Source organism: Eublepharis macularius, chromosome 2 (genome assembly GCF_028583425.1).
Source record: "Eublepharis macularius isolate TG4126 chromosome 2, MPM_Emac_v1.0, whole genome shotgun sequence".
NCBI classification, from domain to species: domain Eukaryota; kingdom Metazoa; phylum Chordata; class Lepidosauria; order Squamata; family Eublepharidae; genus Eublepharis; species Eublepharis macularius.
This window is the reverse complement of record NC_072791.1, coordinates 125130098-125202186: the sequence shown is the minus strand read 5'-3', so window position 1 is coordinate 125202186 and position 72089 is coordinate 125130098. Positions and strand designations below refer to the sequence as shown.

The following is a 72089-nucleotide window of genomic DNA, read 5'->3' as shown; positions in this document are numbered from 1 at the left end:
CCAACACAGAGTTATTCCTGATGTTGCTTTTAAGTAATGATCACCCACCAGAAGCTCTGGTTGATGGTTTTCCAACTCTGGGTTGGGAGGGTTATCAAACTCCTGGGGAGGTGGGGATCCTCCATTCCCAGCATCTGCACCCTGCCACCTCTCACCTTCCTGGGAGGGGGGAGGTGTGCAAACAGGGCTGGAAACACATGAGATACTTTCGTATTGCTCCAGGAATGATATAATTCCTGGTGCAACACAGAAACAATATGTTGCACTGAGGGCTAAATCAGTCCCTGGCATGACCCATTGGTTCCAGTTTGCAGTAGAAATTACATCATTCCCAGTGTGATGTGGAAGTGTTCTGAAGAGTGCACATGCTGTATGCACAAGCAAAGTAAGGTCCTACTGTGTACCCCTCGATGGCTGAATCCACACCTACCAGCATAGCGCTAAATTGTCAGAATGCCAGCATCTTCCCAGCACAATTTCTGATGTCATTGCACCACGATGCCGCTCTCGTGGTGCAATGACGTCAGAAATCGCGCCAGGAAGATGCTGGCATTCTGACAGTTTAGCGCTATGCAGGTACGTGTGGATTCGGCCAATGACCCACATTCCACACTTTCAGCCCTGGGAGACCTGGCAACCATAGGTGGGAAATTCCTGGGGATTCGGCATGGAGTCAGGGAAGGGCAAAGTCGGGGGGGGGTAGGGTATTCAGCAGGTACATGATGCCATAGAGTCCACTCTGAAGCTGCTGTTTTCTCCACAAGTATTGATCTTTGTAGTCTGGAGAGCAGTCATAATTCCAGGAGAACTCCAAGTGCCACCGGGAAGTTGGCAATCCCAGATGATGTCATCATTCCAGGTCTCAAAAAGTCTCAGAGCTCTGCTCCTGTACACCTCTACTCCTGGCCAGGACTCTCATGTACAAAATGTTATGCAGCCCATAAACCTGCAATGACATTTAATCAACACCTTTTGTCAACGGTACTTCTGCTGACACAAAAAATTCTACTGACAGAGGCATGGTGCTAACCTCTCCCCCACTGCAGGCCCCTCTCCCACAGACAACATGACTTTTTGTCCACATAAATTCCACAACCTCATCGCCAATGTTTTGGAGGCTTTGGGCTAACTGGGACACATCTGCTTTAGGATTCAAGCCATAATCATTAGATTAAAAATGTCTTATTATTTTTCTAAAGTTGGCTTTTCTAGGGCTGTTTTCAGATTAAGTAAAAAATACACACAATAAACATTTGATTTTCACTCTCATTGTGGTATGCACAGAAATAGTAAAGTTGTGAAAGACTGCCAATGCATTAAATATCACTACAACCGAATTTAAGAGTTGGCATTAACATAGAAATTAACATTACATTTAAAATTATCAAGCAGCCTGACAAAATTGGATTGTTTTAAACAATTGCTCCTGTTTTTTGCATATTTTTACTTGGTAGCTTTCTGTCATTTTGGAAAAAAACAGTAATTTAAAAAAAATAGTTGCTTATGGGCACTTTATTGGTTTCAACTGGCATTTCACAGAAGTTCCCAATTATGCTTTAAGACTTTAAAGTCTGTCCAGCAGAAAAAAAAATTGCTTCTTTTCTGTGCAATCCTAAGAATGCTTTCCTGGGAGTAATACCCACTGGATAGGCCTGAGTAGGATTCTGAGTATACCTGCTAGGATTGGCACTGTTAGTTTTCAGTTTTCTGAGATCTCATGTGATTATGACTCAGAGATCCAGATTGGAAAGTGTTTTTCATTTGGGAGGAAGTTCTCAGTTTAAACCTTAACAACATTAGGTAGTGATATGACATTTATAGGGATTCTGACTCATGGGATGAGTTAATTTTTTTAAAAAAAGTACTTTGAACTGTAAGAGAATACTTCCAGAGAAGAATTCTCTAAGTGAGTATGGGAAATGTTGCAGCATTAATAGTTGACAATGACCAAGAGCAAATTACAGATAAGAAGCCTATTCTAGAAGTGCTTGTAAATGTCAATGAGACTTTCCAGTTGTATGCATTTGGCCCTATGTATTGCAAAAGTATACAAAAATGTAATGTAGTGGTGCCTTTCTTGTTCAGCTGTTAAGAGGACTGTAGAATCTCACAGCTTCCTTCTGCTTACAAAGATATTTTTGTCAGTTACATTTTATCACTATATCCAATAATAAAGTAGCTAGTCCCCTGAGTGGATGACAAGCACAGCAAAATAAGGCAACCCACAGACAAGGTGGGAATCTGTACCTACTTGGAACTTTCCAGGTATGCAGAAAGTATAACTCCAAAATGCACACAGAGAACGTGATGGGAAAGAGACATGGTTTAGGAGACATGGAATGTTGGGAGTCAGTTGAAGAAGAAGAGGGAAGGAAATTAGACCACTCTAGCCTTTATACTCTTCTGAATCCTTTCTACAACCCTGTCCTATCCTACACTTCTACTCTTATTTTCTGAATAACCCTGCCCACGGCTTTTGTTCCTCTAGCTCTTCCACCCTCAAACACCTCAATCTTTAAGAAGTTTTGAGGAAACAGGACTCACAAATCTTTGTTTCCACCCACATGAGAGTGAATCACTTAGTTATCCCCAGTCTCCTGCACAGCCAGGATTCTCTTTCTGCTCCCCAAATCTACACACTCTTTCTTTCTTTCTTTCTTTCTTTCTTTCTTTCTTTCTTTCTTTCTTTCTTTCTTTCTTTCTTTCTTTCTTTCTTTCTTTCTTTCTTTCTTTCTTTCTTTCTTTCTAACTTCTACTGCCATAAGCTAGTCAATTTCTAGGTCCCGATCCACCTGGGAACTAGCACCTAGGCATTCTCTGTTGTGTTGCTGCTTACAGGCTCCACCTGATTTCCATGTCTCCCATTTCACTCACCCTAGCTACTTCAGGGACTAGCACACTTACTTGCATACTTTGGGGATGAAGGGCTCAATCTCTGCTCCTCTCCTTTCTATTCTTTAATAAGCATGACTGAATGTGGGGGGTGGGGGAGAATTGCAAAGTTATTTATTTATTTATTTCAAATTTGTATTCTGCCCTCCCCACGAGCGGGCTCAGGGCAGATAACAACATATTAAAAATACAATTAAAAACTGTGTTCATTAAAAACAACACATTTAAAACAGGATGGTGGACAGCCTTCACAGGGAGGGTTAAGATTTATACACCCCTTTTTCCAGGCCAGCGGAGGCCCAGCCTCAGCCATATGCCTGGTGGAACAACTCTGTCTTGCAGGCCCGGCAAAAAGATAGTAGGTCCTGCCAGTAGGTCCTTTAATACAAGCCCTGGTTTCAGCAGACAGCATTCCACCAGGTGGGAGCCAGGACCGAAAAGGCCCTGGCTCTAGTCGAGGCTAGGCAGGCCTCCTTGGGGCCAGGGACCACCAACAGCTGTTTGTCCCCTGATCGGAGTGTCCTCTGGGGAATATATGGGGAGAGAAGGTCCCGTAGATAAAGTTCCTCTGCCTCAGAGATCTTGCACTGCTCTGTCTTTGAAAACAGTGTGTGTGTGGCGGCAGGGGCGGGGGGAGAGACTATAGGCTTGAACCCATAAAATACACTAGAAAAATGCTTCTAATTTTGCTTGTATTTACAGCCTTCCTCTCCACAGTGATCCCAAGTGACTCTTTTAAAACTACAGTTCCCAGGAAACATTGCGTCACCAGACACTTGAAGAACATGTGCCAAATGTCTTGTGTAGAGAGACTTTGAGACTCAAGGCAGATTACACAGTGTGAATCAGTTCAGTCAATTTCAAAGACATGTCAATGAACCATGTAATATGGTATATCAATGCAATCTGAGAGATTTAAATTACCAAGAATACAACTGAGTTGGAGAAATGCTAGAACAAAGCACAAGCCATTCTAAGACTGACATATTTAACAACATAGAAACTATCCATATTTACAGCAACAGTCAGTATATAGTAGTAAAATCTATAGTCCATATCTCTTTACTCGTGCATCTCTTTGAGGCAGCTTCCTTACAGTACAGTCCTGCTATCTGAGTAACAAGCGCTCTTGAATAATTCAGTTTTTCATCGTTTTTGGAAAGCCAGGAGAATGAGTTTTCCTAACCTCTTCAGGTAGGCTATTCCATAAGGTGAAGGCCCCCAAAGAGAATGCACATGTACAGGCAGTTGTTGATTATGCCCATGTGCAAGGCAACACCTGCAGAAGGTCCTGTTCCGATGAGCAAAGCTGCCGTGATGGAACATAGGGAGAGAGGCAGTCCTGTAGATAAGATGGATGAGGGGCATGAAGAGTTTTATATGTGATAGCCAATACCTTATATTGAGCCCAGTAACTGATAGCTAGCCAATGGAGTGGCTGCAGAATGGGAGTGATAGTCATGTTCCTCCTAGCTGCCGATAATAACCGGGCTGCAGAGTTCTGTACCAACTGGAGTCTCTGAGTTAATTTAGTGGGGAGAGCTTGGGAGTGCTGCTGGACCCAGGCCTCCTATTGGATAAACACATGGCGACAGTGCCCAGGGTGCCTTTCACCAGCTCCATCCTAGTTAGGAAAGATTTTGCCACTGTGGAACATGCCTTGGTTACAACAGATGGTCCACATGATTTCATTTAATTTGGTGTAGAGCCAGTTTGGTGTAGTGGTTAAGAGCAATAAGACTCTAATTTGGAGAACAGGGTTTGATTCCCCACTCCTCCGCTTGAAGCCAGCTGGGTGACCTTGGGTCAGTCACAGCTCTTTCAGAGCTCTCTCAGCCCCATCCACCTCACAGGATGATTGTTGTGGGGATAATAATAACATACTTTGTAAACCATTCTGAGCGGGTGTTATCCTGAAGGGCAGTATATAAATCGAATGTTGTTATTGTTATTGTTATTGTTATTGGTTTTGAAACTTTATCAGAAGTCATACCTTGTGCTTTATCTTGTGCACATGGAAAAGGTAGTAAGAATGCAATACAAGCCAGAGAACACTAATTTTAGTTCTGCTTACCAAAGAAATATTCCAAGGGATCACTGCCACTCTTCCTTGCACATTAATTTTGCAGGAACAAGAACTCAAGTATACTCTTCACAAGAAGCGAAATGTTCAATTAAAACAATTATATTAACAGATGCCATCTAGTGCTATTTCTGTAATGATATGAGTCAAGAGACATTCTGCCAGTTGTGTGGGAGAGAGATAAAAATGGAAGGGAAGATTACATGTACTTTGATAAAACCGTTTCAGATTGACATACTATGGTATTCCATAAGGATGTGGAAAGCTACATATAATATGTTCAGACCACTACATTTGGTGGCTCTTAATCAGTGTCTATTTTTTTCAAAAATCTGTAACAATTGTGGGATTACTCAAACTCACGAGTAGTCCTTCTGCCTCAAATGTCAACACGTGACAAATCCCAGATCCCAGCAGCACCACAGATTCTTGAGCTTCTCCTCCCTGAACAACAGGATAATTCTAGAAGAATTTTTAAGGATAATTTCATGTAGAGGAGAAAGCTCTGTTTAGGGTTGCCCACTCCAGGATGGGAAATTCCTGGAGATTTGGGGGGTGGAACCTGGGGAGAGTGATGTTTGGGTGGTGCAGAATCTCAGTGGGGTATAATACCACAGAATTCACCTTCCAAAACAGCCATTTCCTCCAGGGGAAGTGATCCCTATCACCTAGAGATCAGTTGTAATTCCGGGAGATCTCCAGCCACTACCTGAAGGTTATAAGGAGAAAGTGGGAAACCTGCCCGGGATGGATCCTGAAATGACTTACATTCACTACTGCTGCAACAAATGTGCTTTGTAATTATACAAACATGCAAATATATATATATATATATATGTATTTTAAGGTTAAAGCTTTCTAATCAATGTAACAAATGTGCTCAGCATCAAACAGACATACAGTGATACAAAATTACAATATAACAATTGCAACAAATGCAGTACATTCTCTTGTTACTAAGCCCTGCATCATGATGTACCACCTGCGTCACATCATGGTAGAAACCTGAAAGAAAAGGAAAGAAACAACAATTTTTTTTTTAATACATGCATACTTACCGTCTTCCTCCATGTGCCTGGAGTCTTTGCCCTGTTCCTAGAAAGCTACTGGAATAGGACTCTGCTATCTCAGTCTGCTTCAGACTGATATATAAGCTATGAACCTCGTAGAGGGCTTAGTAACAAGAGAATGAACTGCATTTGTTGCAATTGTTATATTGTAATTTTGTATCACTGTATGTCTGTTTGATGCTGAGCACATTTGTTACATTGATTAGAGAGCGTTAGCCTAAAAATAAATATATATATTTGCATGTTCGTATAATTACGAAGTACATTTGTTGCAGCAGAAGTGAATGTAAGTCATTTCAGGATCCATCTCGGGTGGGTTTCCCACTTTCTCCTTGTTGCCTTATTCCGGGGTGAGCCTTGTTCCAGTTTTACCCACTACCTGAAGGCTGGCAACTCTGGCTCTGTTGTAAACATAAATATGTAGGCTGATCTGGTACCAAGGAAGCAGGCTCACAGGCAGCCAATCTAGAAACAGCAGTCCTAAATAAAAGCATCATTCTTAATTCTCAGATCTGTTTCTGCCAGAGTTATTTCTCTATCTGTGGCCAGAGGGGAGAAAACATTCTACGTAATTTACATAATCACTGCCCATCAGTAGGGACCTTGTTAATCATTAGGTATGATAACAGTACACCGCATGCCTATAGAAGAATTATTAAGCAATCTCTTGAAAGTAATTCTCTAAACACCTTGTTTGGCCCAGGCCTTTGCCTAGCACCTCCTCCTACTCCCTTACTCTATCAGGCATGGCCATTTTTCTGGGCAATCACACAGAACACCTCTCTAACTTTCTCTTCTGGACAGAAGTTCAAGAGTGGCATCAGCAGACTAAATGAAGCCCAGTGACCGGGTGCTAACAGTCAGACCCACCTTCACGTTATTAAGAAGGCTTATCAGAGCTTTTTTTCAGCTGGAACACTGTGGTACAGCGTTCTAGAGTATTTTAAAGAATTTTTTCAGCCATTTTGGGACCGTTTTGGCCCAATTCGGGCCCAAAATGGCCAGGATCAGGCCGCTGCTGGGCGGGGGAAGGTTTCCCCCGCCCAGCATGTATGTGTATGGAGTTACCAGACACCTGAGAACCAGCTAGCCGACCTTCAGGTCCCAGCTCTGCATCTCTCCCTGGCTTTTCCCGCTTAGGAGCTGCTCGCCAACTTTGAAATAGGGGGAAAGGAATGAGGGCTATTTTTATACTGGGTAGGCTTCGCTCTGGCATTCCAGGCAATTACTTTGTACACTGCACTACTGGGGGGGGGGGAATCTCATAATAAAGACCTTTAACTCATGCAGCTGTGTCTGATGGAGAGTCTGAGAGAGTCCTCTAGCCAGGCCTGACAGTGAGTTCCACCACCTCTTTTCCCAGAAAAAAAGCCCTGGCTTATAAATATGGAACATCTTCAGTCCCTCTCCTCGTGTGCTTTAAGCCAAAACAGGCTGCCTGGCTAGTGAGCATAAGGTCAGACTAGCTTCAGCCCCCATCTGGAGGTGTGCAGAACTGAATAACAAAAGGGTCTCCAGTAGCTCTTGAGTTAATCTCATAATCCTCTCTGCCAATCTTCCCTGATCCCATTTCCCCACCTGAGCCACTCAGGGACTGATAAGCCTCACCCTTCCAGCCAGCAGGAGTCATCAGTCCTCTTTTTACGCCTTTAGTTCTTCTCAGGAATGTACAATCAAGCCATCCCATTGCTATTGTCCACCTCAGGAAACAGCCATTAAGCTATTATCTTTGGGAGCAAGATGTCATTTTTGCCTCAGGTAAGTTTTGCTCTATAATTAGGCTGTCCTGCCATGTGCTCAGTGTGTCCTAGGACCTTCCACCCACGCATCCTCAGACTGCATGTCTGAGTCCCTTCTTTCCGTTTTCATGAGATGCTGGCCATCCATGCTGCTCCTCCATGGAATCTTCTTCACTCTCAAATGTCTCCTGAAACTGGCAAATACAACCCAACCCTTGAACTTCTATTCCCACTGTCCTCACTGTTTCTCTAGTTAGCTCTGTGTGTGTGCTGTGTGTGTGTTTGCTGTGGGTATTTTATGCCATTGATCTTTGTTATTTTATAAATTTAAAAACCCTTTTGGTTGAACATCAGCCTGTTTGTTTAAGGAATTCTCTTGAGGAAGGGATCCTCATATACATAGATATCAAGGTATCTATCAAGATATATTCAGGTATACCAAATATTTGATTCCCAAATATACTCAAATTATTCGAGTTTACCTGGGAATCACAGCACCAGCCATTTTATAGCTAGCTGGCTTCTCCCTTGTCTCCCCCCCCCCCCAGATTTTTCCCCCCAGGCAGCAGGGGGAGTGAGTGAGTGAGTGAGTGACCAACCGATGGGATATGGCATTGTTATGTACTGACTGAGCTTCTGTCTGAGCCTAGGCTCCTGAAGCCCTCATTGCTATTGACTGTTTTTTCTGCTAACTGCATCCAATCCGAACTGTACAATAAAGTCCAATCACAGCACTGTAAATAAGTTACTTTGTATATAGTTAATGCAAAATAAGGATTCTAGCTTCATGTGCCGATTGGTTATCGGTTATTATTGGGGCGGGGTTTATGTGCATATGTTTAGCTCGTGTTGAGCTTGTGTTGTCTGTCTGTTTCTAGTCTTCAATAAAGATGTTCTTATGAGCTTAAATCCTGACTAGCTGAAATCACTATGAGCAGAAATCACAATGCATAATACTCTAGTTGTCTGGCCAATCACAGGGATTCTTTGATGGGAGAATCTTTTTCAAATTCTTGCAAGAACATAAAAGCAGGTCTGCCTCAGAGAAGACACCATTTTAGAGTGAGATTTCTGGAGAGTGCTGTAAATGTTCTTAGCCTCTGGGTACTCTGGGAGTCTGTATTTTGGATTTACCACTGCATTTTGGATCTGTGCTTTGGATTACTGCCGCCTTAGGATTGCTCTCTAACTCTCACCATGAGGAGATTCTGGATGTCAAATTTTTGCACAGCGAAAAATAAAGAAGGAAGTCTGAGTCCAGACAGTAACTATTCAGACAAGTTTTGGGTTTTTTTCTCTATTCCCTTTTCCAATCCCTTTGTGGCTGATCATATACCAATTATACTTGTTTCAATAGGGATGGTTGTGCTTTTGTGACCAACATTTTCATTTTCCACCAATAATAGCATGATTTTGCTCGCTTGGGATGGTCTTTCTAATTCTATATCTATTTCATTATCTGAGGCTGCCCATATTATTGGCAGGCTTCGTTTGTGTCTAGTGGCAGAAAAGAAGGGCAGATGGTAGAGACAGAGGTCTGGAAGCTAGGGCTTGCCCCTATTAAACCAGTCTGCTATAATTCAGGGGACATGGAAAAATTATTTGTTTGTACTAGCTGGCTAGCAGGCAGGGCTTCAAGTAGGCTCCCTGCCAAGAAGATAGGCTGGAAGTAACATTCATTTGATAAATTGACAGCATCAGTTATGGGTTGAGAGTGGACCTCCTAAGCCTCCTCAGCCTTGGTTACATCTCCGCTGCTGGCGTAACATTTTGCCAGCAACCCAGGAATAGCTTTAAAAATCCTTACAAAACCCATGCAGAGGGTAAAACTTAGGATACTAAGTAAACAGTCAATCACAGTCACCCTAAGTACTATGTAAACCCTAGCCAGGACATCTGTAGCTCAGATGATAGGGCAGGCAACATGGGGCTATATCTATCTGGCCTTGTGTTGGGCACATTTAGAACATACATGAAGGGACTTTAGTGACTAAAACTTCACAAAAAGGGCAAATTGCACAACCAGGGGACATTGTGTGCAAACATGCAAGGGAAAGAACACACAGTGCATCTGAAGGTGGAACTCTCTGCTAGGATTGCCAACTTTGACCCTAACAATATAATACAAGGGCAAACAATATAACAACCAATATAACAAAATTTAATGTATCAATAATGAATTAAAGTCCAAGGAATGAACCGGACATAAAAGTAAGCCCCCCCACACAAGGGAGACACAGGCAGCAATAGTCAGTGCAACACAGCAGCATAGTAAAGTGCGAAGTAAGTGCAGTGAGGATCTTAAAACATCTTGTTTGAAGACAAAAGCCTTTAATTCTTAATGTTGATTGACTTGTGTGTTTTCTCTACAGGTGTCCACGACCAAAGAAGGGGTACAAAGACCCCAATGACTCTACAAGGAGCCAGCAAAGAACTTGTTTCAATTTCTCTTCCTCAGGAATTGAAAAAACAGAGGACCACCTTGATTAAAAATAAAAGCACAATGATAGTAATAAACAGTTACCATAGAGAATCCCCAAGGTGGTGAACCTCAAAATAGTTCAACATAAAAATAGCATTTAAAATAAAGTATATCTAAAACAATTTAATAAAAATACATAACACCAAAACCAGGGAGAAGGGCCAATAAACAGTTATTGGGGATATGACAAACAAAACAAAAATTTCTTCACCTACTGGTGGAAGATGGCAGGGAGCTTGAAGAAGGGCCTCTGAAGGATGACACGAGTGGATGGGTATGTTTATATACTGCAGCTGTCCACTCAAGGGGAGGGATAGTCATAGAATACAATGAATTTCCTGCTCCTGTTATTGCTAGGGTCACCAACTTTGGGTTGAGAAATTCTTGGAGATTTGGATGGTGGAGACTGAGGACGGCAAGCTCTTGGGAGATGAGGTACCTCAGTGGGGTGTAATGCCATAATGTCCATCTTCCAAAGCAGCCATTTTCTCCAGGGGGACTGATCTCTGTCAGGATTTTGAGGCTCTGGGTTGGTTTGGATTCTTTTTTTTTAATAGAAATTTTATTGAATGGGTTAACATATTATATAATATACAATACATACTCATTTACCCTTATAATTACAGTATATGACCCCCCTCCCTTCCCCTTCCCCCTTTTCCCTTTTTGACTTCCAACAGCACTAAAAACCCTTAATTTCTTATCGTTATCTCTAATTACTATGTAGTCCCTATTATCTAAGGTAAAGTTCATGTTCATTCTCATGGTTCATATTACTTAATAACTATCTAAAGTCTGCAGTTGTCCTCTCACATCCCATTTATTTTCCACATAGTCCTTAAGCTTCTTCCAGTCAGTTAAAAATTCATTCGGATTCTGCTCTCTAAATTTCCTTGTCAATTTGTCCATTTCCGCCATATGCAACAGCTTTTGGATCCATTCCTCAACTTCTGGTATGTCTCCTTGTTTCCGGTATTGTGCATACAAAATTCTTGCTGCAACAGTCATATAATATAACAGAGTTCTGTCCCTCATGTTAACTTCTTGCATATTCAATCCTAGCAACAGCATTTCCGGGCTCTTTAACAAATTACATTTAATAATTAACAGCATTTCTCCATAAATCTTAGACCAAAACATTTTGGCCACCACATATGGCAAAAGGAGCCCTCATGTTTGGGGTTGGTTTGGATTCTGAACTGATATTCTGGCATTTCTGATGTGCTAGCTGCATGCTCTTTTTTAACATTTGAAAGGACCTGATATAATTTGACCTCTGGTCTCAGTTTGTACATGAATGACACCGGCCTCCTTAAAAGAAAGACAAACACAAGTATAATCAATAATGAATATGTATTATTTCATATATTCTAGGTCTGGATAGTTGCATTTCTGTAAACTCTGGGACTATGTGGTGAGAGCCCTGAAAGGCAGGGCCCTGGCAGAAAGCGAATTCCCTGTCCTCAATTCATGAATTTTGGTTTAAAATAAAGCCACAATCCAATACAGAATTAAAAGGTACCGTGCCTCGCTGATCATATACGTGTGTGTATACACACACACACATATCTCCATGAAAATTCATATAAGTCCAAGTCCAAGATCAAGTCCAAGTCATATAAGGTTTTCCATGGACTTCAGTCTTTCAAAACTTTGTCTTAAAGTATTAGTTGTGCGTAATAACCATACGTACAAGGTTAAAATAAAGACATAATTTCCACTAACTTACATAAAAGGGAGCGTGAGGCCAAATATTGACTGACTTGTTGGGAGGATGAGAAATGTGCGCGCGTGTGTCGGAGACATACTACTTCCTCCTTCCCCTCCCTGTGTAAACAAGATTGCACGTACCAGTTTCCCCTCCAGAGGCTGGAGGCCGTAACTCCCAGCCCACGTAATGAATATTCATATTTATTTACATACCTGCCCCTCCTCTCGACAGCCATTTGTAGCCGAGCAGAGACTGCTGGCGCTTTCGCTCCGGTGAGAACAGCCGCTCGGAGGGGGAGGAGGAGTCTGTGGCAGGCAGCTGCCTTCCAGCGGCGGGTTCTGCTCCCCGCGCCTCCCTTCGCCTGAGTTCACTCGCGCGCAGCGGTAGCAGCGTCCGGGCCTTGGCGGTGGCACTCCCGTGGCAGCGCGGCAGCAAGCGACCAAGCCGCCGGTCAGGGAGGCTCCCTCAGAGCCCGCAGCTCTGCTCCCTCTTCTCCCGGCCTGGGCTCCTCCTCGATGGCCGCGGGCTGCAGGGACGGCCCGGGGCAGGAAAAGTACAGGCTGGTGGTGGTGGGCGGCGGCGGAGTGGGCAAGTCGGCGCTCACCATCCAGTTTATCCAGGTGAGGGGCCCGGAAGGGGGCGGCAGCAGCGGCTCTTCCCTTTCTCCACGAAGCTGCCCAAGGGCGGGGCCGGAGCTCCATCAGGCTGCCAGGCCCCCTCCTCTTCCTCCGCCGGGCTCGGAGCCCGCGGGTGGGGTGTCCCTTGAGGAGCGGGGGTGGCGCTGGGTGGTGGCGCTGCCCCTTCCCCTCCTCGCGCTCGGTGATCGGGGGCTGGCCGAGGTCTCTTTGCAGTGGGGAAGCTGCAGCTTTGGACTCTGCCTTATCGCCAAGCTCTCCCCCCGGGATGTGATGGGAGGGGCTGCTCTCTGTCTTGAGATGCCCGAGCTTCTGGGGCCTGGAGGCACAAATCCTCTGTGAAGCTCCTGGAGTCGGGGATGTTGGAGTAACAACAACTTCGGAGTGTATCATTTGTTGCTTGCTCGAGTCATAAGAAGGGCATTGTTTAAGCGCTGTCGTGCGACCTTGGGCAAGTGGTTTAACTCCATGGTGCCTCAGTTGTGTCTCCGCGCTTATTTGGATGTAGGTCCTCCTTAAATCGGCGGGGTTTGCTTTCGAATAAGTGAAGGCAGGATCCGGGCGAAAACAGCCTGCTGATGTTTTCGATAGCTTAAGCTAGAAGTATATGCTGGAATGAAATCTGTGCTTTCAGATGTTTTTCCAGAAATCTTGTTTGCAACAGGTCTGTTCCCTTTATTATTGTCTAAATATGAGCACTGTGTGTGGCCAGTCCAGTTTTGTGTGTTCTGTAGATGTTTAACTTTATTTGAATCATACACGAGGAAACAACATCCTTCGTGTAAATATAATGCTGTAAAGTGCCTCTTCCTCTTAATTTTACTTTTGGCACTATAGATGTGCAGCAGCTCCAGGTTAACTTCTCTTACAGGAAGGATTTACTTTATTTTAACTCTTGATACTTTAATTCTTAATGCTTGTCCTTTGTGTTGCGTATGAAAGAATTCTCATCTGCATGGGTGAAAACTGGAGAAATGGCAGTGCACAAAGCATGACTGAACTCTACCTTGGTGAGGAAAAATGAAATGGCAGAAAGTTAAGTGCGTACCAGCTGCTCTTAGAACTGTGATTTTTTTTTTTTAGCAGAGGCCATATGCCCCCATCCCATGTAATCTATACATTTTGTGAGGTATTCAGAACTCTTGGGAGCATAAGGATTTTAGGAAGCTACTTCTCTCCAGTTTCAGTGGCATCTTCTTACCCTACCCTGAGGATAAAGTCCCGGATTCCAGATCTGTCCCGTGGAAAAAAGTAAATAACAATCAGATGAGGCACAACCCAGCTAAAACGTAATACTCTTCAATCTATAAGGCAAAATACTTGTGATGAGCTTCCTTAGGGAAAACAGAGAGGCCCCTGTAATAGCAAACAAGATGAGGGGAAAAATAACTTCTCCAAAAAGCGCAGCTCAGAGCAGAACCACAAGTGACAAAAGGCACAGATTGGACACTTGTCAGCTTCCCTCAAGTTTTGATGGGAAATGTAGGCAGCTTGGCGGAATGTTGGACAAGTGACAGTTGAAAAGTCCATTGGACAGCAGTCAGAGAGCGAAGCTGCGAGACCAGGATGCCTACATTTCCCATCAAAACTTGAGGGAAGCTGACAAGTGTCCAATCTGTGCCTTTTGTCACTTGTGGTTCTGCTCTCAGGCTCAAATTAAAACTCACTTGTTTGAGAATCCATTTATCTCTTGGAAACATATCATAAATGCTATAGAAATAAAACTGCCATCCCTGAGGTGCTGTTTTTTATGTGTAGTTTGGGCATTTCATGATCAAGAATATATAATTGTGGAGAATAGGCATGAGGGAACTGAACTTCATTTTGTACTCACATAATGTAGACATTGGCATATATCCTACCACCCTACTGAGTAAAGTTTGAAGACTTCCCTCACCCTGAGGTAGAATATATGTTACTTGAAGTGGTGGCATGAGAAGAGTGTGAAAGGAATGGTGGTAAAATATTTGGTTATGAGAAGCTAGGTGACTTTTTTAAAAAGCATTTTATAGGTCCAAAGTAGTGTGAAATAAGGAATATTTGTGGCGGGTGAAGGGATTCAATGCTCCTATTATTTATTTATTTATTTACATAATTTATAATCCACCTTCTTCAATGGAACTCAAGGTGGCTTACACAATGTAATCAATACATTGAGTAGGATGATTCACAATGTAATAGGACTAAGAATTAGTCCTTGAAATTAGAACTTGAAATAAAGCTATCATCTGAACAAAGCATAAATATCAAACATGATATGTTAAACAATGCAGAACATGGTATTACATCAGTAGAAATAAGGTGCATTTTCCTGGGTCAGTCTGTTCTGACGTAGCCCTTTTTCCTCTATAAAAAATGTCCTCCTGAACAATTCTGTTTTACGTAGTTTGAGAAATGCCAATGTGGGAGCTTTCCTTACCTCATTAGGCAGGCCATCTCACAAGGTGAGGGCCACTTCAGAGAAGGCACATGTACAAGCAGTTTTTGATTTTGTCCATTTGCAGGATGGAACCTGCAAAAGACGTGGCTCAGATGAGTGAAGTTGTCACAGCAGGACATTGCTGATGACATGGTTCTGCAGATTTGAGGGACCAAAGCGATGAGAGGTTTTGTATGTGATAGCCAGTACCTTGAACTGAGCTTTGTAACTGATGGCCAGCCAATGGAGTGACTGCAGAATGGGAATAATATGTCTGCTCTGCCTAGCTCCCAATATTAACCAATCTGCAGCATTCTGAACCAGCCTCTGAGTTGATTCCAAGGGGATACATATACAAGGCATTATTGTAATCTAGTCTTGATGTTACTGTGGCATGGGTCCAGACTGGCCAAGTAAAGGTAGGATGCCATCTTGCAAGCTAAACTATGTTGGAAGAAAGAATTTTTTTTGCGTGTGGCTGAATTAACTTGCTTCTCCTGCATAACCTCTAGGTCAGTGAGCATCATCAGGACCCTATCAAAAGTAGGAAGCGCAATTCCTTCAAGATGTCAGGCTTCCTAACCAGCATTACTTCCATCTTGTCAGGGTTCAGTTTCAATTGGTTTACACTCAGATGTTTAACCACAGCAGTTAGGCAGTGTCTCAAGTACTCTTAACACATCACCAGGAGATTTGGACAGAGAAATATAAATATGGGTGTCAGCAACATACTGATGTCATCCAATTCCAAAACTTTGAATAATTTATTTTAAGGGATTTACACAGAGATTGAATAGCAGGGGAGTAAGATTGCATCCTGAGGATTCTTGCTTGACCCATCCCATAATGAAGATCATTGGTTGCTAATAGCAACTCTTTGAGTTTGATCCATGAGGAACATCAGTCCATTCAGCTGTGTGTGTTCTGAGTTTAAGTCCCCTCCTCATTTAGAATGGCCATGTAGGGTGAAAGAGAACTATGGACTGTCTTGTTCAAACAAATTAAGTTAGTGTGTGATTCTCTTATGATGCTTCCCCCTCGTCTTGTGGATTTCCCCCCCCCTTTGGTTTTACATGAAGAGACGAAACTGCAGTTGGGCAAATAGCAGTGAGGCAGCGTAAGGCAATTAAGGTCATGTTGCACTGAGGGGAGAAGAATAGGGGTGGCCTGGCTGTGCCCAGGAAAGCTGAATGTTTCAAAAGATGATCAACACCAACTCAACTAACAGCATTAACATTTAAGCTTTTATTTGGCTTTATTTTGGTGTCAGTTTATCTGTTTGAATGGCATATCTGGTAAAAAAATTCCCAATATCAGTATTATGTTCAGCTTATGTTAGACCAGATGGATGTGGAAAACGTTTGTTCTGTATGGGAATGTGGGCATATTCTGTGCTGGTCTCCACTATTTATTCACCTCGAACAGAGTCATAGTATTATTCACCTCACTCTCTGCAGTTCTGTCCTGATGAACATTCTTTGGTGTGAACTGGAGCTGCTGCTCTTTTTCTCTTAAAAAAAAAAAGACAAAAATGAGAAAGATTAGGAGGATGAAAACGTGCCTTCTCTTTTTGGAGTCTGGTCCCTGAAGCAATTGCTTCATGTCACTTCTTGGCAAAGCTGTCTGTAAATGGTTCTGATGAAGCCTGTGGCTTTTAATGAGAAGACGGTGATCGCCTCCCCCCCCCGCCCCCCCAATTGGTCTCACAGTGTGCTTAATCTATTTTAAAAAAGCACTTTTCAAGTGGAATGGAACAGAGTATGAACTCAGGTAAATCATTGTGCTTTTCTTCTATAGCTTGTTCTTCCTTAGTCCCGTTTTTCCTCATGTCTGTTTTAGTTCATTTTGTGTTTCCCATGCATTTCTTTTTTTAAAAAAGCTTTCATGAAATATAACTCAAATTCTCTTAAGATATTTAGAGATTCAATGGATACTGTGATACAATTTGGTAGTCAGAATAGAAGAGTGTATCTGAATAAGTAGGTTATAGGAAAAAAGAGGTCCCAGTTCATGACAGCTGTTATCAAGAGAGTGGCTACTCTTAACATATACCTCTTGTTTCTTTCTCATACTTCAGTTGTAATACTTCCTCAGCCCTGTAAAAAGAGAAATTAAAGTGATATGTTTGTTCTCTGTGCTGTTATATTATTAAGATGAATCTTACTATGGAATATTTAATAGGTTATATACTCCAAACCCTAACCCTAACCCTAATCTCTTGCTATTTATAATCTAAAGGACTTTAAATAAATATGTTTTAAAAGGCTGGTTTTTTTTGTTCTGGCTTTCTTCTGATGTCATTTCAGGTTCCAGACTAATAAAGCTGTAAATGAGAGCCAAAGTTCAGTAACAAGTGTCCATTTACAGCTTAGCTCTGGTTTGAGTTAAAGGTCTGTTTATAGCTGACTAGATGTTGGATTTATTTATCTGCTTGAGTCTCTGCTGTTGCATGGAAGTGAAGATCTGAATGGCTTGCCTTGTTTGAAATGCTGGGGTTAAAATAATTGTTATCCTATTTTGTTAGGCTTATTGGTGGATCTTAGCCAGTGGATGGAGATAATTAGTTTATCCTTGCATGGCTGAAGCTACAGTTCACAGATTACTGTCCAGGCTTGTATAATTTCCACAGATGATACCGTCTGGATGCTGACTCTGGCTGTTTGCATCCTGTGTAACTCTGAATTCTTGGAGGGGCGGGGGGGGGGGTGGAAATAGCTGTGTTATTTTATTGTTTTTAGTGTAACAGTTCTGTGGTGCTATAAAGATGTACTGTAGTATCTCTTGTGAGCTAGCGTCGCTTAGATGTATAAATTGGTCTTGGGTTTATTTTACTTTTTTTCATTGTGGGGTCAAAAGAATGACGGGTGTTTTGCATGTCATTTGAGCTCTGCATAGTCTATGGAGATAAATATTAGTGGCAAGCAATTTAGCTGTGGTTGTAATAGCAAAACGTAAATTTACAACAGAGATGATACACTGGTATTGGCAGAAAGCCCACAGAAGATTCACGGAATTGTTGATTAGCATCAATTTAAATTCTCTTATGGGGAGAGAAAAGGAATTGGATGTATATTTGTGGATAAGTAGAAAACAATTCTCCTTCCATTTTTAGAATTGTCATGGTGTGCATGGTTTCCATTTATTTTAAATCTTCTTTATAATCATAGATGTATGGATGATACATTTATCATTTGGAGCCATGGGGAGGAAGAATTGATGGGGTTTTTGAATCATCTCAACAACATCCACCTGAACATACAATTCACAATGGAGAAAGAAATCGAGGGGAAACTCCCATTTCTGGATACCTTGGTCATCCGCAAAGCAAACTTTCAGTTAGGTCACAAGGTCTACAGGAAACCAACTCACACTGATCAGTACTTACACAAAAACTCCAATCACCACCCCCGACAGAAAAGAGGCATAATGAAAACATTAGTGGATCGTGCAAGACGGATATGTGAGCCGGATATGTGAGCCGCACTTTCTCAGTGAGGAAATTAATCATCTAAACCACGCACTTCAGGCAAATGTCTACTCCAGAAATGAAATCCAAAGAGCAATCAAACCCAGGATGAATCAAACAACCAAGGAAAAACAGTCTCCTACAGGAAAAGTGTTTTTGCCATATATCAAAGGAATTACTGATCAGATGGGAAAGCTTATGAGAAAGCATAACCTTCAAGCAGTATTCAGACCCACCCGAAAAATACAACAGATGCTACGATCAGCAAAAGACAGTAGAGACCCCCTCACTTCTGCAGGAGTATACCGTATACCCTGCAGCTGTGGACAAGTTTACATCGGGACCACAAAGCGTAGCATCCAGACAAGAATAAAAGAACATGAAAGACACTGCAGACTTGGACGATCTGAAAAATCAGCAGTGGCTGAACATAGCCTAACTCAAACAGGGCACAGTATCTTATTCCAGGACACCAAAATACTGGACAACACTTCCAACTACTTTGTCAGACTGCACAGGGAAGCCATTGAAATTCACAAGCATAAGCAAAACTTCAACAGGAAAGAAGAAACCTTAAGAATGAACAGAGCATGGTTTCCAGTTCTGAAAAACACCAGGCTAACAAAACACTCTATACTCAACAATAGCCCTGCAGAGAAGATTAGCACATCAAGCACCAATCCATATGCAAAAGAACCTCCTCAGGATACAGTGAAGCCTCCCGCCATTAGCACTCCACACCCTGGGAAACTCTTACAGGATGACTCAGCTCAACCCCACCCCTCCTGAGTAGATACAAATGACCTGCCAACATCTTTTCCACACTGTGACACTGAGAGATCTCTGTCTTTTGGTGCTACACCTCTGAAGATGCCAGCCACAGCTGCTGGCGAAACGTCAGGAACTACAATGCCAAGACCACGGCAGTACATCCCGGAAAACCCACAACAACCATCGTTCTCCGGCCGTGAAAGCCTTCGACAATACCCTAAGGTCATCTAGTACTAGAATGGAAACAGCTTTGTTAAATTTCACTTGGAGTTGTCTGCAGATTGTAGAGGAGGAAGAAGAAAAATGTGTATGTTATGCTAAAATTTTGTGTACAGTCAAGCTAAATTCTGTGATAACTGAATGAAAATGTGATATCTGTCTTTGCAAAACACACACTTGCAGTTTCTCCATACTTCCCTCTGATATCTTGAATGATCCAGGAGGAATCCCAATACTATGCTGGGGATTATTAGGAAAGGGATTGAAAATAGAACTGCTGATACTGCTCCTGAACAGATCTATGGTGTGTCCTCATTTGGAATACTGTGTTCAGTTCTGGTCACCGACACTGTGTTTCAAAAAGGACATTGAAAAACTTTGTTTTAAGAACTGGAAAAAAAACTGAAGTGGGCTACCAAGATGGTACTGTTGAAACCAGGTACTGTTGAAACCAGGTGGTCTATTAAAAAATCCCAAAGTAATGACAGATCTAGACATTGAGTTGGGATGGTGGGGCCAGGCACAATTGGAATCTAGATATAAAAAAGACAAGGTAATGGGCTTCTACGAGAAGGATGAGAATATTGATATGATAATGTGTGGTGCCAATGTTAAAACAATAAAGAAATTATATAGTATGATTTTAAATGCAAAATTACAGGGGGAGGAAGTTAAAGATACTATGATAAAATGGGCAGAGAACGTGGGACATACAATTAACTTAGAGCAATGGTCGCAAATGTGGAAGGGCAATTTAAGGATGACAAAAGCAGCCTCTTTGAAAGAAAATATTTACAAAATGTTTTATAGATGGCATCTAACTCCTGTGAGGATAGCCAAAATGTCTTTAAATATGTCAAATAAATGTTGGAAATGTGAAAGTAACCCGGGTTCATATTATCATATGTGGTGGACATGTAAAAAAGCAGCAGAGTTCTGGAAGATGGTCCACAAAACGACTCAACAGATACTTAAGATTTCATTGCTTTTGAAACCAGAACTCTTTTTATTAAACCACATGGTGGTTCCAGTTAATAAAAACCAAAAACATTTGATTTTGAATATAATCATAACAGCCAGGATATTATATGCGAAACTTTGGAAAACGACAGCCATCCCAATGCAAGAAAATCTGATTGAAAGGATTCTTGAGACAGCTGAAATGGATAAATTGTCGAGTTTATTGAAAGAGATGGACAATACAATATATAATGACATTTGGGATTCATTTTATAGCTGGATACAGAGAAAATCTGAAGAAACCTAGCTCTTAGTTAGGATGAAGACTTTTATGGACATTTAAAATGAATGGAAAAATTTGCAAATAAGTGGCTGAGCTGCAGAACAGATTGATGTGACAAGAAATAGACTGAGCGGTGCAATGTATTAGAGTGATATAACATGAACTTCTTTTCCCCATCCCTCTTTATTCTGTATTCCCCTTTTCTTAGTAAAAAAAAAATAAAAAACCTATTACAAAAAAAAGAAAAGAAATGTCTCATTGGCATCTGTGCCTTATTGTTGGCCCTCTGTGAGAGACAGAATGGACTAAATGGGCCACTGGTCTGATCCAGCATGACTCTTCATCTTATTTGGTTGCCTCTCTTGAAGTTTATCCCTTGCTGGCAGAGCTTTGTTAGCTCTGTGTTGTTGGCCTTTACTTGGCATTCTTGTTTCATTGTTCATTCCAGGATTTGACAGTGACATTATTTGTAGATAGCTTACCCTGCACAAAGATGGCGATCAGATGTAAGTCAATAGTCTGTGCAGTTCATGTCAAGATGCTGCAAATGCCTGCTGAACCAGTTTGCATTGGGTTTTCCCCAAAGTGCACATGCACAAAGATACTGCTGATTCAAACTGACCGGTGGCCATTAGCACCACTAAAGACTGCTTAGATAAACACCTGAAGATAGGAATTTGTTGAAACATAGCATTTATTGATGACTGATTTATAATTTGTGAATGATCTTATTGTCTTTTTAAACAAATGCCTGCTGAGTTGAGCGGTTATGCAGCAAGCATGGGGGAGTAGTAGAATTCAATGAGGCTCTGTGAAAATGAGTATACGTGAAAATCCAGTTCTGTTGTACTGTATATTTAGTAAGGAATACAGTGAAACAACCTGCAGAACATCTGTGAATGGATCAACAAACTATCATACTGATTATTGAAAAATCAGATGTGTTCACTACCAACAAACAGGCCACGAGCTGAACCGGCAGGTGTTCTAGCATCCCTAAATCAAACTAGCACCGTCAAGCATGTAAGCATCAGTATATCTAATTGTCAATATGACCCCATCTGTGAATACTTAAATACAGAGATTGGAGCCATGAACAGACAAAACAGATCTTTCTACAAACCAGAGAAAAGCCCCAAATTTGCAGAAACCCTCCCTAAAATAAAAGAACCGGTGCCTGTACCATTAAATGAATGTCTGTACCATGGCTGTTGTGGCCATTGCTAGGCAACCACAACAGAACTGCCAGCGTCCACACCTTGGTTTCTGTTAGTAAAAGGCAGAGGGGAAGTCCTTTTCAGGGCTTTTTTTTTACCTTTGAGGGAGCTGGCACCATACAGAATTTTACTAGGAGAGGCTGCCAAGAGAGGGGGAAAGAGGGGAAACCTGAAGATGGGGGAGTAGGTAATGGTAGGTTGCCTGTTGGGAAGTAGGAAAAGGGGAGAGGCTATGGGGAGGAAAAAGAGGAAATAGTAGGGAAGGGGAAATGAGATGCCCCCCTGCAAGTCCCCTGCTTGTTTCTTGTCGCATTATTTCATCTTTCTGGATTCAGTAGTAGATATCCTTTATGTGCAGTTCTTCACTGAAACAAAGTTTGATTTGTTGCTGTGACCTTGTACTCTTATGTGTACATTAGTAGCTATAGTATGTTACTACCTGGCAACTTTGCCCTCACATATAGTGTATTGAAATTAACATGCATTTTCTGTGGAGTTAATGCAAGTGCAGTTATTGCTAGCTTGGAGGTAAAATAGAAGGAGGAGGAGGTACAAAATGAACTCAGGTGAAATAGCAAGATAAATGTAATAGGGGACATGTTTTAATCTCACTTTTCTGCTGTAAACAATAGTTTTCAGAGTTGGTGAGTGGGGGTGTTCAGGAATAATGCTGCAACATATTTTTTCCTTTCTTTTGTACAAACAACTAAGTCAGTATCACATATAGATGATAAATATAGGTTACGAATGATCAGAGGAGATGTTAATATTAGGGCAAAGTCCCTGAGGGACGTCTCTTCCCTGAGGGACGTCTCTTCCCATATACTCCCTGGAGGGTACCAAGATCAGCTGGTAAGCACCTACTGGTGGTCCCTTGCCCCAGGGAGGCTCGATTGGCCTCAACCAGGGCCAGAGCCTTTTTGGTCTTGGCCCTGACCTGGTGGAACTCTCTGTCTGAGGACACTCAGGCCTGCCAAGATCTTGTCTCCTTCAGGTGGGCCTGTAAGACAGAGATGTTCTGCCAGGCGTATGGATGAGGCCATCAGGGTTTCCACCAAATGAGCCTCTCTCCCGGTCTCTTCTATGTCTGTAGGGGGGATTGACCATCAACCCCCCATATATGATCAAGCACGCATGGTTAAGCTGCACCTCCACCTCCGTCAGATGCTATATGTTTTTTATACAGTGAGCAGGTGTTTTATTAGAAAGCTGTTTTAATTGATTGTGATTTTATCTTGTATATTTTATCTTCTGTTGTGAAATTAATTGTGTTTATTAATATTAATAATGATTATGTCAATTACAACAATAACAATAATAAACAACCTAGGGTTGGGATCCAGGAATACATTTTCAAGCTTACTATTAGCAATCACTGTCTACTGGCAAAATCTATTGCCTTCCTCTTTGGCTTGGAGAACAAAAGATTTTCTCCAGGCTGTGCAATGAGGTTTGGAGAGCTTACTCTCAGTGTTCATCATCTCTCCCTCTCTAAAGAGCTGAGAAGGGACCCTCCAAGCTCAGTGTGATACCTCAGTCAACCCCTTCTCTTTCCTCTGTAAGGTTGGTGATGAATACAAATGTAACTGGCTGTGCCTAAACAGGGCTGTTGGTCATGTGTCCAGTTCTACAGATGTTCGTGTGTCCAGTTCTACAGATGTGGTAATGAACAATATCAGTTTTTTTAAAGTATCTTGCAGCTTTTTAGCTGGCTTTCAAGGGGGCTTCAAGCTTGCATTTAAAACAGAAGATCTTATTTCTTCCATGTTGTAAGTATAGCTAGATATGTAGAATCTTGGGATGTTTGGCAGCCATTAGAAAAAAAAATAAGGGGGAGGGGGTAGAAATATATGCAATATTTACTTCAATTTTCTTTCTAGGCCTTCTGTTATGGTTCTGTTAATGTTCAGAATTCCTCTTAACATGTATGCTGTGTTGACTGCCATTTTTTCCTTGTCAATTATTCTTGGTTTTAACTTCAAGAGCTCAATTTTGAAACTTTAATTAAGCCAGTAATGTGCAAACTCTGTATTAAAGTGCTATGAGAACCAATAGCATGCCATAAGAAAGTAATATTCCTTCTGAAAGACCAAAACTCATGCTTTCAGAGGAGGTTGCCTGTTGTGTGTCTGCAAGCTTCGCTTCTCTGGCCTTGCCTCCTTCCAACCAAGTACACTCAGGTCAGTTAGTTTGTCTGAAACACAGTGGCTAGGTCCCTCTGAATGTAGGTAAGCTTTACATTTCTTTAAGTTTAGGTAAGAGAAGAAATGTACCTGTTATCAAAATTTTGTGGAAATATTGCAGAGGCAGGCAATGGCAAACCACCTCTGATAGTTTCTTGCCATGAAAACTCCACCAAGGGTTGCCATAAGTCAACTCTGACTTGAGGGCACCCCACACACACACACACACACACACACACACACACACACTCTCTCTCTCTCTCTCTCTCTCTCTCTCTCTCTCTCTCTGCATTAAATACTGTTAGGATAAAGTGGGTTATTTTAATTTTATATATCGTGTGGAAAGGCATCCTAAGATGCATATAATTGTTGAACTTTTTGAAGGTCCAAATCCCTGCAATCGAATGGGGGGAAACAATCCAAATGGAATGAAGATCAGAATAAGGTAGACATAAGATGCTTTGTGTTATAAATTGTGCTATAGAATGTATGCAGCTGCTGCTGTCGAGCTTTTCTCCAGCTGTCTTACACTGACTGGTCACAATATACTTTGCATTCTCTTCCCACTTAACTCTCTTAATGTTCTATGGTGTTTTGCTCAAAGGAACTTAGTGGGTCACTTGCTCTTAGTTGTGACATGCTCTTGTTCTTTATGTTTCGATCAAAGAAGTCTATAGTTATTAATTATACAAAATGTATGAGAGTAGACTATTGGTGTATTTTGGTGCATGTTTTTATATGGCATATAGAACAGGAGTTAAAGAAAAGCTCATTGCCTGTGTTATTGAATAACTTAAGATAATTTTGCTATGTATGTAAGTGTTCTTAACTTCAGTGAATCTGCCCTTGTCAGAAATCAATTCCAACTGTATGAAACTCCCATTGTTACTTAAAAAAAAACTTTGTACATGTTTACCTCAGTTAAATCCTTATCATTCTTGCACTGTGACAAATCCATTAGACTACCAACATTAGATGCAATTTATTAATATTTCTGAAGTATTCAGTGATGTATGTTCATCAACTCTTGTTTTGAATGAAAAGCTGTTCCATTCTAATAAATGCCTGGATTTTTTTTCCACAGATGTCTTTGAGAATCTGAGTTTATTTTCAGGTATTAGTCATGAGAATTAGTGATACAGGCGTATTGTTCATCCATTGTTTGTAGAATGTCTACTATTTGCTCATGGGAAAGCCATGAGGGCAGAACTAGCCTAGAGCTTCTGGTGAGGAGTGGGTAGCCCAGCTGGTTGGTGGACAGGATACAGTTTGCACTAGATCTTCCCTGATAGTCATAATGGTCATTTTGCAAGCTGTAAATAACAAATTAGGTGCCACAAGACTCCAGCTTTTCAAAAGCATTCATTTAAAACACATTCACATGTAGAGGAAAGAAGTAAATAAGTTGCCTTCCTCTTTTTCCCCACAGCAGACAAACTGTCAGCACATAAGATTGTGAGGATAATTGGTGTGCAAGGGATATAAACTAGGGTTGCAACTTTATACACTCATATTTGGGGGTAAATTCTTGTGAACACAATTGGGCTTCAGGGTACACATACATAGGTTTGGACTGCAAGAGGCCACTGAACAGCTAGAGGAATGAGTAATAGAAATGTGCAGTCTGAACACTGACACACATGGAGTGTCTGACAGGAGTTCAGGCTTTCAGTTGAAAGTGATGGGGTGAAAGAAGATGGCAGACTAGAAAGTATTATGATACTAGATAATATTATGTAGCTATGCCTTTATTCTGTCTTTAAAATAATATATATCTTCTTTAGGAGATCATATTGTGCTGGGTTTTTTGATCTTTTTCAAAAATAGCATTTGTACTGCTAAAGTTGCAAAGAGTAGAATTTAAAGAATTTAAAATAGGGAAAAATGAATGTTTTGAGTTTGTGAAGCTAATATCTGTATTGTGGCAGATCCAGAGAAAATACATTTGCTCAGAGGCATTTTTTGAGTTCTCTGGATGATTTAATTTTGTGCCTCTCTTTTTTTTCCCCCACGAGTAGCTGTGTCGTGTAAAACTATTGAATAGGATTGAAAGGTAGGGTGAGGTGAGCGAGGTGTTTTGAATAACATCAATATTATTAGGTAGATGTGTATGTCTACTGTATATTGTGAAAGATACATTGTATGTGTCCATGGTGTTCTCTTTGCCTGTTTGTATTTTTAACATTCAGAGCAATTATCTTTGGCTTAAGTAGTTTTAGAAAAATAAAGTGTAGTATTATGCTCTGGTGGGAGTGTTTTTTGAATCGATGAATAAGATTTCTAATTAAGCAAGCAATATAGGGAGCCTTAGAGAAGTACTGCATGAAAGAACTACTTTCAGCAATTACTGGCTAGCCAATGTTGTATAGTGGTTAATATCAAAGTAGTATCTGGGTGACCCATGTTCAAATCTCTGCACTTATCATGGAAGCTTAGTGGGTGACCTTGGGCCAGATGCAACATTACCTTAGAGGGTTGTTATGAGGGTAGAATGGAGGAGGTAAAAATTATGTTAGATACTGTCAGGAGAATGTGCAATATAGATATTTGAGTTTGTTGCTGACACTGTTAATGGCTCAGATAAATCAAGTTATTTGAATTCCAGCATGTTGCATTCCATGCATTTTATAGCTTAAATGCAGTGTGTCTTCCACGGCTGCTATAACAAATATTCTGATTAGCATTCAAAGCCAGATTTGGTTCAAAATACAGTTTTTATCAGTACTGCTTCAGAAAGCTAGATACCCAGAATGGTTTCAAACAATTATCTAAAACATTGTATTAGTTCTCTTCTGAAAAAATAAGTTGGAATAGATTTTCTGCTAGGAGTCTTGGAAGCTGAGAAGGGTATATGGGCCATGTTAGCTTGGGGTACATCTGGTGACCTGAAGCATTGTAACACATGTCTTTAGAAAGTACTAGAGATGGGCACGAAATGAAGCACGGAACAAAATTCCGTATGGAATGGCTGGTTCGTTTGCACCAAAACACGCGTTCCATGGGAACGCGTGTTTACGGAACAAACGAATTTTTCCAGCTGTTCTGTGGCCGGTTCGGAGTTTCACAGATCCTACACCAGTTTCAGCCCATCGGCTGAACCCAGCACGGGGTCTGTGAAACTGACAGCCCCTGCACAGGAGAAAGGGGCTGTCAGTTTCACAGCCCCCACACCAGCACCAGCACAGGGTCTGTGAAATGACAGCCTCTTTCTCTTGCTGCCAGAGCAGGAGGAGAAAGAGGCGGTCAGTTTCAAAGACCCCACGCTGGAACCAGCACAAGGTCTGTAAAACTGACAGCCTCTTTTCCTGCTGCTCGAGCTGTCAGTTTCACAGACCTAGGGTCTGTAAAACTGACAGCCCAGGCAGCAGAAAAAGAGGCTATCAGTTTCACAGACACTGCACTGGTTCCAACGTGGGGTCTTTGAAACGGGCAGCCTCTTTCTCCTCATGCTCTGGCAGGAGAAAGTGGCTGTCAGTTTCTCAGATCCCACACCAGTTCCATCGCGGGGTCTGTGAAATGACAGCCTCACGAACCACAAACTCGGAAAAGATCAGAAGTTTGTGGTTCGTGGAATGCTACGAACCACGAATCATGTGTTTCTTTTGGGGGGGGGTCATGCCCATGTCTAGAAAGTACTTAAATGTATGCTTGGTTGCCATTAAAAAAATGCAGCTCGAACTTCCAGAATGGTGTGGCGATGTCACGGCAGCTGAGTTTATGAGCTCAGTACTGTGATCTTCCTGATCCCCTGAGACCCGAGGACTCGGGCCTCCAACACTCCTCCACGGAGAGGGGAGGTAGGCCAGAGCAAGGTGGAGGAGCTCACGGGGATTGGCAACCCCCTGTTGGAGCCCTCGCACCGACTCGAAGGGCAAGGACTGAGGAAGAAGCCTTAATGGTGCATAAGCTACGAACCCCGAGACTTTGAAACAAGTGAAGGATTCCTGACAAGATAGAACTGAAAGACCGAAAAAGAGTGATTTTACCTGACATCTCTCCAAGTAAGAGTATTGTTTATTGCTTTACGACGGCTAAACAGCTTGATGAGGGGTTTTTTATTATCCCCCGGAGAGGCGGCCGCCTCATGGACTAGGAAACTGATGCTTAAGAAGTGAAGTGTAAGGAGAGGTTTCCTGGGATGGAGAGCTGGGGAGCAAAAAACTTTATAACTACAAATAGTAAGAGAAAAGGAGCTTTTTACCAGTTTTAAAAGATCTGTGATTGAACATTTGTGAGTGGACACAATGGCATTTTCTGAAGAGATACTGCAACAAATTTCTAAACTGATGGATTGTGTATTAAGAAAAGCAGACGAAACACTTGGAACAAAAACAGGCACGAACACTGTGTTAGATGCCAAGTTAGAAGAGAATTTTGATGGGACAGACTTACCGAAAAGAAAATTGGAGTGGAGTTGTGAAAAATACTCTCAACAAAATGGAAGAGAAAATTAGCTTTCTTCAGTGAAAATACAGAAAGCGGAGAAGTGGGAGGAGTGTGCTGAAAAGGAAGCTGTGAGGAAGAGTTTCTGCATGAAGTACAAAGCATACAACATACTCCAATTAAGAAGCATATAATAAAGATGAAGAAAGATAAACAGGGACATTATAATGCATTTAACGGCACCTCTCATGAATGGCTAGAAGGCAAAAAGAGCCGGCTATGGCTGATCATTGGAAAGAAAGAGTTTCAATACTATTCCAGAGGGAGAAAGAAGAAACAGAATGAAACTTAAAGTGTGAACCTCGTTTCTTTATCCCCCCCCCTCTTCTTTTCTGTTTATATGACATAGAGCTTTAAACTGAAGTGAGATTAAAAGGGTGGGTTAAATAGGGTTGTTAGGGGCCTTTGCAGATAAGGATGGTATATGGGATATATTGGGATTTTTATATGTCCATGTTCTAGATACTATTTAAATTGCTTTAACAAAAAACTTAGAGAATCTGGAAAGAAACTAGGCTTAATATGCCTCCTTCTGTTTCATGCGGTTACTAGAGGGAGTGTGGCAAATGGGTCTTTGTAGTTTTCTATTTTCCTTCTCACCCCTTATTTTCTTCTTGGGATTTCTTTCCTTTAAATAAAAGTATAAGAAAGTTATTGAGACAAAATATCTTCTAGGATTAACAGGGGAAACACTAGGGAGGTAGAGGAAACTTTGTAAATCTGTTAAACTTCAAAACTTAAAACTATTGGTTAAGCTAAGTCTACCTATACACTTTCTTTTGCCTTTTGTAATGAAAATACAAGTACAAAACCTTAGATGGCTTGGGTTTTGATGCATGAAAGACAGAGGGTAGGCTGTTACAAAAATCTTTTTGTACACTTTTCTCCTTTAAGAAATTACGTAGTCTGATATACACGAATAATGGGACTAATAATAGAGCATAAAGAAGTGGCTGTTTGTTTTTGGTTTTTTTTAGCTCTGTCTCTGGACTGGCTATTGGCTTAGTACCCTAGGCTTAAGAATTAAAGGACTGAAGCGTGCCCTAAGAATCTGCTCACTTAGAACATAAATAATTGTAAGAAATGAGAAAAGGAATTGAGTAGTTGGGTAAAAAGAGCAAGGAATTTAAAAGGTGCTTGGAGAGATCTAAACGGACCGTGTATTGTATAAATGGGGAAAAAGGTGGGGTAGTTGGTTACTCAGTTTCTTTTTTTATGGATTGATGTCTGTCTGTATTGCAAATTTCTTGAAATTTTGGATGTATAATGACTATCGTGTACACGAACCTGATACTAAAAAGTTTTCTTTTTTCTTTTTAAAAAAACTAATAAAAATCTATTATTAAAAAAATCCTTTAATTCTTAAGCCTAGGGTACTAAGCCCATAGCCAATCTAATCAAAACCCAAGCCATCTAAGGTTTTGTAAAAAAGGAGTTGCAGTTTATATAAACAATTTACAAATAAATGTTACAGAAGAATTAAAAGAGACTGAAGGAAAATATATGACTTTGAAAATCAGGCTCCCGGAAGGCAAGATTTACACACTCTCAACAATATATGCCCCAAACAATGCAAGAGAAAAAAATTATGGAAATATTTTCCAATCTATTTAAGATTTTCAAGGAGAGACATGAATGGAGTAATGGAACTAAAAAAAGATAGGTGAAAAAACCCGTTTGGGGGTAAACTTCCCCCAAATATGTTTAATTATATGGAAATGTTACAATAGGAAGATACTTGGGGGATTGTTTTTATATTATATGTTTACTCTTCCTTTTCTTTTTTCTTTTGATGTAATTATAATTGTGACATACTTTTTATTTTATTCTGTTCTGTTTATATTTATAAAAAAATAATTTTTTATTAAAAAAGAATTTATGCACTGCCTTAAAAGATCTGTGGCTATGGCCCACACAAAGTAGCTTAATCCTTAACCTTGACTGACTCCACCCACTTTCAATGTGGCAACAGTCAGACTGCAAGGCCTCTGTTGGGCCCTACATACTTTCTTGGCTCCAATTTACATTTGGGGAATGTTAGAAGAGGAGAACTTGATGCTGTCCCTTTTCTCAGGTTTCAGAGCGGGACAAATCAGAGAGTTAGAATGATAGAAAGGTTATGCCATCTGTTTACTGCTTTATTCCTTTACTGCCCCGAACTATCCTTTGATGTGTAGATTGCTAATCTTAGGACTTCCTCCTCATGACATCTTTGTTTTCCTCCCTTTGTCACACTTCTACCTTTTGTCTCCATCTTGCACCATGAATGCAGGACTTGTCCTGCCATCCATGCCCATCTTTATACTTAAGTAGATAGGCATCTGTCTCTCCACTTTCCTATCGAAGTGAGTTCCTATAATAAATAATTCTTACTTTTTTTCTAAAACTGAGGCAAGTGTAAAGTTTGTTACTTTCTCTCTCACACTCGCACCAGCCACCATTCTCCAACTGCCCATCATGTTTTCTCTGCAACCTATGCTACTCTGTTAAGGACCAGTTTCTGTTCCTTTTAATAGGGAAAAAGTGAGTCTCTATTTTATTTCACTTTTCAGTTACGCTATCATTGCATTAGAAATGGAACACTGTGGAAGGGTAGGCCCTATGTTTTCTTGTTAAAATTCTTTTGTTTGTTTGCTTGCTTGCTGCTGCTGTGGTTTTCGCTGGGTGTAAGATGGGTCTATATAACACTGATTTAGAACAGTTAGTTTTTTCATGGTAGTGTGTGTGGGTGTGGGTGTGTGTGCTTCAGCTGCTCCTAAGCTTCTCTTTCAATTTCCATTCCATTTTTAAACAGTGCAGTGGCATCTATTGAAGAAAAGGACAATTCCTAAAATGGCAGCCCAGGTGCTGTCTCTCTGAAGCAATAAGAAAGCCCATCTGCATGAACAAGATGCAGATCAGAGACCTTTTAAAAATTTCCTTTTGTCCTGTGTGCAGCTCAGAGAGAACGTGGGCAAGGAATCTATACATGTTCATGCTCTTCATTTTGCTGTTTACCTAAAATGGTATGGTACAGTTTCAAATGGGCAACCAACTAGCTAATGCTTAGAGAAGAAATTCTTTTAAAAAGTTGAGTAGCACTTTTAAAAGTACAGCAAATGTATTTTGGTCAAGTATATGTGTATTGACAATTGTTCACCACCTAAGCAGCAACAGCTAACATGAACTGGTTTCAAGCATATAATAGTATTATTGCACTGAGGCTTACTTTTCTTGGTTGTTGTTTGGATTAAAAGCTATAAAACACTTTGGCAAATTTGAAATGCTATTACAAAAAGTTAGATACTCCAAAGATTATACCCTGCCTGCACAACTCAGGCAAGCCTGTCCCAGCAGACATTCGCACATATTTCCCAAGGACCAAAATATTAAATCTAATGTATACAGACCATAATATTCAGACAAGAAAAATGTCTACATCAGCTACTAACAGAATGAGCTAAACTTATCAGAATAGGCCTTACCATACCTGTTTCCTCCTGCACCTCAGAAAGGTCATTCTCATGCCTTTGTAGAATAAAAACCTTTTTACGGTCAAGCATGAGACAGGCTCAAACAAATGGCTCTTCTTCATGGACATAAACAAATCTCTCAGGAAATTGATCTTAATGTTATAGCTAATGAGTTCATTCAAAGAACATCAGAACAAATGCATTCCGTGTAACTTAAAATCCTAGTTGGCATAATGCGAGTTTTCTTTAAGGTCATGGCTATGAGTGCTGAATTGTCTCAAAATTAGTAGGGAGCCCCTCCCTAAATCCCCCATGGCCCCACCTCCATAAATAGTAGAGGCCCCTCCCTATGATGTCATTGGGCCCCAGTTCTTTTAAGGACTTAGCATAGCAAGCCATCTGGCCCAGCTCCAGCCCGCCCCCCCCCCAGGAAATTGGAAAGCCTACGCCTGTGCCAGCAGCTTCTTGTTCTTCTTATCCTTTTAAAAAAACAATACAGAAAAACTTAATCATGTGAGTTTTATTTATTCTGTTTTGTTTGATCCTGAGAAGCACCATCAATATGTTATTTAGCAGCACTTTTACTCCAGTTGTTGAATGGTTTCCACTTAGTTATATATGACAGTTTCTGCTTTGAACTTTCTAACTGAATATGAATGTTTGTCAGGCTATATATGATTTATGTCATCATACCATGCATGTATTGAAATAGACACTGAAATAACTGTTTCATTTTTATGCCTGGAAGAAAAAGTGTATGTTCTTCTGTTTGCTAGAAATGGTTTTTTGTTAAAAACCTGTTAAAATGTAGAAAGTATAGCCTTAAGTATTCACTGAGATCCTATTTGTATTTTGTTTCTTGATTGCTTCATTTGGTCATTATATTGGAAACCTCTTATTTCTCCCCAGTGTGAACGTGACTTATTTGAGAATCAAATACAGAGTTTTGCAAATTTGGCTGAATGTTTTGAATACTGATCCTTAATTAAAGCAGTCATGGTATTCAGACTTGTTTATCTATATGAGGCTTTCTCTTCATTTAAATCTGAGGAGACAATTATAGTCTGGGTTGTCATTTATATTTCTGCTAGCGTGCTGTTAATCATACTTTAGAAATCTTTTCATACATGTTATTTGTACCTGAAAATAACTTCTCTGCTGTAAAATGCATGAACAAATTCCCACAAGAATAATGAAAATGTTGAGACAGAAGCTGTTCAGGCACCCTGCTGGAAACTCCCCTACAGTAACTCTGAATGTACATGTGTTAATATAAATTCTAATTTATAAACATTCATGGCATATTACTCCTGTGCTTGTTAAACAATGCTTACAGTGTAATCTTAAGAAGAGTTACTCCAGTCTAAGCCTGCTGGAAGCAATGAGCTTAGACTGGAGTAACTCTTTTTAAGATTGCACTCTTAAAGAAGAAAAATGTAAGCTTAACCCAGCGAGAGTTTTGATTAGCTGCTGGAACTTCATATCTCTATAAGTAAGCTGGTAGCTTCATTATGTTCATAACTGGAATATAGTTAATGTATGCCCACTTTGTCAAATGACCATTAATTGAATGGATGTAAACAAAACTGAAAATTTGATTTTAGAAAAGGATTTAGTCCATGGTTGCTGCCTTCACTTTTAAACAACTTAGGCTTTCCAGACTGGCAATGAGCTTGACCCAGGGCTTTTTTTGAGCCAGAATGCCCTGGAACGGCGGTCCAGCAACTCTTTAAAATACCCACATGAGTCACATGAGTATTTTAAAAATGGCGTGTTTTGGGCATTTTGGGCCCATTTAGGGTTCAAAATGGCCTGGATCAGGCTGGTGCCGGTGCCGGGGCCAGGTGGAGGAGGGTTCCCCCACCCGGCACTGGGCCGTTTGGGGGCTGTTTGGGCCATTTTGGGCCCATTTAGGGCCTGAAACAGCCCAGGTCAGGACTGAAATGGCTGGGATCGGACCAGTGCTGGGTGGGATCGGACCAGTGCTGGGTGGCTCCTCCACCCAGCAGCAGCCTGATCCTGGCAATTTTTGGCCCCTTTTGGCCAGGCAGGGGCCAGGCAACGGCCCAATCCTGGTCCTTTTGGGCCCCTTTTGGCCATTTTGGGCCCAATTTGGGCCCAAAATGGCCAGGATCTGGCCCGGAACAGCCAGGATCAGGCCTCTGCCTGGATGGGGAACACTCCCCTGCCCAGTAGCAGCCCAGTCCTGGCCGTTTTGGTCCCAATTCAGGCCCCAAATGGCCAGGACTGGGCCCGAAATGGCCAGGATCGGGCCACTGCCTGGTGGGGGAGTGATCTCCCATGTGGCAGCAGCCCATTCCGGGCAGCGGCCCATTCCGGCCCATTCCAGGCCCGTTTTGGCCCAATTTGGGCCCGAAATGGCCCAGATCCAGCCAGTGCCAGGCGGGGGAGTGCTCCCCCTCTGCAGAGTGGCCCGATCCAGGCCAAATTTAGCCTTATCTAGGCCGAATCAGAGCCCCCCATGGAGCACAGGAGCGCTCCTGGGGTGGCCACAGCCTGCGTGATGACATCACATCCCGGAAGTGACATCATCGTGCAGTCCCGGGAGCTTGGATCATTTTCAAACTGTCCTGCATATACTATGTGTATGTACTTGGATCATTTTCAAACTCTCCTGCATATACTATGTATATGTACTTGGATCATTTTCAGACTGTTCTGCATATACTCTGTTTTGATGTAAAGTTGGTATAAAAGTTATTTTAACCTGCTCCAAAAGTTGCTTATTGGAGTATTCCCCACCCACGCTTCAAATATGAGAGATTTGTAGATTACTCCACCACTGTATGGGATGTCAGGTGCATCTCTGGAAAATAAATAAAATACAGGGTAGATCTGGATGTTACTTTGGGTGTTGCTATTTTTTTTCCAAACATCATAGTAAATAGGAAATGACTCCCCCCTCCTTTACCCTGGTTTATGTGGATTGTAGTGCGGCACTGCTCAAAACCTATAGATTAAATTAGTATGATTATCATTTCAGTAAGTAAGCTACTTGTGTGATCAAATTATTTATAGGCCTTATTTTTCAAGTTCTTCATTGGTTTAAAAACATTTTGGTTCACAAATAACTCTTGGGTTGCTTTAGGCTAGCAGTTAGGTTTGGATATGTAGCTTTTAGGTTTCAAAGTAAAGGCATAATCTGTTCTGAATTTTCAGTTTGAATGTTCTGGAATGTACAAAACGTTCAGTTACAAGCTTGACTGATTCTCAAGTAGATATGAAACTGACTTGAATTGCACACCTTTGCTTTATAACACATCAATTCCTGTTTTCTTTTTTAAAACAAAGGTTTAGCTTACACTACTGTTAAGAATTTGGAGGACAAGGGTAGTACATCTCGAAGAGTCAAACTATATGGTAGGTGTTGGATTCTTTTGGTGATTTGGAGCAAAATGAACAGTGGGACAGTTCATACCTCTATTAAAAATTGCAGCCATGCTTGCAACTAAATATACTTGCTTTTCCCAGTTGCAAGGATAATTTTGCATCATATAATTGGTCAGTTTATTAAGGCTTTGAAATAGAATTTTGCTTATCTCAATATGAAAGACATATCCTCAAACATTACATTGCAAGGGTTTTTTTTCCTTTCCTTTTCTGGTGTTAAATGAAAATCCCCTTTCGAGTGAAACTCTTGTAATGAATACTGTGAATGAATGAATACAATGAATACAAACTCCTGTAATGAATACACTGCAGAGAGAAGAGCAGGTTCAAAAGGTGGCTGCATTGTGAAAACTACATCTGATATCCAGCTTTCCCCATGGACAGGGGTGAAGAAGTAAAGTAATCAACAACACAAATGCAGTGTATTGTCGAAGGCTTTCACGGCTGGAGAACGATGGTTGTTGTGGGTTTTCCGGGCTGTATTGCCGTGGTCTTGGCATTGTAGTTCCTGACGTTTCGCCAGCAGCTGTGGCTGGCATCTTCAGAGGTGTAGCACCAAAAGACAGAGATCTCTCAGTGTCACAGTGTGGAAAAGATGTTGGCAGGTCATTTGTATCTACTCAGGAGGGGTGGGGTTGAGCTGAGTCATCCTGTAAGAGTTTCCCAGGGTGTGGAATGCTAATGGCGGGAGGCTTCACTGTATCCTGAGGAGGTTCTTTTGCATATGGATTGGTGCTTGATGTGCTAATCTTCTCTGCAGGGCTATTGTTGAGTATAGAGTGTTTTGTTAGCCTGGTGTTTTTCAGAACTGGAAACCATGCTCTGTTCATTCTTAAGGTTTCTTCTTTCCTGTTGAAGTTTTGCTTATGCTTGTGAATTTCAATGGCTTCCCTGTGCAGTCTGACAAAGTAGTTGGAAGTGTTGTCCAGTATTTTGGTGTCCTGGAATAAGATACTGTGCCCTGTTTGAGTTAGGCTATGTTCAGCCACTGCTGATTTTTCCGGTTGTCCAAGTCTGCAGTGTCTTTCATGTTCTTTTATTCTTGTCTGGATGCTACGCTTTGTGGTCCCGATGTAAACTTGTCCACAGCTGCAGGGTATACGGTATACTCCTGCAGAGGTGAGGGGGTCTCTAATGTCTTTTGCTGATCGTAGCATCTGTTGTATTTTTCGGGTGGGTCTGAATACTGCTTGAAGGTTATGCTTTTTCATAAGCTTTCCCATCTGATCAGTAATTCCTTTGATATATGGCAAAAACACTTTTCCTGTAGGAGACTGTTTTTCCTTGGTTGTTTGATTCATCCTGGGTTTGATTGCTCTTCGGATTTCATTTCTGGAGTAGCCATTTGCCTGAAGTGCATGGTTTAGATGATTAATTTCCTCATTGAGAAAGTGCGGCTCACATATCCGTATTGCACGATCCACTAATGTTTTCATTGTGCCTCTTTTCTGTCGGGGTGGTGATTGGTGCTACACCTCTGAAGATGCCAGCCACAGCTGCTGGCGAAACGTCAGGAACTACAATGCCAAGACCACGGCAGTACAGCCCGGAAAACCCACAACAACACAAATGCAGTTACATACTCCTATTCAAGTTAATTTATTTAGGTAATTTTACAAAGATTCAAGTTGGTGTAGCTGATGTATCTTCCCAAGGCTATTTCCCATGGCCAGATGAAAGAGGAAACTCCATCTTCATGGGTTTTCAGAGATGATAGATTAATACCAAAGCTTGCTAGCCTAACATCTATAACCTATGTAGGATGAAGTCCTTCATAATTGGTCTCCTAGCTTGTAAAGAACTTACATAACACAATGAATATATGATGGAGACTCTACATGTGCATGTTACTGTTTTCCACACATTATTAGCTCTAGTCATGTAACATAGACCTCGGTCACTACCCTGCTGATTTCAGAGAGATGAAATGGCTTGACTTGGCTGATCTGGCCATGTGGACCCAAGCAATGATTATCTTGAGACTAGAGTACTTTAATATACTTTACATTCATCTATCCTTAAAAACAACTCCAGTTAATGCAGAAGATCACATCCCAGTTACAGGCGGAATGCACATGTCACACCCACTCTGCAGATGCTCTATTGGTTACTGATCAGTCACCAAGTTCAAGTTTTGGTTATCGTGTACAAAGCCCTGAATGGCCTTGAGCTCACATACCCACAAGAACACTTCTCTTGCTATGCTGTACCGTAGCAACTTTGTTTATCTGAGTAACGCCTTCTAAAGGTACCATCCTCCAAATGAGTAAGATCAGCAGCTGCCTATTCATGTACATTGAATAGGCCGGGAGGGCTCCCACACATGCCATTCTTCAGCCTTTGGAAAACAGTAACATTTGAAAGGGAATTTTAAAGAGAGTAGAAATGTAGTAGAATGGAACAGTCCGACACAAACCATTATAATGGAGTAGGATAGAAATACGTTTCAGTTAGGTATCACCTGCTTTTACTGCATTACTTTGCAACTCCACATTCTGTGTTGTTTATAGTAGACTTTTCCTTAGATAATTTGTTTGCATTGTTCTCTAATCCTGTAATCCTAGTCCTATTGCATGGATCATTGGTTATGCTGACTGATTGCTGTGTTTATATCCTGTAATATACCTTGAATCTCAGTGAGAAAGGCAGACTATAAAGTGAATAAATTGATGTACCTCTACAGACAATACATAGAGGGAGAACAATTTCTGTTTAGAGGGAACTTAACCAAATGTCTTAGCTATATTTGTAGGAAAGAGAAGAGTTTGCAAAGAATTTTTGAATGTTGCAAGCGAATCAGAAGTATGTAATCATGGCCTTCTCATATAACCTCTGCTCTCAGTTTTCTGAAAAATATCTATAGTAGACACCCAAGTAATCTTTTGATTCTGTTGGAATAGAATGGCGCTGGAAGTGCCAGGTGTCATGAAAGTTGGTTTTACACTCTAGTTCCAATCTGAATTGATTTTACTGCCACCTCCTTTTGAGACTTTGAGTTTGTTCCCCATTTCCAAATAGCTTAGCTTCTCTTCTGATAAGCTGAACATTACTCAGTAGCCTGAAACTTATTTTCAGACATATGAATTTCAGACATATGTACTTCAGTACAAAAGGAATAAAATTAATCCTTTACTATACTAAGCCCTTCCCATTAGTGTCTAGACTGGTCTGATGGTGGTAGGAGAAAAGACACTGCAAGAGTCTGCTGAAGCCATCTTCTCTGTTATTTTTAAAAACTGTGCTAGCCTCGAAAACAGCAAGTGCATTATACACAATTCCTGCATCTCTGTCCCTTGGTTTTCTTTTTATAAGATTCCTGGGGCAGAAGTGACTTTGGAACAGTGTTTCCTAGATTTTCTAAGAGTACTAGGTCTATTTGAGACATGCCTTATTTCTAAGGGACATAGTACTATTATAGAATATTGGTAACATTTTTCCATAGGTGATGATCAAGCTGGTTAGTGATAAATAGCTGTGATAAATAGCATTGCTTCATGGTGGCAATATAAATGTAACTTATGATCTCTGTAGAAGAAATATGGCAATACCAAATATTGAATTGTATTCAGACAGGCATTTTAAACATTCCACAGAGATTAACTACAACACTAAGATTACTGAAATACTTGTGCATTTGCCAGCAAGGTTTGTAAAGCAGTAGTACCATAAGAAAGGTGCTACGTCATGGTTTGCTGTATAACTGTAAGCAGATATTACTTCCTGCTTGCTTTGTTGCTTTTAAATGAATAAAGCAGGTGATGAAAATGGTTGCCAGTTACTACTTGTACTCTTAAATGCATACCTGCCTAAAAAGAGGACTGTTTTTAAAATAAAACTTGCTTCAAATTTTAGCTTGTACCTGTCATGTACAACAGTAAAAGGTGAAAAATGTTAACTTACTGCATATTGTGAAAGGTGTAAACTTTGACAGTTCTCAATTTGAAACTTGCTGAGGTTGGGTGTATGCTTTACTTAAATTGTTCTTTGCCCCAGATGCAGAATGGGAACTTGACTTCAGTGCATTCTTTTAAAAAGATATTTTGATGGGACAACTCTGCGGGCTGTGTGTGTATGCATGCATTAAAAATGTCTAAAGAATCCTTATTAAATGGTATAATCCACTGGTAGTTAACTGTCTTAGACAAGTAAAAAGGAAGTGGATTAGCAATAAATGGGCAGTTCTTTTGATGGAGGAAAGTATACAATGGAGTCCCACAAGGATTAGTATTGAGGTTGGTGCAATTTACTTTGTTCCTAAAGGATCTGGAACTTGGGGATGAGCAGTGTAGTGGCCAACTTTGCAGATGACACAAAATTCTTCAAGATGGTGAAAACCAAGGCTAAACTGTGAAGAACTCCAGGAGAATCTCCACAGATTGGATGAGTGGGCAGTAATGTGGCTAATTAAGCTCAGTGTAGGCAAGTGTAAAGTGAGGCAGATTGTAACAAAAAAAAAATCCCAACTTCAGATACATGCTAATGAGGTCTGAATTTGTTGGGACTGAGAGGGAAAGAGACCTTGGGGTCATAGTGGGTAGCTTAATGGAAAAGTCAACCCAGTATGCCATTGCAGTGAAAAAGAAAACTTTCTGAGGATTATTAGGAAAGGGATTAAAAAATAAAACAGCTAATATTATAATGCCCCTGTATAAATCTATGTTGCAGCCTCATTTGGGATACCGTGTGCAGTTTTGATCACTGAATCTTTAAAAAAAAATTGTAGAGTTGACTAAAGTATAGTTGACAGCAACAACGGTGAATAAAGCATTGGAGCACATTTCCTGAGGAAATAACTGAAGACTCTGGGACTACACAGCTTAGAAAAGAGATGACCAAGACTTTCTAAAGTTATGCATGGGGTAGAGACAGGGGGCAGACAACTTTTTCTCTTAAAATGTTAGAACTTGAAGGCATCTAGTGAAGCTGATGGGCAGTAGATTCAGGATGGACAAAAGGAAATACTACTTTATTCAACAAGATAGTTCCAGGTAGGTAGCTGTATTAGTGTGCAGTAGAACAGCAGGATTTCAGTCCAGTGGCATCTTAGAGACAAACAATATTTTTCAGGTATCTGAAGTAGAGAGCTTTGACTCTCAAAAGCTTATACCCTGAAAATATTGTTGGTCTTTCTTTAATAAGCGATTAAAAAGTGGAATTTACTGCCAGAAGATATAGTGATAGCCAAGGCATAGACGGCTTTAAAAGGGGATTAGACAGATTCATGGAACATAGATCTGTCAGTGGCTACTAGTCATGGTGGCTAAAAGGAACCTCCATATTCAGAGGCAGTGAACCTCTGAATGCCTGTGCCAGGAAGGCAGTGTGTCACAGGGCTTCTTCTCTACCACCAGGCTGTTTATGTTCAACAAATTACTGGTATAGATGAACAGGTAGCTTCTATGGATATTTTGAATGAAACACAGAATTGTAAATGTACGCCTCTTCTCCCAATACACATTTGCCCATTTTCTACATAATTAATGCTAAAAGTGAAAGAAAACTCTAAAATGAACTGGGCTTTTGGTTTGGATGTGATAATGGAGGACTGTTAAGTGAAGTAAAGGCATTTGGACCACTCTGCCTGTATCGTTGCCTCAATTTGTTGTTATATGGAGGGAGCCAGGTAAGGTGATCTTCCGTTGCCACAGCTCTTCCTGGCCTTCCTTTCTCCCCTAGAGGAAGGAGAGTTCCACAGGCCATACCAATTGCACAGGGGAGTGAGCTTCATTGCTAGCCAGCATGATATGTGTTTTAGATGCTCTGAGCAGTGCAGACATAATTGATAGGTGATCCCATTCTCCACATGAATTGATCCCTTTATCTGTAACCATCTTTACACTCATTGTAGTGTTTAGTTGAAATGTGATTATGGCTTTTTGTTTCTTATACCTACTTTGTTTCAATAATATGGTTTTCAGTCAGTAGCATGTGTTGTGGAAGCAAGAAATTGTGGTTCTTGCATCAGAATGAGCTTGATTTCTTAGAACTCAAGATCAAATTCATGGTAATTGGTTTCTTTTTTTGGATTAGCCTGAAAGGAGGCAAAGCACTCATTTTATGACACAGCTGATGGTTTAAACTCCAGTAATGTACTTTGAGTTAAAATATCAAAAGCAGCATAGTGACAAAAAAACCCCCACCAGACTTCTGCTGCTGTTTTGCACGTCCTAAATTACATTTGAGGATATTTTCTACCTGAATAGATCTATATTAAATTGTTTTGCACCATTTCACTGTTTTGGAAGCGCTCTACATAGTCTTACTTTGGCTTTTGGAATACTGTGCTTATACTTGAATGCTGCTGTATCTTGAAGATGGTAAAGGGGTTGCTCTGAGAAAGCTCCTGTGAGGAACTGTGAAGCAATCATAATGTGCAAATCTGAAGAATCTGTGAAGCATTCAGAATGTGAGCCATCTGAATGTACAGCATAGAGACCTGAAGAATAAGATATCTTACAAAACAGCTTACTGTTTAAGTTATAAACATATCTGGTTATAAGGGGAATTGGAGAAGGATATACTAGTGATTATAAGAGAGCTTGAATAGAAGATTAAGAGAATGTTTAGTCTCAAAGCCAAAAGGCTGAGAAGTGATAAACTATCTTCAAGATGAGTAAAATGTTGGAAAGAATTGTTTGGTGTAAAATTTGCTGTTGGTTTGAAAAGGATGGAAAATGACTGAACAAGTCTTAAACTGAAACACCTGCTTTTTAATCTTTAAAACCATGAACAAGGTAAGTTAAGTACAGCATTGCAAACAAGTTTACAAGCAAAATCAAAAAGAGTCCAGTAGCACCTTTAAGACTAACCAATTTTATTGTAGCATAAGCTTTTGAGAATCAAGTTCTCTTTGTCAGATGCCTGATACAGAGACTGGTCAAATACAGAAGAGGAGGAGAGAGAAGAGGCAATTAGGGGGAGGAAGGGGGAGGGTGCAACCAAAACATTCCTCTGCTAGTATATGTAAACATCTCCTTTTAGTGTGTGTATCAGTTGGCTTCAAAGGAATTTGCCCTGTTAGTTTGTAGCAGCCAAACAGCTAGACCATCCAATTCCTTTTTTTTTTAATATCTAACATAAAAAACTACAAAAGACTACAAAAGTATAAGGGGGAGAGAAAAAAAAAGGAAAGGGGGAAGAGCAACATATAAACAACAAACGCTACACTACATGTCTTGTATTCCCTTCATGCTGCAATTTTTCTTAAAAGTTAACTTTCTAATATGCTATCAGATTGGTAGATTTTATACAATACAGACTATATTCAGGATCAGGTTTTCTTCCCCCCCCTGCGCCTCGGTCTCAGTTCTCTCTGCGCAGCTGGAGCAGCTGCGCCCGCTCTCTCCTCCCCCCCACTTTCCCCTTCAGACTTTGAACTTTCTTCCTGCTGGAACTCCTGATGGTTGAGCAAAAAGTCTGTCAGCTGCGCTTCCGATGTAATCTTGTAGGTTTGATCCTTATATCTAAACCAGACGCCTTCTGGAAACAACCATTTATATTTTACATCACATTTCCTCAAGAAAGCCGCAAGTCCTTTATACTTAAATCTTCTTTTACGAGCCAAGAATAGAACATCCTTCAATATTTTAACCTTGTTGCCCAAATAATCCAAGTCCACATTATATGAATTATATAAGATGGTGTCCCGAGTCTTCTTAGATGAAAAGTCAATAATAATCTCGCGAGGCAGCTGACGCTTCATTACATACTTTGAAGATGTCCGCCGGACTTCCAAGATATCGCTTTTTAACTCTTCTTTAGTTGCCTTTGCGAATGGCGCCAAAAGTCCAGACACCAGATCTTTCAAATTTTCACTTTGCTCCTCTTTTACATTCTGAAGACGCAGTACCATTTGGGCACGGTCCACTTGCAATCCTATTATTTGATTCTCCAAAAGCTTCACTTCCTTACTTGTTGCTTTCATGAGTACTGCGTTCTTGTGTGCAGACTGCTCTGCTCCGGTCGCTGTTTCTTTAATGGTTTTCACTTCGCTTTCCACTGAATCAACCTTTTGCCCCATTTCATTCAGTTTCGCTACAAAGAGCTGCACAGCATCAAAGACTGCTCGTCTCACCATCTCTTCCAAAGTTTCCCCCTTCCCCTGTAACGTCGCCATCACCGATTTACTCATTGCTTGGCTCTGCTTTCTCGTCGCCATCTTAGGGGGGGGCGCCAACTAAGTTTCGAAACTCCGTGAAGGGGAAGAAATCCGCGCCTTCTTAGCTTCAACTCCCACCAATCCTTTGCATACGCTTAGAAATCAGAAGGGATTCGCTTACTTACAGATTTTCACCTTACGTTGGATGGGTTTGAGCTGGGAGCTATAGGTGACAACCAGTGGTGTTCTGTTGTTAGTTCCTTTAGGTTTGTCCTGGAGTAGACTGTTTCTGGGTACTAGTCCCAGCTCAAACCCATCCAACATATCATCAGTGAGCTACAACCCATCCTGGAAAATGATACCTCTCTCTCAGAAGCCCTGGGTGGAAGACCTTTCCTTGCCTACAGACAGCCCCCCAACCTTAAACGACTTCTCACTCACAACCATGAATCGGCCAGCAGAGTCACCAGCACAGGTACCAGGCCCTGCAACAGACCCAGATGCCAGCTCTGCCCCTATATCTACCCAGGGAATACAATTACAGGACCCAATGGCATCAACTACACTGTCTCTGGCTCTTACAGCTGCTCATCCTCCAATCTGATATATGCCCTCATGTGCCAACAATGTCCTTCTGCTCTGTACATTGGACAAACCAGCCAACCTCTACACAAAAGAATAAATGGACACAAATCTGACATTAGAAATGGAAATGTCCAGAAACCAGTGGGAGAACACTTCAATCTACCAGGACATTCCATCAAAGACTTAAAGGTCGCTGTAGTTCAACAGAAACCTTTCAAAAACAAAATCCAACGGGAGGCTGCTGAACTGGAATTCATATGCAAATTTGACTCTGTCAAGCTGGTTCTGAATAGGGACTATGAATGGTTATCACATTACCACAGGTAACAGATTTCCTTTACAGAGGTGGGGTCTGGGGGAGCTCAGTGGCACCTGGCGTGGGCTTTCGGGAACCACAGATCTGTTTGTCAGCTGCATCTGGCAGGGAGAGCTGTGGTTATTGAAGGCCCATACTGCATTGGAATTGGATGGTCTAGCTGTTTGGCTGCTACAAACTAACAGGGAAAACTCCTTTGAAGCCAACTGATACACACACTAAAAGGAGATGTTTACATATACTAGCAGAGGAATGTTTTGATTGCACCTTCCCCCTTCCTCCCCCTAATTGCCTCTTCTCTCTCCTCCTCTTCTGTATTTGACCAGTCTCTGTATCAGACATCTGACGAAGAGAACTTGATTCTCGAAAGCTTATGCTACAATAAAATTGGTTAGTCTTAAAGGTGCTACTGGACTCTTTTTGATTTTGCTACCACAGACTAACACGGCTAACTCCTCTGCAAGTTTACAAGCTACTTTAAAAAAAACAACACCACACTATTGCAAGAAACTCTACCTCTCAGAAAGATAGGAACCATTCTATAAATTCTGGCATGAGGAACTGCATTCTCCTTTAAATCTTTGTAACTGCATGGTCCTTTTATGATTTGATGTTAAGGAAAGGAAGATTTATTACTTACTTATATTATTTACAGTCCACTTTTCTCACTGGGATTCAAAGATTACACAGTGTGAGTCAATACATTCAACAGCTGTGACATTAAATAAGCACTGCATTAGGATATAGGGGTGTGAACCCCCCTCCCCCAAATCTGAGGGGGAAAAATCAGAATTTCCCAAATTGCAAATTGATTCTCGAATTCTGTTTGGGTTATTTCTGAAAAATTCAGCCATTGTTTTCTATGGGAAAATCATTCTGGGAGATATCCAGTGAACTGGAGGGGTCATTTAGCCCAGCTGAAGCAAGGGAATGCCTTGTGCTTGTGTACTGCTTGGTTTTGTTCTGTGGTGTTTCCCCACCATCTGAACTCAGAGTCTGGCTGCTGTGAATGACACTGATTCTGATGGGCTAAGTTGCAACAATGTTGCTTGCTTCAGTTTGGTTTGGGTGGAATGGATGTGATTCTCTGATGTGATGTTGATCCCCTTGTTTCATTTTGGTTCTGGGGGATTCATTCCTGTGCTTCAATTTGCTTCTGTTGAGCTAAGTTGCAACAGTGTCCCTTTAGTTTGGTTTGGGAGGAATGGATGTGATTCTCTGATGTGATGTTGATCCCCCTTCTCTTTGGTTCTGAGGGGATTCCATTCCTGTGCTTCAGTTTGGTCCTATTGGGATTTCTCTGGGATGAGGTCAGCTTGCATTTGGCAGCATGCTTTAGCCATGGCAGCCTTAGCCTAGTGCATTTCTGCAATGGGAATCAGCTTTGACTTTTTTTTCATAGGAAACAAATGAGTAGCTTTGGGGCACCTTGTTCGCAGGCTCATAGAATTGGTCTCAGGGGTTCAATCTTCCTGAAACTTGGGAGGTCTTTAGAGGACAGTCAGGAGTAGTTTCCCTCCAAATTTGGTGAAGTTTGTTGGAAAATGACCCCTGTAGCCCACTGGATATCTCCCAGAATGGTTTTCCCATAGAAAACAATGGCTGAATTTTACTGATTTTCTTTTTGAAAATTCGGTAAAAATTCAGGATACCTGATTTTTGATTCAGAATACCCAGATTTTACTGAATCAGCCAAAGTTCGGTATTTTAATATGAATTCTGAACCAAACTGAACACCCCTACTAAGATATGCAAATTTGCAGAAACTGGAAACAAGCAGAAATTCCATATAGAGCTGAACAATGCTACGACAAGTATAAGCAATTAAATGAGACTTATTAAACTATGCAGAAACTACCCAGTAGGGACATGCTTAGAACAAATGGTATGTAGTAGTATAGTCTACAGTGCAATTTTTGAACTGTTTCCTTACAGAGCCACTCTCCTATTCATGTAAAAAAGCTTTCCTGAATACTTTAATTTTGTGTGGTTTGTGGAAACCCAGAAGAGTTGGTGCCCTCCTAACCTCAGCAGACAGGCCATTCCATAAGGTTGGGGCCACAACAGATAATGTGAGTGTATGGGCAGCTGTTAATTTTGCTCATTTGCAGGGTGGCTCTTGGAGAAAGCCCTCTTCAGATGAATGAAGCTGCTGTGGCAGAGCTTATGGAGAGAGGCAGTCCTGTAGATATGAAGAACCAAGACCACAAAGGGCTTTGTATGTGATAGCCTGGTAACTGATAGGTAATCAATGGATTGATTGCAGAATGGGGGTAATATGTATGCTCTGCCTAGCTCCCTATGATAATTGAGCTGTGGCATTCTGCACCAACTGTAGTCTCCAGGTTGACTTTGAAGGGAGACCTATGTAGAGTGCATTAGTCTCAGTTACTGCAGTGTGGTTCCAGGAGGCCAGATTGGCTGTGTCAAAGTACAGGGTGTATCTTCAGGGCTAGACTGAATTGGAAGAAGTCCTTTTCTGCTGCTGCATTAATTTGCTTCTCTAGCAGCAATGTCAGATCCAGTATAACCCCTAGGCTTTTAACCAAGGCAGCAAGGGTCAACTGAACCCTCAAAACTGGGGAGCACAATGTCCTTCAAGATTTCCACTTTCCCAACCACCATCACTTCTGCCTTGTCCAAGTTCAATATTAGGAGCTATACTTTTCGCGATAAAATATAAACTATATGGAATTACACGTTATTGAAAGTGCAGTAAGAAATTTAATTAGGAATATACACCATCAATATATTTATATGTTGCTTGTCTCCCTAAATATTGGAAGCATGAAAATTAACTGATGTCTTGTTTAAAAAGAAATATATAAAATATTTATCGTTTTCTAAATAGGGCATCAGCTAATATTCATGCTTCTGATATTCAGGGAGACAAGTTGGAGAGAAATATTTATAAACCATGTATTCAAAATTATAGCTATATCTCACTGAAATTTTGAGGAATGAATTTTGGTGATGCTTTATTTACTCTATTTTGTGATACAGGATAAGAATTTTGATTTGTAAATGTCTTTGTGTCCTATTTACGTAATAAAAAATATTAAGTGGCCTGCCTAATAACACAAGTGTGAATTTAGAAGTAAAGGCTTAGGTCAAAGAATGGCACTTCCGTTGGCAGTGGGAGGAACGTGATTTGGGCCCTTTCCCTTGCTTTGGCTGCTGTCCCTTGAAACCCCCCCCCCCGGAACAAAATTTGGAAGGGGGAAGCAGGATGCTTTGAAAGTAGAATAAAAACATCCTGTTGCTCACTCTAAAGCTAGGTTAAAATTTTGGTGGTTCTGGAATTAAAAAAGGCAAAAAATTTGATGACTTTTATCTTTTTACCATGAAATAGTCTTTAATTCAGATGAATATAGAAAAATCATGGCCACAGTTGCATTCTCTGGATTGGCTAACTGATCAAGACAAATGAAATTGTTTTTGCTCATTTATAACATTTTCAGGGCTTTTATAGGTGAATATTTGTCTCATCATTCTTTGTTCTGCATTCTTAATTTAAATTGGGTTTTGCTAGAACTGAAGCTGGAGTTTGTGTTTATCTCCAGGGTTCAACCTGTAAACCTAACAGTCTATTAACATTTTATATTGCCTTAAAAAAACTTTCTGAAGTAATGGTATTCAATCTTCCATAGTTTGCAAACTCATTTTAACAGGCTGTTTTCTTAAGGCAGCTGTAGTTTCAGCAACTAATAACACCTTATTCATTTTATGCTTTCTCCTGCAATTCTCCCTCAGAACAAAGTAGAAGAACACAGAACAAAGACTACCTTCTGACTCTATTTTACCTAATTGATTGGTGCAAGAAAGGATACAATCAGCAGAGGACTTTTTCAAAACAAAGCAAAAAAGCATAACTTCAATAATAATGAGCATACAATTAACACTGTACATCCGTATACTAACATTTTGAAAGAACTGAATAATATGTTCCAAATCCATTATCAGCTGGATATGGGGCTGCTGACAGCCACCGTGAGCTCCCCAATGAGGAAGTGTATTATCTGAACTGAAAGTTTCTCATAGTCACAGTAGGTAGGACTTGGGAATCCCAGATCTCCCACACCTGCCACCAATCACCTGGCTGACGGGGATGGGGGAAAATAGACCTCCTGGGTGTGAGATATAAAGAAAAAGGTGAGTGCCAGGTTCTCCCCCCCCCCCTTTGCTGGGAGGGTAAGGCAACCTGGCAACCCTAGGAGGACTGCCAACATGTTATTAAGGTAATCTTTATAACATTGAAAACACCGAACTCTTTAATAATGTATTATCCGTACAACATTATAATTTATTAATTGTTGCTAAAATTATTTAAAGAAAAAATCTTCAAAAATATTGTATCTGAGAGATTTTTCTGTGCTCCCCCAAATTTACCAGTTTTTCCACTGGAAAGAAGGTCTTAGAAAAAACAGACAATGTCTTCCAAATTTTTCTGTTTTCCTGGGCATTTCTCATCTCTACTAACAATAAAACCATTTAATAAATCCAAGGCACCAAACCAGTTTAGCTTAGGGTAATTTTAAATGAGTTGGTTGATTCCAAATACTCTTTCGTCCTGACTGTAGCACTTGCATTATCCAAGCAACCAGTTTTACAGATTTCATTGCTTCTAACATTCATAGTTCTAACTGGTTGGATTTCCATGTAATTGAATCATGAGACTCCATTGCTATATCTTAAAAAATAGGTGTGATAAAGGTTCTTCTCCTATTTGTGTCTTTCAGGATCAGTAGAGCTGCCATTAAGATTATCTGCCACAGTACGTAAGGCATTTTCTTCACCCTCTAAATTACTAGTTCATTTGAGAAAGAAAGATGGCTGACAGTGCCAGCTTAACGAGAGTTACACCCTTCTCTTTCACCCTTCTAAGTTCATGGAAGCCAGTGGGTTTAGAAAGGTGTAACTCTGAGATAGCAGTGTAAAAGTAGTTACCATATGCTAACTCATGCAAAGTTCTAGACTTCTGTGAGAGGAAAACATTGTTCCTTTCCTCTTTGAAATAGAAATAGATCTCTGCAATTTTTCGATTCTATCAAATTTTCTTTGAGTGTACGAAAAGAACAAGTGCATAGAACTTTTCATGATGAGACAGTGGTGAAAATCTAAAAGTATGGTGGTGGGGAGGTTTCCTTAAGAAATTTTGTAGTTGTTCCAGTGGAGAAATTGGAAATTTTAAATAACAGGGTGGGGCAGGTTCCTATAAAACGTTTTCTTAATTGTAATGAAAAGAAATGCTAATCTTCACTCACTGTATGTTGTAACTATATGCAAAGAATACGTTCATTTCAGACTAATTTTGTTTGCAATTAATACAATGTATGTGTGCAAAAATGTACCTTTAAGGCAGACAAAACTATTACATTTGGATTAATATCCATATCTGCGGAAAATACTGTGACTATATGAATACTGTTTCTAAGATCAAATAATAAACCTCCTTTTAGTTTCTATTTTCAGTTCTCTCTTTAATTTCTCAGACAGCAAAAACTTAAGATGTACGAGTTTTCAGTGAACTCTGTTGTCTTTAGTCTGTTTGCAATTTCTTTGTACTCTTATTATTTGACATATTTATGATAATTTTAAAGTTTTATAGTTGCCAAAGTTGGTAATGCATCTGATGTTAAAGGAATAAAATATTTTAGACTTGATATTTGCATTTTTAAAATCAATGTCTTTCCGTTGAGTTGGAGCAAAATGTTGAAAATCACTGGAAAATGCATATTTATTTTACTTAAAAGATGTATATCTTGCCTTTCAGCCCAATCAGGGCCACCAAAGTAGTTAACAACCAAAACCAACAGAATACACGAACATATACACACAAAAACACCAATTAAAAGCATAGGAGTTATTGAAAGAATGCCAGCTAAAACAAAGAAGTCTTTACACCCTTTCAGAAGACGGTGATAGAAGGGACAGAGGAATATCCCTGAGGAGGGAGATTCATAATCTTGGCACTCCAATGAAAAGGCCCTCTCTAGCAGAAATTTGGTAAGATGGCAAAAATTGTCCTTCTGGATTCGTAGCCATCAGCTGTGATTCATTTGTTTGAGAGTCTTTGTTTTGCATTCTGCTGTTGCTTCTACAATCTGCCAAGAACAAGACTATGTAATGTCTCTCTATCCCTGACATACTCCATAAAGTACCTGAATAATCTAAATGCCATAAATTTATCTGAGCATCTTGTGGAAGCTGTATAGAATTGTGTGTGTTGGGGGGGGGGGATGTCAAACTAGAACTTTATTCTTAAATTTAGCAAAGTGCTTGACTTTTTAAAAAAGTTTGTAACATGAATTGGTTATGTGTGTGGCAACCAGCCATTTCAGGAAAGTCCCTATTAACAACTTCTAATTTTGTGAATAATCCAGCATCTGTTCTGAGAGGTTTAGGCCTAACAGCTCTGTTTTTAAATGACTCATCAGTACTTACTAACTACAACAAAATCACACAAATAAAGCTAAAAAGGCTTCATAGTCTCTTCCTGAGCATGAGCTAAAACTATCACGGTTAAATAACTGTTCTCCACAGGCAAGCAACCTTGAAATTACTGTACCCATTTCTTTTCCGTCCCCCAGATCTAACCTGTTGCCAATTCTTGCTACTTCTTCCATGATCCCTGCCATGTGTTTAATGGTTTTCACAGTGGAAGAAGATACTCTTCTTTCCCAGATGTTTCAGGCCGTATATTATTAGCTTTTGTGATCACCTCCATGGTATCCCTTACTGAGAGATGGCTGTTGAATAACTGGCATTTCCAGGTATGCGTTCATGAGCTTTATGTTCATGAGACAGGTAATTTTATCCCTTGCATTCAAACCTGGTTTTGATGTAGGAGCCTGTAGGCTTATTTTAGAGGGGTAAAATCTGCTGCTTATATTTAGAAGCAGTGCTGGTGCTGGCCTTGGACAACTTCAGATTTGAAACCAAACATTCTGTAATGCAGTTCATTTTCATGACACATTTTAAAAAAATATAGTTAGAAAAATAATTACTCCCCTGACCTTCTCAAGAGCTGTTGGCGCAAGACCTAGAAGCCTGAAGCTAACAGAAATAGCAAAGGAGACAAATGTAATCCTCTGAACTAGAGTTCAGTTTTCACACTGGATGGGGAATGGAGAGAGAAGTGAGGATTCTGAAATCTACCTCTTGAAACCCCATGGTATGCCCCACTTCATGACAAAGCTAGTCTTTCTCCAAACAGAGCTTGAAAAGTATGAGTAGGTTTTATAGCACTTGAAGTTTTGTCAGTATATCTATGAATGTATTAAACAACTTGCTGTGGCACTCTGTTTGAATAGTGAACTAGATGATATAAATTTCACTTATCCTTCCTATAGAATTTGTAATGATGTGTTTTAAAAAAGGGAAAGGACATTGTAAGACATGCTCTCCCCTCACAAGTTTAATATTGAATGCATCCCCATTAAGCATCACATTCCCATTTAGCATCTTGTGCTAAATGTGATTTCCTTACCACAGAATCTGAAAGGATAGTAGCTTCTTCCTACCTGGCAAAATGAGATGCTTCAGATTAATGTCCTCACTGTAGAACAAAGTTGTAGGGGTGTGCACTTAGGGTTTCCGATTTGGATAAAATACCCAAATTGGATCCTATTTGTAAAGATTTGGGATTCCCGAATTGGGGCCAGCATGGTGGCCCCACTTCGGAAATCCTGAATCAAAGCTTCCCCGAAGCATTCGGGTTGCTTCGGGAAGCTTCGGTTTGGTGTAGTGGTTAAGAGTGTGGGTAAGTCAGTTGGCAGGGGGGTGCTGGGAGAAAACCCAAGCCCCTGAATCACTTTGGAATGTTCCAAATCTTTACGGAGCATTCCAAAGTGATTCAAATACCCGAATGGGTATTTCCTAATATTTTTCCTGCTTCAGGTTTACCCAAATATTTTCGGGGTGTACACCCCTACAGAGTTGCATAAAAACACTGTCTTACTGATAATTGTTTAAAGATATGAGAGATGAGTAAATCTAATATAACATGGATACAAAGTTAAAAATCTAGCCCAGTGGTTAACATCTGGCTATAATGGCATCTTTATTTGTATTCTTATCCTTTTAATCCAAGGCTGTCTGCCACAACAGCTGTTCCAAGAATGAGGGAAGTATCCTGGTTGCTTTCTGGCTACATCCAGGAAATCATTTGAGTACATTTAAGTCCTTGTGATCCATTTTTATTGCAATATTTAAATGTACAGCCTCTCTGCTATGAAAATGTTCTCATTTAACTTGATTGAATATGCCAAAACTTAGCATCTGTTGTTAAAGCCAAACCCCGTAAATCAACACAAAATAAATACAAAATTCTTACAATGTTCAAGTTGTTCTGTTATGGTTTAGCTCAGGTACCATTGTTGTGATGCCAGGGCACTACTGACTGATGTGAAAGAGGGCAGTGCAGTGTAGGAGAGTGTGCTCTGTGCAAGCCATTACAGGTATAAAAACGGTGAAAAGACATGGGGTATCTTGTCCTTGGTATGCTGCTATCCTCTGAACTAGGCTAGTTAAAGCTTTTGTACTGTCCGCAAAGATGGAAGAAACACATGAATAACAATAGCTTTGTTCAAATGAAATGAAGGAATGCAGTCTGAAATAGAATGTGTAGAGCCCTTTACAGGCACTACACTTGACCACTCATGGGGAGAATGTGCTACACATGCTACATCCTCCCAATACATGCCATACATACCATTCTGTTTGAAAGTGGCAATGTGTATATTTTGTTCTCAGTATGCATGTAACAGGACCTCATGTTAACATCATGTTAAGTGTGTGTATATGCTTCTGGGAAACTATTGGTTTGTACACAAACAATCTGTGTGACTAAGGGTTGTATATGTGAAGTGGTTCTGAAAATTCCCTCCTTCTCTCTGCAGTCCTACTTTGTTACTGACTATGATCCAACAATTGAAGATTCCTACACAAAACAATGTGTGATAGATGAGAGAGCAGCAAGACTAGACAGTAAGTGAAGCAGTTTTTCCTCTTTCATATCCTTCCCAAGAAGCTGAAAGTGGTATGCACGAGTAAGGGGATCTTATTTTGCTACAGTTGCCTGTTCCCTATACCATCCTGGAAGGAGGGAGGGACCCAGTACTTACCTTTTTCTCCTAGAACTTGTGCTCTCAGCGCTTGCACGATGACATCACTTCTGGGAAGTGATGTTCTCATGCTGGCAGCACTTCACACTGGGCAAATTCAGCCCATTTGGGGCCAAAATTGGCTCCAGTGAAGCATGGAAGCATGCTTGTGGCTGGCGCGACAATATCACTTTGGGAAGTGACATTGTCACGCCCTGCCAGGAGTGAAGCCAGTGTGTGCTTTCCCAGGTTGCCTGTTAGTGGTGGGCAATAGCCAGGAGTGTGGGGTTACAGCAACCTCCCAGTGGGAAGCCTATATTTTGTCCTCATGACATGTGAGGTGGGTCAGACTGAATTAGAGTTACCGGCCCAGGGTTGCCCAGTACCCATAGGGCAGTTTTGAGTATTGGTCTCCTCAATAGAAGTCTAATAGGTATTTAACTCTGGCTTTCTCTCTGGCTCATTATAAAATTTCCATTGGTGACATTTTTTTGCATTTTTAAGCATTCTTTAATGTTTTGAAAAACTGTATGTAGGCTTGTCCTCCTTGAAAGTGAATCTGTGGCATGTTTCACATGAAGATATTTGTAGACTAATAGTTTTTAATGATAAACTTTCGACTGTATTTCTTTCCACTTGCATTTAAAACCTTTCTTTTTGGCTTGTTTCCAAAATACATTGCAGAGAATGGTGGGGAAATGTTTCAGCAAATAAACAGCTACCCTTCTCATCATACTTCACCTCAGAAAAGTAAGGAAAGTTAATTTTTCAATGTTTATTAGTCCTAGATACAGCAGGCCAGGAAGAATTTGGAGCTATGCGGGAGCAGTACATGAGGACGGGAGAAGGCTTTCTGCTGGTGTTCTCCGTCACAGACAGAGGAAGGTAAGCTATGAACAAGTGGAATATGTTCCAGTATCTTACAATGCTTTTGTGCAGGGATAATGGCTAGTAAGCTAACAGCTGTCATTAGTAATGTATTTGATAATGGCTTTCAGAACCATAAAGTAAATCTCTGATTGCGTGGTTTTTTTGATCCTGTCTAGTCCTGCCTTCTCAAAAAGGCTTTCGCTGGTCAGGGAATGCAAACTATTCCCCATGCTGCATGGCAAGCAATTTCGGAAACTGAAAGGGAGCTGTAAAAGCATGGGATACTGCATGGGAACAGCTGCCAAACATTCTACTGAGCCATCGCAAGCTCTTAAACATATCTCAAAGTAGCTTTTTGCATTGTCTCTGTGTTTAAGGCTCTGTATCTAGTTCTTATTAATTACTATGCCCAGTACTTTTAAGCTGATACAGTTCTTAAGTATGGATTGGGAAGCCAAGCTGGGGCTGAACTTGAACAGTTGAATAGTACCATCCACATTTAGAACATAATTCTTTCTTACGATCTTTGAGGCATATCCCATTGTGGTGCATTGCATCTTTCCTGTCCCCTTTGATGATAGGTACTCAGCCAGTGATTAAAAAAGAAAATGACTACACTGTTTAAGGTACGCTACTGTGAATCTTTCCAGATTTTAAATGAAATCTGATGAAGAGAACTGTGGTTCTCAAAAGCTTATGCTACAGTAAAGTTGGTTAGTCTTAAAGGCGCTACTGGACTCTTTGCCATTTTGCTACTACAGAGTAACACGGCTAACTCCTCTGGATGGATGACGCCAGTATGTAAATCTTTTTGTGGGCCTGGAAACTTTCCCTACTCTTATAATTTTTTGTCCGGTGCTCATATTGTTATATCTGCAATTGTACAGTATTCCATGGCCATGTCACACCTTTCACCATCAATTGTGCAATGCTTTACCTACTAGTAGTCAAATCAGATAAAATGATCAAGACACAAAAATAAGTAGTGTAATGTCAGGCTGGGTTTTAGGAAGATTTGCTGGCCTTATTTGTAAGATTTTGATGGTTATTGGTAGTTTTTGGAATCTAAGGAAGTAACTGGCTGCTTAGAAAGCAGATTCCATAAGAACCAGCTGGATTCTTCAAGCCTTTCTCTGATCAAAGGCTGAGCTTTAAGTAGTTCCCATTCTTGGTTTCTCCAATGTTAAAAGAAGGAACTAGCTACTTTTTCTAGTACCAGGCTGTGCTCTGATAACTGCAATCAGTGGTTACAAAACAAGCTGGACAAATTAATGTGGTAAAGCCATAGCCCAAAAGCACACATATTTATGTTGTATTATAGCATTGAAGAGAAGGAGCAGAACCCACAAAGACTCCAAAAACTTTATTAACTTAAACAAAAATTTATCCAGAATTGTAACTCAGCATCAACACTTAAAAGAGAAAATAAAGCCACACAATCATATTTTCCCTCAAAATTCAAATTTTGGGAGTACCTAGAATTCAGAGCTATAGACAGTGTGAACAGTAGTTTCTTTACACTATTACAAAGAAGAGAAATGAAGGACTAAGCACTGAAAATCATAGGAAGTGTGTCCCATGTTTTCTCAAGCATTCCTTCCTTCATTTTCACATCTCTTTCTGTATTATTTACTGGTTGTAGTGGGAGGGGAAGCAGAGAGATTCAGTCCCCATTGTCAAAAAATGCCAAGTGTGATGTTCACAAAGCTTAAAGTACTGCCTGTTCGGACTGTATTCTGTTTCAAATGTGGTTTTTATCTCTTGCTTAAGGGTACCGGAGGAATGGTACTGGAATGATTTCCATCTATCGTAAATATAATTACGTTATTCCAAAGGTGTTGGTTTATGGATTGAGTTCTTATCTTTTGTTGTTGTTGTTGTTGTTCTCCAGTTTTGAAGAAATCTATAAATTTCAAAGGCAGATTCTTAGAGTGAAAGATCGTGATGAATTCCCTATGATTCTTGTTGGAAATAAAGCTGATTTGGACCACCAAAGACAGGTGAAACTTTAGCAATCATATAATTGTATAGGGGTAGGAATTTTTATTATACTGATTTCTTTCATCAAACTTATCTCATGGAAGCTCTTGCCATAATCATCTGGATTTGGCAGCAGGTATACTGTCCATATTAATACACTGGGTTAAACCATTTTAATGGATTATCTCAATTGCATGATGCCTGGATACCATTATTTGTGTGTTGATGCTCTCTGGTAATGAAAACAATCCTTTGGCCATCAGAGTGCCATGTCTTCAAGGGATAGCTGCCAAAAAGAAAGTGTCTTTAACTGAAATCTATTAGCAGATGCAAATTCTTTGTGACATAGGAAATAAGCCTTCCTAAACTATTGTAGCATTTTTATTAGATTAATCAGCTTCTGAGTAAATGCTATAAGAATGTGTCCCTGGCCAAAATCTAATCTCCTATAAGCCTGGAACAGTGGTCCATTACATCATTATAAAAGCATGCTTTCCCCACCATTAGCCATACCAACAATATCACTTTAGAGAGTGCTTGAAGGACATGATACAGTTAATAGCACTCTGTAGCACTCTGTTCTAGTAAAAGTAGGTTTTTTTGTTTTAAGCACAAGAAACCATTCTTATGAGCAAGTAAGCATTATTTGATTTACTGTCAGAATAGCTTGTAATATCCAAACACTTGATCTATTTAGCACTTTAAATTACTTGTTAAGAGTTGGGAAGCTGTTAAGGCTGTTTCATAATCCACTGTATGCCCATGCTGAACAATATCTTTCTACCATGCTTTGCATTGTTAAAGCAGGTTGATTCTTTATGGTAAACAGCCGGCTGTAACAACATGGAGGACAAATTCATGTAATTTAAGGAGATTTGGCTTAGTTTTGAGGTACTATTCAGTGCAGTATATTCATGAGCTGTACTTAGAAATAATCAAAGGCCAACCAGTCCTAAGCACACTGTCTCTTCCTGTTTTTATTTTTTTCTTTATACAAGTAAAGAACTTGTATAAGAACTTTATACAAGTAAAGAAGAAATTAAATTGGCTGTTGGTATTGAAGGAATTGCATCATGGGATACATTCATTTGAAATCACCATAGCTGCGATTTTTGTGAAAGATGATTCCTCAATATTAACATCTAGGCTAGAAATCCTGTGGGCCTGGGGATGTTGGGTTGGTTCCCTTACTAGTGCATCCTGGTACTTGGTAAGGTTATTTCTGCCTGTCAATATGGTCAGTGCTAAATGGTGTAAACTTAAAATACTTTTTAATTTTTACTTTATTTACCTCCTTTCTCACTGATACTCAAGGTAGATTACACAATATAAAACAAAATCATCAGAGACCATAAAGTGCCCCATAAAAATATAATAGAATTAGGATTGCAAAAATTAGAAAATGGCCCAAAAAAGTGTATGACATAATATCATAAACAAACCAGAAAAACAGAATTACAAGAGAAAATGTCATTATGGTGCTATTTTTGAAACTTTAATGACTTTGGCATAGAAAAAATGTCTTTCATGATTTAGTAGGTCAACATTTCCCAGTTGTTTGCTGGTTAAACTCTTATAATAGGGCTTGCATTATTCTTTAGCACTGAGGCATTATGCTTCCTGCCCTGAGAACCAACATGTGCTCATAGCATTTCTTTGCATCATTGATCTACAGACAAATTGGACACTTGGCCTCATCAGTCTGTGTTTTTATTTCTTGCTTTGGGCTCCAGTGGAATAGAAATGCTTTTTAAAAGATATGTGGAGAAATCCACTGTTGATAATGGAAATCAGTGGGCAGAATTGCAATGTACTGTGCTATTTTCCACTGATTCTTCATCCTGTCTCTTCTTGTTTTCAGGTAACACAAGAGGAAGGGCAGCAACTAGCAAGACAGCTTAAAGTGACATATATGGAAGCATCAGCAAAAATACGACTAAATGTAGATCAAGCATTTCATGAACTTGTCAGAGTCATAAGGTAAGACTTGTATTATCCATAAATGAAAATGCATTTTTAGAAAACCCTGATGCTTTCCTTAAAATTGGTGTCAAATTTGCTTTGGATTAGGTAGATACTTTAAAACAATGGTTTGGGCAGATAGTTCCCTGATTTTGTCATACCAGAAGAACGAAATGTAGCTGAATCTACACCTACAACTTCCTTCTTCTTCTTGAACCAGGTTGACTCATTAACTAAAATGTTGTGCTAATTTGGTTAAACTCACCTGTAGTTCACATAGAAAAGCAACTCTTCATATGACTCTGCATATGTTAGAGCTGAATCCTTGTTCATGGAGTTTTTCCTTTGATTTTTCTGTATCCCGGAAGTTCTTAAATGTTCTAACAAGGCATAAAACCACTTGTCATGCCTTTTTATTTTTTAAAAAAGTTCATGTACTGCAAATGTAGCCATCTTCACAGTGCTGTCTCTTAGTGTTGTCACAGGAAGTCATTTGATAATTATGATAGTCTTCATTGCTAATGTTGCCAAGAGTCCTAGCATGAACATTCCCATAATAGAGTCAGTATAGATAATGAATTAGAGAGGTACAGCTGTAATACTGTTCCTAAATGGGATCTTGTCCCACTATTGTTCTGATGTTTTTTTAATACATATATTCCAAAAGATACTTACTCGATGCACTGTGCTTTTCCAAGGTGAGCTCTACTTCTGTTTACAAACAAGGATTCATTTCCATGGAAGCATGAGCAAGTAGCACTTTGATGTTCTATAAGTTAGAATGAGATATTCCAGGTATTGCCAACAAATTCTCCCAAATGAATTAATTGCACCTCTGAAAGCATCAGTTTGGCTTAAACTATAGACACCAAAATGTTCATTTTTATCCACTTTGATTCTTTTACCTAATTGTGCTTAATGCAGTAATATTTTACAGATCAGCACTGCAGCTCCATAGACTTTTGAAATTGCCTGTGATTAAACCTTGTAATTAACAAAAATTGGTCACTAGAAGGCTTTTTTTAACAAATAATTTTGGTCAATGGAGCACTAAACCGAGTGTCTAGTGTCTGAGAATGTGCTGAACTAGAACCTAAACTTAATGTGTAGTATTGTGTTTTTCATAGGAAATTTCAAGAACAAGAATGCCCTCCTTCCCCAGAGCCAACAAGGAAGGAAAAGGACAAGAAAGGATGCCATTGTGTCATCTTCTAAGAAACCTCTAAGCCAAGCTATCAACTGCCAGATCAATGAATTCTTTCCACCTGTGTTTCTATGTCTCCCTTGATGTCTTGTCTAGCCTTTTATGTGCGTGTTGTATAAATGGTCACCAAAATAGCCTTAGTCTACACGAAACGGACTGGCCCAGTCCTAGAAGACAACCTGGTCATCTCAGGGCAGATGTCAGGCGCTAAGGCTTCTTTTAAACCTTAATTTTTCTTCCCTTAAAGAAGCTTGCACCTTGTGGAGTTTTATTCACAATGGAGTTAAAATAGTCTTAGAACAAGGTATTGAAGTCAAGCTTAAAAGTTGATGTATGAGTATTTTTCCCACTTGTAATGCCTTTTGTTCATCATACTCGAGGAAGTCCTATAATCAAAATATAGAGTATTTTTTTAAAAAGTGGGTTTGGAGGTTTACCCTTTGATTAGGTTAAACTTCAAAATTCAGCTTGCCTTACAGGAAGCCAATACACTGAATTTCATTGTCAGTAAAGTTTTATTTCAGTTCTTGTTTATGCTGCAGCTTTTTTCAGTGGTCAGCAGTCTACTGTATTTATTTTATGGCTCCAGTAACTGCTACAGGATTATTACTGCAACTATATGGCCAAATACCTGGACTCATTCTGGACTTGGGCATTTCAGTTAGAAGATTTTACATCATGGGTTTGGAATAGAATTGTTTGTCTTCCTTTTGTATTTCCAGGTAAGCAATTTGAGAAAATTAAACCTGTAGCTGTTTGTTTTCGTGTAATGTAAAAAGATGAATTTGCTCTTTTCATTGTCAGATGATTAAATGTTTTTTGCTATATACTTTTATACATTATTTTCTTATCAAACTAGTTAACAAGTATTTTTATATGTTTGTAAGCAAATATGCTTTCATGGCATAACTTGTGTATATGTAAAGATGAGTATTTAATTCTCACAGTTCACATTTAACGGACAAAATTAATGCAGAATTTGCAGAACTGTGGGTAGAACCTCTTTTCTGTTCCATTTGAATCCAGCAACAGCCAGTCTTGTGGCTGCCCAGTGTCTCTGTTCAAACTGTCATGTTTTTGAAATGGCCTTCCATATCCTTTATAAAAGATTGATCGTTATGTGACTATTAAACTACAGACTTTTGAATGTTTGGTTCAATTGTAGATGGATGTTTGACTTAATTACATAGACTGTGGCTAAACAATTATTTGAGATTTTTCTGTGAAATGAAATAACTAAGTGGTATTTTTGCTGTGAGCCTCTACTGAAAGTGTAGAACAGTTCTATACAATTCAGTTATGAAACATGCCCTTGTATCAGGTTCTAGAATTAAAAGTGATATGGTTATTATGAAAATGTTAAAAGGATTGCCTTTTTTAAAAGCAGTCAATCAGTAGTGGGTGGGGAGAAGAGCAGATCCATGTCTGAAATTGCAAATAAACAGTACTAATACTTAAGTTTTCAGGCTATATTCTCTTGGAAGTTGGAGGATCAAAGCATAGCAAACTTACCTGGCCTAAAACAAATTTTTTTTTTACTTGTACAATTAAAACTCTAGTTTAAATATAGATAACATTTAAATGGTTCATCATGATACTACTATCCTTGACTTAAGGGACATAACATGCGTAAGTGTAACTTCTCCTTGTATGGGTTCTATGGGGCTTAGGAAGCAACTTTTACACAAATTTAAGTTAAGAAGAGAATTTTTTTAAAACCTTTTAACAATTAATACAACTATTTTTTTATTTAACTAAACTCCTAAGTGCAACCATACAGAAACTTTAAACGAACAATGTCTTTGAAAAGGGTAAACAGTTCAACTTCTCTGATTCCACCAAATGACAGAGTCCTTTTTCACTACCCTTCCAATTCAAAGCAACTGTAGCCCAGGCTTTGGTCCCCTTTTGGGGGGATTACAGCCCTTATTCAAGATGATAAGAGCATATTAATCATTCAGCACCGCAGCAACCAGCTTCTTCCTCAGCTGCCTGGCTCTAGCTACTGACTCCGCCCTACTGGGCCAAACCAATTACCTCATAGGGGTTACAGAAGCAGGTGAAAGTATGCAAATTCCTAGCTGGAGAAGAAACTGCAAATGCAGGAGAATGAGGTGGTGAAAAATGTAATGCCTCACTTGCAGTCTGAAGTGGTATAGTTAAAGACCCCTTACAATAATTCCATGAAAGAGAAAAAATAGCACATCATGCGAAGGGCTAAGGTAGAATCTTTCACCCTGATGTACTAACATTTTATCTGCAGGCAGTTCTTCCAAGGAGGTCATTAACATTCAATTTTCCACCCTGGCAACCCAAAATAGTGTACAGTTACCATTTCAGATTTCTTCCATCTCATTCTGCTGCATATGTAGATCAGGCCTCCATGTTAAATCTGGGGCTGTGTACATGGTTCTTTCCCAATTCAGTTATGGTTGCTGAGGGTTGGATGATTGGTATGATTGCTAATAATCTGACTGGGAGAAGAGTAAGGACAGGGATGGATTTAACCCCATTCCTTCTTTGCTAGAAACCTACTGGTCACTTATACACATGCACAATTGGACTAGGATGTTAGACTTCAGTTTGCAAGGAAGGTTAGGATCACTATGTAGAGGCAGACAATGGCAAACAACCTCTTACTATCTCTTGCCTTGAAAACCCCAGCAATGTATTTGTTTGTTTTTAAAATCTGTTCAAACAATCAGAAGCCCTTGCTAGAAAAAGCCCCAATTAGCCTCGCCCACTTTCTAAAAATGCTTAGTGGGCCCCATATTGGAGAATCCTGCCTTAGATGCTAATTTTGTTGAAGAAGAGGGGCAGTTCTAGTGAGTTCCTGCTCCCACTACATTACCCACCCACCCCAATGGTGTTTCTGGAGCATGATTACAGAGAGCACAGCAGAGTATGGGGAAAGGTGGGAATGGTTCAATAAGGGGAAGTGACAGATGTCTCAAGTGCTGCTTCAGCTGGCCAGAAAGAACAACTGGTGTGATCCCTGCTTTCTCAGCAACCACAGGAACCAGCTCTGGCTCCTCTCAGTCGCTTCATACAGAGTGGGGGAAAGACTGAAGCCAGGCAACAGCAGCAGCAGTATAAGCAATCTGGAACTGTCTGTTGAATGTAGTCTGTGACTGTCACTTGCCAGCCACAGATAGAATAATGATGGAAATCATATTAAGAGTAAATGTTTTACTTGTGTGCATGACTGGGGGAGGGGGTTAAGAGGGAAAGCACTCTGCAGAAGCATGAGTCCTCCCTGGCCACCTGTTTATATTTTCAGGCTTGGCTGTGTGCTGGATTTTTACATCTCATTGACTCATCTTTCACTGTTTGATATGAGGATAGACTTGCTAAAAAGCTTTGGTATGCAGGGTACCAAATGGCTGATCACTCAGTCAGCGGCATTTTAAATACTGATTAAAGCAAAAAAAAAAACTGGCACAAGTTATGCAATGGTGAGATTTTATCAACACTTTGAGAGTGGAATAGTTATCTATAATGATGGTGTGAACCAGCCACTGAGGGATTCCCTCAGGTCCAGATAGAATAGGCATAGATCCAACTAACATCAGTTCTGTATATGCTATATCTTTAATTGTTTAACAGGTTTCATTGAAATTGTCTTTCATTCAAGCTTCTTCTTTGCAACAGAACAAGTTTGACAGAGTACTGAAAAGGCAATTCGTACAGTGTTCTGGCACATGTGTTGGGATGTAGTTAACCAGTTCCTCTACTTCATGTCTTAAACTAAGACTAATGTGGTAGTTTGCTTTATTACAATATATAGTTTGAAACAATACAAGGCCAAGGTCATCAGCTCTCAGATTTTCTTTCAACTACAGTCATCAGTACAAGGAAACAGTAACTCAGATGGGGAGGGAAGTGCCCAGTTAGTTTTACAGGGTGTGGGAGTTATCTTGGCAGCATAAACTGCCATGAAGCTTCACCTAAATGGAGTTCTCTGTGCAAAAATTAGATAATGAAATTTTTACAGATTCAAGTTTCACTGGCATTGAGCCTTGACAAATCACCACCTGTATTTCTGATAAAATGCAAAAGACGTAATTTCTAAATAACAGCATCTGTTTGGCCAGTCAAGGAAAACTTCTGGGGGGAAAGTCCTGGGAAATACTATTTGCTGCATACAGCAGTTTTGATCTCTTTGGCCAAAGATATCATTTGGGGATTTGTAATTGTAAGTTAACTAGTATTGCCGGTTCTCAAAACTAGAGCATAGTTTATGAAACAATATTTCCTCCATTATGTTCTAGCTCTTTCATACTGGGATCGCATGCATGTACACTCAGCCATCCCTATTCTAAAGAGCCTGGCAATGTGAATGCACATAGTCCTCATAGTTCTCTGCTGGTCACAGAACTAGATCACTCGAAACATGGCTTGCTTTTACAGGAATGACTTTGGGCATCTATATCCTTACATGCTTCCAGAAAATTAACTATGTTCACAGATTAACTGAAAAATAACTATGGTTTGCTCTCTTTAGTCCAAACTAAGTTTAAACCATAAACTGTACTTTATAAATGGAACACAATTACAAGCCATAGCTTGCCACAAAACATTTTTCTAATTGTCTACAAGGAGAGGAAATGGCATGCTTGTCCCTTTAATTACGCAAGAATTTTCCAAGGAGCTCTATTTCAAACAGCAACAGCCATTTGAGCACTATCCATGGAGGCCCCTATTGTTGCCACAGTTGGAAGCAGGGCATTTGGCCATCTGGACCTTTCCATAGAGAGCAGTAAGACAGTACAGATGCTGTCACCACTTGCTCCACTTTCAGGCACCCGTAATGAACCTATGCCCAAGAGTAGTATGAAACCTGTTCACTATTCCCTGTGAACATGTGCTATAGGGCCAGGTAAACCAGCAGATGAATTCATTGGCCACTGAACTCTGGAAGTTCAACTTGGACCTGGATATTTAACCTTCCAACCTTGCTTTTACAAACAAGGCTTTTTATGGTATAAATGTACAGAACTCCATAGGAATGGAGAAGGGGGAGAGAAGAATTTTAAATATGCCCTCTTTTATCTTCCTGTGTGTTCTTCACAAATACTGCTCTTAGGCATTGTGTGAAGCCTTCGGTCTTCACCATCCCATCTGGAACTAAGGCCAAAGCCATGAAGCTGCACTTCTTTCCCTTTGATCCAGTGATCTTGAGCAGTGGATAGGGAGTCTTTTTTTTCTTCAAAGAAAATATGGTGGAGAGATACTTGGCCATAGCCAGCATAATTCTTGGGTCTATCCACCAGCAGATAGAGAATGATACTATCTTTTAATACAGTAGGAGATAATTTAGTTAAAACAGGGGCAATCATGATAAAAGTTATAATAAGGACATTCCAATATCATATGGGACAGGTTGTCAACCTTTTTCAAATCACATTGGCAGAGTCTGTCTGAATAAGACAAATTACAGTATTTCCCATATAGGACTCTCCAGACCGAAGAGAGAGTTTTCTTGGCTTTAGAGAAGACCATAACTGTTGGTTTTGAATAATTGATCTTAAGTTTTTCATGTTTCTCTTCATGTTTACAGTATTTCGAGAAATGACTTAGGAGTCTTCTCAGTCCAACATATGTGTGGGACATAAGGATAGCATCATCTGCATAGAGTACCTTTGAGGAGGTAGTACCTTTGAGGGTGGAATTCTGCTGAAGAGAGGGCCGTTCCAAGGTCATTCAGATACAGATGAAAAAGTAGAGATGCTAAGAGGCAGCCTTGCTTCACTCCTATCAAGGCAAAAATGTTCCATACATTCTCCCTTTTATCCATTGAGAACTTGAGCTAGACAACAGGAGCAGAGATTTTTAATTAGCCAGAGCAATCTTTTATTCATTGAAGTACATTCCAGTTTCCCCCACAGTTTACTTCTGGGTATGGTGTCAAAAGCTCTCTTGAGATCTATAAATGCAACATATAGTTTACCTCTAGGTGGGGAAGGTATATTTTTAAACTAAATGGGCTAAGATGAGGTACAAAACCCTTCCTGAAGCCAATTTGTTCCCATCCAGGGATATTATTTGAGACTTCCTCTAGTCTGAGATATAGATACAAAGTATATAACTTTGCCACTGATGAAAGGATGGTAATTTGCTGGTTATGACATGGAGCCTTTCTTAAAGACTGAAACAATAATAGACTATTTCCAATTGGAGGAATCTTCCCTGAAAGGTTGATCTCAGAGAAAATTGGAGCTAATATTGCAGTCCATTGTGCTGGATTAGCTTTAAACAAATTGTTAGGCACTGAGTCCAAGCTTGGAGTTTTCTCTGAGCATAAATGCTTATTCATAGAGATAACTTCCAGCTGAGTGATAGCAGGCCAGAGAGAGAGAGATCAGGTTGCATGGTATAGTATTTTCAAGGGAGTATATGTCCCTGAAAAATAGCACCCATTCCAAAGCAGAGATACAGGACAAGGGGAATGGTCTTCTATCCAAGTTTCTAGAGGTTAATAACCAAAAATACACTGGAATCTGTTATTTACTGTGGAAATCAGGAGGTGCCATATCCTTAGCATTTCCTCTTTCGGTTTAATGTGTACCTATATTGGCCTTTAAGTTCCCTTAGAACTTCCAGCATATTGTTCTTTTTAAATGGATCACCTTCTTTAGGAATGTTCAGACCAGCTGTTTGGGTATTCTGACTTCTTGAGTATCCAAATATGGCTTAATATATAAAGGTTTGAAGATACTAAAGAATATAAAGGAGTAAAAATCATTCTTTAGATTACTTGAGAGAAGTTTTCCCTCCCTTTCCCAAAATTCTTCAGAATCAAGCAGCTTGATAACTGCCTCCTAAATAGCCAGAGACCTTTGAATGTGACGTGTAAATGCCTGCTTATCAGTTGGGTGGAACAAATGCTTGTAGTGCAGATGGCTGTCCTCAAGGGTGCAGAGGCTGAGTGAGATTGGGGGATGGTCTCCCCCTATATATTCTTCCATGTTATCTTTCTCAACTAGATTAAAGTTATCTGTTGCAATGATAAAGTAATTGATCAAACTGGCCTCCTTGTGACAAAATAATAATAATAAAGTCGCCTTTTTATCAATTTCTCTTTGCATAGAAAAATCAAAACAGTTTAAGACCTGCATCGTTAATTGTCTTATCTTTAAAAAACCTATTATACAAATAAGGGAAAATAATTTCTTCTAGCTCACAGCCTAACCATTTTTGACCCAACGCTCATCATCTTGACTGATTCCAGCATTGAGGTCACCTGCAATAAGGATTCGATAATCAGGGAACCAATGGGTCAAATTGTCATAGGTTTCTGGAAAGAAGGACCGATAAGAGGTCAGTACATGTCGATTTTGAGTTGGAGGGATATAGGATGATGTTGCTATGAAGGAGAAGTCAGTCAATTTCACTTCTTTGGAGGTTTTTAAGCAGAGGCTAGATGGTCATCTCACAGCAATGCTGATTCTGTGAACCTGGGCAGATCATGAGGGGGAGGGCAGAATGTGTTACATCGGTGCTTAGTTCTAGTGGCCTTCTTACATGCCCAGGGTAATGTCAATCGCCACTTTGGGGTGAGGTAGCAATTTTCCACAGGCCAGTTTGGCTAGGGATCCTAGAGGTGTTTTGCCATCTTCTGGGTATGGAGCAGGGGTCACTGGGGCAGTCGGGGAGGGGGGGGGGTAGTTGTGAATTTCCTGGTATCAGAACTCTGAACTCAGAACAGCCAGAGTCAAATCAAATGAAGCCACCACTTCTGATCCAGAGATGTTAAGGGCAGATGAAATGAGGCAGGCTAACCCACCCACCCCATTTTTTCCCTCTTTTGAGCCCTTTAGAGAAAATAATAGATCCTAGGAAACTTATGGGGTTACTTAGCCAAATCTCTTGTATTAAAATAGATTAAAAAGTTGATCTCTGGAAGAAACTATTCGGTCTTCCAGTCAGCCACATTCCAGCTTAGTATTTTTATGTTACTGCAAGAATATAGTCATTGCCTGTCAGAAGTGCTATTTTCAATTTGGCCAGCTGAGAAGGCAATATTCAGATTAATGGAGCATATTGAATTTTGGGTTCAAGAGGGGTTGGTGCTGAAGAATCAGATGATGAAACGTCACAAGAGAGTTTATTTACAAAGAAGGGAATCATCCTTCCCATAGGTTTATGAAGGAGAGAGTTTCCCTTTTCTTCTGATTTCCTCATAGGTTGCTTACTGATCTTTCTAAGTTGGGAGTTTTTATGTGATTGCAATGTAGAAAGTTCTGCACTTTTATTATTGTTCTTGACATTATTGATGGGTTTAATTGCATTCCTCAGTTAAATTTTAATCAAATGATCTCATAATTATTCAAATCTCTTAATATCCGTTTATTCTTCAAGAAGGAGGGCCTCAAAAGAATGTAAGAAACTTTCATCAATGGCATCCAAATCAGTTCCCTCTAAAAGTATTGGAGTACAATTTGGGGTTTTCTTCTCCCTTTGCAGTTCAAGCACTTCCATTCTGTCGCCCTTGCCTCTTTCTTCTCTTTCTCTTTCCCATCCCATCTTCCCAATCAATTTTACATAAATGTTGGGTACATGAAACCTTCTATGCACCCGCTTACACACCTGGCAAACTTTTCTACGGTACCTTGTCTAAATATGTGCCAAGAACAGCTGATAAAAATCTAAAATACTATGACATTCAAAACATGTAAAATCAAATGACTAACTCTGAAGAATTAAATCTACCAGTAGGAGCTGTGTAGAATAAGAAATGGTTGGTTTATATTGTATTTGCTATAAAATAAAAATTTTTAAAACCAAAGTGAAATTCACAAATATCTTCATACAGGTATTTTGAATGAACCTTGTAACAGTCTGAAAAATTGTAACCTTTCTAAATGTTGCAGATGGCCTGTGGCACTAAGCACAGGAATGTTGTATTTTTATTTGTGTATTATCAAGCTCTGGTGACCTGTGAACATCAAACACTGATGCACTCTGATAATAGCATTGAAGTTAAACTTCAGTTTAGAGGCATTAAAGTGGAAAATCAAGTACCTGAGTGAAGATTCTTGTTTTCAAGCTGAGCATGATATGACAATTTCCTAATTATCCACACTGAAGAGATAAATCAACGTAATATATCTATGACTTATCTCTTTTGCATTCATTCCAAATGCCAACCTCAGGCAAGTTCCTCTGTTTTGATGTACATAGGATAAAATGTATTGTTACCCTGTATCAAATAATGCTACTGTAAGTACATTTAGATCCTTCTAAGACCATTGACCTCAATTAACTTACAAAGGTGTAACTGTTTAGAATTGCATTGTACATCTCCTAATAGGGAGCAATTCATAAACAATTGCTATGGGTATAGAACCTTATTACAATTCAGTTGGAGAAATGAAATCTCTATTTAGGACGTGAATTATATTTACATAACACAAAGAAGTTTTTATGGAGAAAAGAGAAAAATAATAAATAGAATAGGTGGAACTTCTGGTTGTGCGGAAGTTGGGAAACTACTGATGATTTGAGTTTCGTGATGACATGATGGCAGCCTACTATTGTCTTCATCCACATTTATTTATCTGGCCAATTTAGAGGCTGCCTCTTCAAAATAAATACACCCAAGGAGGCTTACAAGTATAATCAATACAATACAGTACAATCATAAAACCACAATAATGTGAATGATAAGGCTAAAACTGATGTCATAAAACAAGTGTTACAAAACACAGCTAAAACAATTGTATCCAAAGGTCTTTACACCCAATCCACAGCACTCCGCCAGCAGTTTCATGTAGATGTTAAATTGCATAGAGGACAAGATGAAATCCTGATACCCTGTAGGCCAACCGTCAAAGGGTAGAACAAAAGTTCCCAGCACCATCTTCTGGAACACATTCCAGGAAAGACTGGAGTCACTCTGACTCTGAACATTCCGAAAAGATATCATTGTTCATGGTATTAAAAGCTGTTGAAAGGTTCAGGGGACCCCAAAAGGACACCTTTTCTTGTTGGCAGATCAAAGTGGATCGTCCATGTGGGTGACCATCTGCTAAGTTATAATTGACATCACTGTCTGAAAAAACAGATGAAACAGATTCTTCTATTGTCTCAACAGCTACACAAAACCTCAACCAATTGTAGATCTTTAGTGCATGTAAACACAATTTGTGAGATACACATGACAATCCTGTTTGTAGAAGATTGCTCCAGTTTTGAAGTGGTCCTTGTCCTCAGAGCCCAGCCATCATTCCTTTGGCTCTAGCACAAAATTGTAACAAGCTCCTTGCAGTCCGATTCCCTGATACACAGAGTTTCATTATTCATGAAAGAAAAAAATGGGGTTTTCCCTCCTGAAATGACATAAATAGACCAGTCAAAGGGGTGTTGTTTGGCCAGTTCAAGTATACTCATCTGTCCATGCATGTTCCCTGCTTAGCTCAGTTTCTGAAACCATCTGGTTCTTTCACCCCCCTCTGCTTTAATGCTAGTTGACAACAAATTCAGCAACGTGGGAGGGCCTGTAGAGCCCTTCCCACTAGTTTCAGTTTGCCCAAACTGTCTATAGCACCATCTATTTACAGTCAGAAAAACTTCTGTAGATAAATTCTCTTAATTCTCTAGGTTTACACTTTTCAGGTGATGTAAAGGGGTGAGAGAAACATTGAATATGAAGTAAATTATGTCTAATCTTAGATTTTATACATCAATGTACACTCCTCTAGTTCCCTTTGCATTTTTTAAACATTAGGCACTGTTCTTACCATGAGGCTAAGCAATGCCTTTATGTATTCTGAGAACAAGGCTTGGAAGAACATACCATTCTAGGAGGGAAAAGGCTGAAGATCTGCTTCCTAAAGGTCTGAAGGTGTGAAATATGGATCAGTCCTAGATGCTAGAAATTGGCTAGAATCAGCATTGTAAGTGCAATAGGCTCTGTCAAAGTCTCCTTTTGTCTTCCTGCTTAGCCATATAACATTATTTGCATTATGTAGTTTGCCAGGAACTCTGACTCAATTGATTTCTGTAACTGTTGACAGCTGAATCAACAATTTGACCAGCAGAGGGGGCCTTAAACATACTGCAGGCAGCAGGATGTTCAGTTCATAGCTACAGAGCTGAGAACAGACTTGAAAACTCTTCCAATGTAGACGCTACAGCGTCAGCAAGCACACATTTCCAGTTCTAATGAGGGGAGGGGAAAAGCAGCATGGTGGCAAGCAAAAAAATAAAAAAATCTTTAACTTGCAGCTGTATTGGAAGGAAAAGCTCTCATTACCTGGAAGAGGAAGGCTATGAGGCTCATTTCAGTTTCCAGCCTTGCTATTTCTTTCTATTAAATAGTTGAGATTAATATATTTAGGGATCTTCTGCTGCAGTTTGCTGTTGCATCATATTGCCTTGCATTTACAGAGACTCTAACCTGCCTCATTTTGGGGTGTTATCCTGTAAGGGCATTTTTTAAAAGTTCTCAGGTTATTATTTGCAAAGCCATTGAACTATCAGCAACACAGGATCAGATGCTATCCACACCAACACAGGTATAGATATGCCTAAACTGAAGCTGAACTAAGGAAACAAAAGTTTCAACAACCATCAGCACTAGGGTTACCAGCTCCAAGATGGGAAATTCCTGGAGATTTGGAAGGGTGACGCCTGGAGAAGGCAGGGTTTGGGGAGGGAAAGGACCTCAGCATCGTATAATTCCACAGAGTCCACCCTCAAAAGCAGCAATTTTCTCCAGGGGAACTGATCTCTGTGGCCTGCAGATCAGTTGTAATTCCAGGAGATCTCCAGCCACCACCTGGAGGCTGGCAACCCTAAATCAGCACTGAAAAACATTTTTAAAATTGTCTTCACACAAACTTGTTAGACATTGTTAGTGAGTTAATTATAGAACTGGTAAAATAGAATTAGAAGTTGCTAAGGCACCAAAATCAAGATATAAAAAACGTACATTTAGACCCACATAAAATATTAGTTTTAAAGCAATGATAAAGAACAGAAGAATTTGACTTTTCACCAAAGTCTGTAAGGAAACTGTTGAGAAAGAAAAAGAATGTTGCTTTTCTATCTCGTAAAAGATATTCCGTCTTGAAGATCTTGTTAAGAATTCCGCCCCCTCCTACAGCTAATGCTGCTGTTACATTTTATGCTAAAGCAATTTTGTCTTGTTAGTCATCATGATTTGTTCATCTCAGCATAATAGACATTTTGTATTTTTCAGGGAATTTGGGTGAAGAATAAAGAGACCAACAAATTTGTTCAGGTGAAATATGACCTCTAGAGTGTGTTGAGCAAGATTCGGTTCCAGTAGCACCTTAAAGACCAACTAGATTTCCAGGGTATGAGCTTTCAAGAGTCAAAGCTCCCTTCATTATATACATAGAGTGAAAAAAGGTAGGGGTCTTTATAATCCAGGCAGAGGGTAGGATGGATAATAATAATAATAATAATAATAATAATAACAACATTCGATTTATATACCGCCCTTCAGGACAACTTAATGCCCACTCAGAGCGGTTTACAAAGTGTTATTATTACCCCACAACAATC

The 72089-nt window shown here is 40.0% G+C and overlaps 1 protein-coding gene across 5 annotated transcripts; it reads left to right on the top strand.

Moving 5' to 3' along the window:
* The first annotated feature begins 12225 nt into the window (after positions 1-12225).
* Positions 12226-60702, top strand: RRAS2 (RAS related 2). Of its 5 annotated transcripts, none has more exons than XM_054972638.1 (7): positions 12261-12597; positions 49175-49209; positions 53336-53423; positions 54322-54424; positions 56301-56409; positions 58251-58369; positions 59479-60702. In XM_054972638.1, exons 4-7 carry the CDS (start codon positions 54357-54359, stop codon positions 59564-59566), a joined length of 384 nt encoding a protein of 127 aa, XP_054828613.1. In that variant the 5' UTR covers positions 12261-12597; positions 49175-49209; positions 53336-53423; positions 54322-54356; the 3' UTR covers positions 59567-60702. The 5 variants fall into 5 exon arrangements, with proteins under 5 accessions (XP_054828611.1, XP_054828613.1, XP_054828610.1 ...); XM_054972634.1 differs by lacking the exon at positions 49175-49209 and adding an exon at positions 51026-51208 and having other exon boundaries at positions 12509-12597; XM_054972636.1 differs by lacking the exons at positions 12261-12597; positions 49175-49209 and adding an exon at positions 12226-12249.
* Positions 60703-72089: the final 11387 nt, after the last annotated feature.

Coding starts and splice junctions, on each gene's coding strand:
- RRAS2 (XM_054972634.1), top strand. CDS start 51,161: ATGGTATCCCTTACTGAGAGATGGCTGTTGAATAACTGGCATTTCCAG. Junction 51,209..53,335: donor TGAATAACTGGCATTTCCAG/GTATGCGTTCAT, acceptor TTCTCTCTGCAG/TCCTACTTTGTTACTGACTA. Junction 56,410..58,250: donor ATTTGGACCACCAAAGACAG/GTGAAACTTTAG, acceptor TCTTGTTTTCAG/GTAACACAAGAGGAAGGGCA.